Raw genomic sequence first — 72,089 nt, forward strand, 5'->3', positions numbered from 1 at the left:
GTTCTAGGATTCTTTCAAATTCAACAAAGAATATAACAGAGGACACGTTCATACTTAGGGTCAAATGGCAGCTTGGCTTTAAAGATGATACTTAGTTAAACATTTATTGACCCATCGTAAACAGGACTATCACAAATGTGATACCTGGTATTGTTGAAATACTCCTTCCAAAAAATATCCAACTCTGTTTAGAATTGAGAAGGATGCTTATTCTATACATTTTTATCTATAAAAAGAAAAAAATTCATTACATTTACATTTTTAAAAATCAGCACGATTTCTAAGGTATACATTTAAGAAATAATGTTTAACTATTTTGACAACACAGGCCAATGAAGTCAGTAAATAGACCCAGGTGTGTAGTCACTAATCTAATCCCACCCTTCCCTTTTACAGGTGAGGACAATGAAGGCCATGTGCTCAGTATCAATGGTGGATTCGTATCTTCTAAGATCACTCTACCTTCTATCAACCAATGTTACCAGAAGGTTGGAAGTGCCTTGGATATGACCAAACACGATTCATCAAATATTTTGTATCTTTTTCTCAAAGCTCTTAATCAACAATAACTTAAGCCAAATAACAGGAGTTGACTTATAGTGGCTAAATCTATTTTTCCTTTAGCTTTGTTGTTCTCCTATTGAAAACGAATGGGAAGAATTTTGTACATTGCCCTTGATCGGCGGACATCATTCTGGCCTTTCCTTGGGACGGGGAATGAAAGGAAGAGGGGGTTTCAGGCTGCACCATCACAGTGACAGGTGGGTCTGCAGTGTTTTGCTCTGCTTCTTGTTGTTGAGGAAGTGCAGATATTAACAAGCTTTGGGATGTGTAGGTTCTATTGAAGGCTGCCAGATACTGGCACCTGCCTGCATACCAGTACACCAGGGGGAAGAGGAGATGAGAAGTGTGACTTCCAGCAGCTGCAGTGACATTTGGTTGACCAGCTGTGGCTGTTCTCTGTTCACAAAGCACCTGACGATCAGGTTTGCCCCTTCTTTAATAAAAAGCAAAACAGGGCTGTGAAAGAAACACAGAATCAAATGTTCTTATTCACTGACAGCCATAAGTCTGTGAGTGTGTTTCCTATGGCTGTTATAACAATGTGGTGGTTTAAAACGATGTGTTATTATTCCTCAACAGCTCTGGAATCAGTTTCCTTGGGCCAAATTCAAAGCGTCACCAAGGCTGAGTGCTCTCCAAGTCCTAGGGGAGAACTTATTCCCTTGACTCTTTCAGCTAGAACATCCTTTGTGCTCCTTATCTTTGGACTTTCCTCATCTTCAAAGTCAGGAGCACAGTAACTGCTATCAGTCTTCACATTATGTTTATCTCTATAGTCAAATCTTCCCTCTGCCTGTCTTGTAAGACCTCCTGAGTAGTCTAGGACAATCTGCTCACGTCAAGACTATTAATCACACTTGCAACATCTCTTTTGCTGTACAAATTATAACATTTACAGGTTCAAAGAATTATATCCTCAACTTCTTGGGAAAGGGATTATTCAGCCAACCATTGCCAGCAAGGTCATTAAATTTCTTCATGGATACGCCTGATGTAATTCATTCTACAAGGCTACTGGGCACAGTCACTGCTGTATACCCTGGGTCCCTGGTGTCTAAGGGAGTTCACCTACCTCCCAACGGCCCAGTTCACACCCAAAGAAGAAAATGGGAATCTGGTTAGATTTGACCTATGGCAGCTATGATGCTTTATACTCGGTCTGCACTCCTGCCTGGAGCAGGCTGTGGCTGATGCAGTTTGCGCAGATACAGAGGTGAGGCACAGAAAAGTCATTCTCTGATGTCCCATCTTGTTCTCTCAGCTGCAAGTCGAGTCCCTCCCAGGATCCCTGACCGGAAGTGCTGTTGATGGGAATCTGCAGGAAGGATCATCTGAGGGGCCATGGGCCTACCTGTTTTCCATCCCAAAGCACGGAGGACCTCTCCCTCACTAAGGCATTACATTAACCAGTGATTCTCTCTTTAGAGGCCTTGACCACTGGTGCTGGGGTTTTATAAATAGAGGGCAGTGAGTGAGGCTTATGCAGACTGAGTATCGCTTATCTGAAATGTTTGGGCCAAGAAATGTTTTTTTTTTTTTTTTTTTTTTAATGTTTGGGATATTGCCTCATAAATGATGAGATATTTTGGAAATGGTGTCCAAGTTTAAACATGAAATTCATTTATGCTTTAAATACACTTTCTATATGTAGGCTGAAGCTAAACTTCATAAACTATTTTAGATAATTTTATTCATGAAACAGGGTTTCATGATGTGGAATTTTTTTTTTTTTATTTCTGGTATCTTGTCAGTGCTCCAAAAGTTTTGGATTCTAGAGCATTTTGGATTAATGAGGCTCAACCTTTAAGATCAAGAAAGGAGTGGAGACAAGGGTGTAGGGAAGGAAAGGAGATAAGTGTCTGCTCAGTCTGCGTATGTGTAGAAGGGTATGTGCAACAGAAAATTCCACTTAGGTTTACTTTTTGCAAGTTAGACCACCAAAGGTGAATGAATTATAATTAAAACTACACCGTGATGGTTATATTTAGATGTTAACTCAACTGAGTCCTTTTGCAGTGATGTGTACTGTTAGCCAAGGTATGAGAGAATGGACTGTCTCTTGGACTTCAGGGGAAGTATAAATCAGTAGACTTTTTCTGGAGGACAATGTTAGATCAGCTTTCAATTACCTGAGAAATATGCACAGTCCCACTCATTCAATATTACTTTTAAAGTTATCTTGAAGAAAAACAAAACTAAGGTTTTAAACAGTCTTATGCATAAGACTATCGTAAAGTTGTGCATAGGTCAAAATCAGCCGGACCGTGAATATGGTAATACTTACATTAGAAGTCATGCTTTCCATGCAACCATTATGAATCATGTTTTAAAAGATTATTGGATGACATTGCCAAATGATTATGTAATTTAAAATTTAAAAAACATAAGACAGTGTCCATGAAGATCCCTACTTTTAAAAGTTATGCATCATAACAAAAATTGGACAGGTATGTAAATCATACTGTTAAAGTTCAGTATCTCAGAGATTACAGGTGGTATTAATTTCTATTTTTGTGTAGTTCTGCATCTGTATATTTTCCATAATAAACATGTATTATTACGCATTGCTGTCATGGCAAGAAACGAACACAGCAAAGCAATTTGTATTTGTCCATTGGAAAATGTGTGTTCATCAATGTGAAAAATGAACACAGCTGCAGGAAAATCAAATCTCTGTCATCATCCCTTATCCTCTGCAGTATTCCTTAGATGGCCCAGGGTCAAGCTATTTAGGGAGTGGAATATATACATACTTCCCGGGGAGGGGGGCCCCCTTCCTACCAGCTGTCTCCTCTGAGGAAGAGGCCCTGTGGCATCTGCTTGGCTGCCTATCTGACCCCACAATGCTTTGCCACATGTCAGTAAATGCGTTGGTTGTCAAGGTTGAGTGAGACTGCTTGCCTTTTAGCTTCCCATTTTGCACAAAATTTGAATACTGTGTTTTTTGCACTCTTCCTGCCTTGCATGGTAACCTCTATCTGCAAGTCTCCTGGTTGACAGCGCAGCAGTAAATTGTAACTACCTATTGTAGAGAAATTCTAACCACTGCAGTAAGTTGTAACCTGTCACTCTCCTTTCCTGAAGTCATGAGCCTTGCCCTGAGAGCCCTTTTGGTTAGACGAATAATATTGAATTTATTTTCCTTTGCATATTAATCAAGTATTTGAAATGTCTCCTTTTTAATGTTGATTGATCTGTCCTAAATAATTAAAAAAAGCCCCAGAATTACCAAACTTATCCAAGTTTGTCCATTTATCCAGGATTCTACCTCCCCCATATCTGCTAAGAATAGCCAAGATGCTCTTAATTTCTGATCCTTAGATTATGGACCTTAGATTACTTGCTTTTGCTTAGTTTACCATTCCTTCAAGGTACCATCCTATTGTTTGGTGGAGTTTCATTTTCAAATAATTCTTTATGTGTGTGCATATATGTTTAAAACACATAGATATACAGCCATTGCTAGCAGAAAAATTGGATGTGATCGCCCATTTGGTAATCTATTTGGGATTAAAACTTCTAAGAGTCTGTTTAGGCTACTCCATGAACATTTAAATATTGATTTTTAAAAAGATGACCTTGAAATCTGAAACAAAAATTAGGACACATAATCTGATAAGGTATTTTTCCTATTTATCTATTTGGTTAATGTCTTAGAGATAAAAAAATATTTAGTTTAAACGTCTTAAAATTTACTTGTACTAATAGTAATAAGTTATATGTGCCATTGGCACTATTTTAGTTTTTAGTAACTGGCTATTGTACTGCTGCTGATTTTTTTCTCTCTCTCTGTGTGTATGTGTGTGTGTGTGTGTGATGCTCACAAATGCTTGATCTTCTTTGTATTATATAAATAATTCCATGAATATTAAAATATGCAATATCTCAAAACAGTTTGCATTTACCCATCATTATCAGTCCCAAACACATTTAACACTGGGTGGCCATTGTTCCTGGAATGTTATTGTGCCCTATCTTGGTCACTAGATGAAGCAATGCTAAAATGGTCTTCATAGGTTAAGAAACCTGTACTTATTAGTACAGGTGTGACATATTAGGAGCACAGGAAGGAAGGTTTAGAACAAGACTTCCAGATTCTTGATGTTCAGGTGGATGTGTCACTCAGTGTCCCATCTGATCTATTGTTTGATTTTAAAATTTACTTATCAAAAGTCATTTTTAAAAATACTGAAATATGCAGAAGCATAAAGAAAAGCAGCAACTGAATTGCAACATTCAGAGACAGTTTCTATTAAGATTTTGACATCTTTTAAGAATTTTGTTGATACATAAATATATAAAGGTCATATTAGAGATCTAACTTTATATTCTGCTGTTTTACTTTACATCTATTGATGTTTCTCTATGTAAGTGAAAATTCTTGAGAATATAATATTTTCCCAGTTCTTAGTATTGGATGCAGGGCCTTCTCAGGAGCTACAACCTCAGCCCAGGTTTTAAATTTTTGGGATAGGTTATCACTAAGTTACTCAGGCTTGGCTTGAACTTGAGGTCCTGCTGCCACAATCTCCAAGAGTGCTATATAGATATACACACAACTGGCAAGAACATAATTTTTCAATTGTGTTAACTCCAAGGTGGTAGTGATCTTTGTTTTGCTAACCAGCCTCTACCAGGTCCCCAGAGTAGGGCTTGGACATAGTACATTTGCACAAATATGCATTTGTAGTAGAATGTACTTTATTTACTCAAGTAATGGATAATCTTTTTTCCTTTCATAAATTATATTGCTATGAACACTTTTGGTCACATTTACAGATCATGGGGCGGGGGAGTATTCATCAGCTTTTTGTTGCTGTGAAAAAACACCTGTGAAAATCAACTTAGAGGAATAAAATTTATTTTGGCTCACAAATTTAATGATTTTAGTCCTTGGTCATTTGACTGTGTTGATTTTGGGCCTGTGGCAAAGCAGAGCATCATGGTACAATGGGTGTTAGAACAAAGCAATTTACTGCCTGACAGCCAGAAAGCTGAGAGTCCATGGACAAAAGCTCATCTACAAGGGTGCATTTCCATAAGCCACCTACTTCTATTAGTCTTGCATCTTAAATTTCCATCACTTCTCAATAATGTCATCAGATTATGTATCCATCCATTAGTGGATTAATCCACTGTTGAAGATACAACTCACATGAGCCAATCATGTTCCAAAATCCCCACCTCCAAACACCTGAGTCTTTGGGGCTAAACTTTAAATTCAAGCGAAAACAGAGGTTATTTCCTAAGAATTGATTTCCTAAAGTATAACTTCCAAGTCAAATATCATAGACATTTTTGATGGTCCTTATTGGTAAGTATCTTTTGCTTAGATAGATGCCTAGTTAAAGAAAATTGCTAGAGGTTGTGAATGAGATTGATCTCCATGGTCAGAGCATTGATAAACAGTTGCTAGATTGTCAAATCATAGCTGAAGTAATTTGACCAAGATATCTTAGTAGCCAGAGATGACAAGGGAGAGTTAAATAAATGATTCTAAATATTGGTCACTCTATATTTACACTAGGGATACTTATTTGTTTATTCAATAAATGTATATTGAGTGTTAGTCATGAATCAGCTGGGAAAACCTGGGAAGCCATAGTAAGGACCATCCCTGCTTAGACAGGCCTTATCGCGAAGTTGGGGAGAAGGAGATACACTATCTGGGATGCTGGATCAGAGCAGATTTCAGAGTTCATTCTTTAATTTTGGGGAAGCTACATGCTGTTCACTTGTTTCTTAACATACTGTGTTTCTTTCCTTAGGGAAAGGATATTTAATAGCACTAGCATTTGGAGAGAGACGAACCCAAAGAGTTAGGGACAGAGATCTACAAACACAAAAAATCCAGATGAATTACTGGGGCTCATAACTTCCTAAGGCCTTGCTTTTCAACTACAAAGCGTTAACATTAACTCCTGTTTTAGAAATCTGGGCTTCAGTGTTCTTTGCCTACTGGTTTAAAGGTAATTTCTATCACATAATATAATATTCACTCCTTAAGGCAGAATTTTGTATGTATAGACAAATACAAGACTTAAGAAAACTCAAACTAGCCTGTGATTAACTGTCAATATTCTATTCTTTATAGCAAGTAGGCAGAAATGTGCCCCCATGTGCCTCATGCCCGACTGGATAGCACCCCCTTTCCTCTCTCATGCGTTTGCCATACACAGAGCCAAGTGTCTCTGGATGCACATTGTGAATTCTTCCCACACTATTCCTTGGGTTAAAGTGCACTTTTGAATGATAGCATGGTAGATTTGGAGTGCTGTGCAGTGAGTACTTTCCCTTAATTTCATTTGCTTTCTATTTATTTTGGGATGTGGACCATCATCAGTGACATTTCACCCATGTCCCCTCCTAGATGACTGACTAGTAGCTGGAGACTTCTGTGGTACTGAGAGGACTAGACATGGCTATCCACTGACCGTGGTGCTAATTCTCAGTTTCTGAAGGAAGAGCCTTGAGGTAACATCTAGAGGATAAAATCAGACAAAACAGTCCATTTAGGCTGTCAATCTGAAGGACCCATGTGGAGAAACTCTGGCCCACAGGAAGCAAATTATGAGGCAACAGGGTTCTTCCTGGAAGGAAGATGGAGCCTGAGAATGGCTATAGCAGCTTTTTATAAAAACTTGTCATCTCTGGGGATGGGAGGGAGCCACCAGTCAGAGCCACGACTAGACCTGGCCAACTCTTAAATGTCTCGAATGCAGTAGTAAGGACGAGAGTCCACCAGCACATTTCATAGGTTTGCCACACCAGCTTAGGGCCACAGAGCACATGGCAGCAACTAGGAATTTTGCTTTTATTCATTATGTAGCCAAAAATTTCAAGGGGAAATATTAGATAGAATTTGTCAGAAAAACGTTACCTTCTAGGTGATAAATTAATAAGTACTTAAATATTCAGAGATTATCACATACCAGGCATGCTGTTGGATAGTGATGACTATGGAAGCTCAAGAGAGGTCTTTGCTTCAATATCCACATGGGAAAGAAGATAGGAGACAATGTACAAAAACATAAACAACACAAGGCCGATTACCCAGATAGAGAAGTAGTGTGCAATATTCAAGAAGGTATAAGAATGTGCTAAAGGAACATTGTCATAGTCTTTTTGGACCATTGAGACAAAACTATCACAACGTGGGTAGCTTTAAACAGTATTTATTTGTTACAGGTCTGGAGGCTGGAGGTTCCAGGTCATAGAGTGAGTATGGTCTGGTGCTGGAGAAAGCCCTCGTTTGGTGTACAGAATGTAGACTCCTTCACTTATGAGATTCTTGTCTCCCGTGGGGTAAAGAGAGTGAGAGAGCTGTCTGAAGTCTCTTTCATAAGGGTTTTAAGCTCATTTATGAAGGCCCCTCCCTTATGATCCAAATTACCTCACAAAGGCCCCACCACCTAATACCATTCAATGGAGGTTAGAGTTTCAACATCTGAATTTTGGCAGGACACCAACTGAACTTCTAAGCAAAACTGACTGCAAGCTGATTAAGGACAGGATTTCCTGTAAAACTCAGAATTTGATCTTGAGAGCAAGAGAGAGATGAAACCTATGAAATGATGCTGACAAGGCATGGAAGAGTGTGCCGAGGGCTCATCAGTGATGGAAATGACCGCAAAGCTGTGGCCAGCACTATAGCATAGAGGAGTCTCTCGAGATTTACAAGAAAGTTCTTCACAGAAGTTATTTTGGGAGGCTGTAAACCAGTCCCAACCACACTATCTGTGTTTGGAATTTGGAATGTCCATTTGTGGATGGTCTCCAGGGTTATAATTTTGTCTTTTGAACTTTCTTGCTGTTGATATTCTTCATGCCTGGGAAACACATCTGATATATGAAGAAAAGCCAACAGTAGCTTAGACTGGTTAATAAACTGGCTGGTCAAGCCAGCCAAATCTGTGTGGGGTTTCAACAGAATTGCGACTCTTAAATTAATAGATTTTCAGATGTGTCACATATATAAGAGCCCAAGATAACTCCAAAGCTGGGATTTAAAGGTTGTATTTTTGCAAAAGTCACCTTCTAAGGTAACTATTTAGAAAACTATTGCTCATTTGAGAGAATAATTATTTTTAAAAACTAGCCATGTCATTCTTCACAATTGTGAGTATAGAATCTTTGGTCATTGTTCTTGGTTTTCTCACTTAATCCTTTATCTATTGGAATTTTCCCCATTTGGATTTGTGGATGTTGAGATGGTGAGAAATGTTTTCTGTGACTTAAGAGTAATGAAAGACAAAGCACATAAATCCAGCTCTTTGACCCCATTTTTCAGGCAAAAAGCAATCGGAGTTTTTCTAGACATTAATTTCAGGATGGGCTTTAGAGGTGTGGTCTAAGGAGATTGTTAACTTTGACTTGGACTTTAATTAAAGAATAGTTTGATGGCTGGAAATGTATGTAGCTCAGTGGGAGAGGGCTTTCCTAGCCTGCTCTACCACTAGAGACCCTAAAATGGTCCCCAGCACTGTAAAACAAGCATGCAAGCAAACAGATGAACATTCTAGTCCTATTTCGTGATGTTCTGCTGCACCCAGCTATAGACTTGAGGCAGGCTTTGGACTTGGGCTTGTGTCTTCAGTACTCAGATGACTGATAACACTCATAGATAGTCTCTAAACCTGGCCTAGGTTTCTTGGGTAGATAACAATTCCAAGTTCTTCAGCATTTGATTTTTTTTTTTTTAGTAGCAGAGAAATTAATAGTGGCTAAAACATTTCTATTTACATACAAATGGGATGACAAATGGGATGATCAGTCATCAGATTTAACACTGGAATCCATGGAATTCCAAGGAGCATGAAGATTTCTAGAGGACAAAATATTGAGTAATATTAAAAAGGCAGACTTGGCTACTGTGCCTTTGAAAACATTCATTTCCATGTATGTAACTGAGCGTGGACTGTCAGGGAGGAGAGAGGTAAGTGTAGATATAAAGGGATCCTAAGCGCAAGGGATCATTTAGTCAGAGTAGACCCTGTTAAAAGTGAGAAGGTTAAGTTTCAGGAATGGCAGTTCAGTGTCAGCCTGGCCCTCAGCATCCGGAAGACTTGCTTACAACTCAAAGGCCCAAAGTGCAATGGAGTTCTCCAGTCTAAATATTCATGGGGAGTCACGGGGAAGAATTCACTTTCCCAGGCTCACTTGGTTTAACATTTGTCATTGCTGGGGCCAGGGATTTAGCTTAGAGTGCTAGCCCGGCAAGTACAAGATCCTGAGTTGGATTCACTGTACTCTCCCATGGTCATTGTCACTCACTGTGGGTTAGATTTGTCACAAAAACAAGGTTGTATATCCCTTGAATTTGCTATGGGATATTTATACTTATGTTCTCTTAGCATAGCAAGTGTTGAACTAATTAGAAATACTCAGTTTAATAACCTGTTGAGTTATTGTAGGGACTACCCTTTGTAATAGGACAATATTGAGTCTCAAAATATCTATAGAGCTAGGTAGAGGTCAGAAAGGAAGGGGACTGGGAGTAAATTATGTATTTCTTTAGGTAAATTATTTCATAGCAGGCTTTTCTACCCCTCCAAAAGTTCTATAGCTGTGCAAGTCATTTAGCTATGTGGTTTGCTTTATTCATGACTGCTGCATGATCTATAATTTGAACGGTGATGTACTAACTGGTGTTTAAGCAAAAAGGAAAAATAGAGACTGTGGTATTTGCAATGAAATGCAGAAGAACAGGAAAACATGAGCCAGTTGGTGCTTTGTAGATCATTATTACCCTTGCTTACTAAAGTAATAGATGCTTCAGAATTGCTTTGAAGTAGTTGCCAACTTCTTCACAGGGCTGTGAAATCTAATACTTCTGCCTTTAAACAGTGTGTGAAAGTGCAAACAGTAGTACTTGTGAATTCATTCAGTGACTTCCAAACTGTAGTCTGGGCAAGGAAAGGGAATAGGAAGACTGAAAAAGGAGGGGAATGGGCCCTACACAAGATTCTGTAGATGGATGTCAGGTTTGGCTTTTAGTTATGCAGGCTTGAACTTTACAAAGATAAATGGTGGTTTCCCAAAAGGACCTGCAGGAATCAAAGGAAGGAACTTTGATCTTCTTAACAATTTTTTTTCTATTTAATAAGCACATGCAGAGTTAAGTGAAAGGCAGTTCAACCTCTATTTAATTAAACACTTATTGGGGTACCAAATTTTAGAAGGTGGAAATTAGTGTTTAAATAATAAAGGGAGGTAGGCCAGGAGAATATTGCATGTGCTTGATCTGAGATGCCTACTGCAGGAGACTGACCCGGACTCCTGGGGAAATAGTTTTATGTTATCTGCCTTTCCTTCCTGAGCAGGTGGTCCATGTGTTGAAGTTCTCAAAAATGTCAAGAGCCATTTTTACAAGTGTCATAAATGCCACACAGGAAGCTAGGGAAGCTTTGTATCCAGCAGGGTGTCATGAACTTGGCTATATATTCATAATCCCTGCTTTATTTAGGAAGAACATGATAACCATATAGCTAGCATTGCCCAAAGCAGGCTAGAACAAAGTAGGTTAGAACAAAGGTTGACTTTCTGGCTGCTCCATGCCTGATGAGTTGTGAAAGAGAAATCTGAATCTGTAGCTTCAGAACTTTCTGAAGCAGTGAGCCTCTACAGCCGAAGAACACAGCAAAGACTTTCTCATGTCACACACTGGACATTCAGATGAGTCATGTGCTGAGATGAAGCCATCTTCTTTGGACCTTTGATCCAGAACACTGGTTGTGTCCAAGAGTCTATCATCTAGGCGTGCTGCACCTTTATTTTACCATGGAAAATCTAGATTCCACAGCAGCAATGTACAGTAAAGCTTTCGACAATTGAGAAAAAGTTCTGTATATGTACTGTCCAACATGGCACCCATGAGCCAGACACAGGTATAGGAATTAGGGGGTATCACTTGAAACTTATATTTAACTTTATTTTAACTTATATTTAATTTATTTCAATTGAAGAAGCCACATGTATGTGGTGGATCTGATACAGGACAGTACTGTTATGGAGGAATGCTGCAGAGAAGTGAGTACCTGCTTTTTGTCAAATTTCAAGGCTCAGGGATGCAGTATTTTCCTAGCATGTGAAATCTTCCGGGGTTTGGTCCCCAGCATTGCAAAATGAATGAATAAAATGAAATGAAATAAAATAAAATGGATGGAGACAATGTTCAATGTGTGTTTATAAAGTTTAGAGTCTTCCATTTATTTTTCTCATGATGCTACAGTACTTAGAATATGAAGTATAAGGTCTCTGTATAAAAGAAAGAAAAGAAAAGAAAAAATTAAAAATAAGGCACAACAGTCAAACACCTGAACTTACACATGCTCCTGGAGAAGGACTGATGATTGTTGCTTGGCCAGATATTTGCTGTGATAAAAACTCGTAATGTCTCAGCAAGCAGCTCACTATCCTATTGTCAATCACTTCTGGGTTTGTGCACTTTCACTCATGCTAGAGAGCTGTGTAACTCTATTCCAAGGCAAGTCTTAGGGAAAAACAAAACAAAGAGAAGAAGATGTGCTAAGTATGAGAAAATGCACAATAATGCAGGTTTTAACCTGCTCCTAGATTCATTCCATACCTGACTGTAAGTCACTTACTTGGAATGTGGAAGGTGCCTCTTTCTGAAAACACTTTTACAATTTGCTAGTTTCCAAGTAACCCCAAGTGGTCTATTTTGCATATCATAAAACTCAAGTACAGCATACTTTAATATAAATATTAGAAAATGTGTCTATGAAATACTAATTAATGAAAACCTGTATAAAAATCTAGAGTTATTAACTAGCTAATATTGTTTTTCAAAAACGTACAAGAACTTTAAAAATTAAATGAAAGCCAATTTTTTTGTTTAAAGAGTAGATTTTTCAAAGAAAAGCGGAATAAGGTTAGATATAGAGAGAGATTTGGGGGAAACTTGTAGAGGATACTTTGAGTATTCTGGGTTTGTATTTCTTACTCCTAGCCCTACCTTTCACTTCAAAATGCTTCATTTCAAAGTTGATGGCTTTCATTTTCTTGTCTGCAGGCACGCCAATAACTTGCTCTTAGAATCACTGAGTAGCTCTGCTTTGATTTATGAGGTGAACAGACAGAGAGAGGAACATCTGAGAGGGAAAAAGGGACAGATAAATACTGGACAGCATTTGAAAGAAACAGAAAAACAAGTCAAGGTTTACGATGGATGACTGAGGTGAAATTTATGGACCTGTGAATAATAATAATAATAATTACACCCTCTCTCAGAGCATTTCCACCTAACACCAATGACCAGACCAGATTATTTACATTAATTACTTCATGCTGCTTTCATGACAGATTCCTCACATATCAAAACCAAAGTTCAGACAGATGCCTGCCCTCCTTCCAGGTAACAATAGATGCTTCTGGATGTTCAAGCCTGTCTACCATCAATGACCCTTCTGTTACTACCCGGTATCACCCTGAGCCAGCATAGTGAGACGCAGAGGATGCGGGCGGCCATGATGTAAACAAGTGTTTTGCAAGGATGATAAGTTTGGCCAAGAGAAGAGTTGGATGGGTTCCTGCTGCCTCAAGCTCCAGAGAGGTTACAAAATGAGTTAAGAGTTGTGAGGAGTAAAATGGATTTGGTCACTGGGTAACTGACTGGTAACAAGAATCAGAATTTTGACAAGCCAAGAATCCCAAGCGCAAGGAATGCCCCTGCTGCATGTGAGCTTATGAGAGCAGAATTGTTTGTGATTAAATGCAAACATTGCCCAGGCCAGATGTGGAGGCACATGTATTCCCGTAACTCTGGGAATACAGACATCTTGCTGTAGAAGGATCACAAGTTCTAGCCCAGCCTGGGCAACGTAATGACTTAGCAAGACCCTGTTTCACAACAAAAACAAAATAAAAAGCAACAAGCAAAAGGACAGGACCAAAAATGTGATTCAGTGTGAATGTACTGGGTTCAATCTCTCCAGCTATGGCTAGGATTCTGTAGGAGAGTTTGAAGATTTGAAGGGGTTACTTTTTCAGGAAACATGCTTTAAAGAATGTTTTCCTTAGTCTCAAAGAGAAAAGGTATAAAATGTATTCAAGCAATCTACCTTTTTGGGGGATACCTGCTACCCTCTGTGGATCCTCCCTCACTGCATGAATATTCAAACCACATCTGGTAAACCTTGGACACTTCCGTGTCACATAAAGTGAACATGCAGGCAATGTCTTCAAAGGGTCAAATTTTAATTCATTTAATCTCTTATTTTAATAAAAGCTCCTCTCTATGTAGCATAGCACTGTGTGGCATTTAAAGACTACTTAAAAGAAACAAAAGCATTTTCCTTGTAGTATATTTATAACTTCCTCTGGATTTAGGGGCTTGGCATGGCTGAATAGAAAACTAAATATAAACCACATTTGTATTTTCTTCAGAAGCCTACTGGGCATTAAGAAGGAAGGATGCGAATATGAGCTTTGTGCAAGGCTTTCTGTGTAAATGAACAGCTGTATGTAGCTCAGGGAAGCAGTTTGTTACTAAAAATAGAATCTAACTATAGCAACACAGAGCATTTAATACTCGGATTCTGCATAGGCAGAAATAAATTCAAAAAGGGTGTACAATTAAGGAGTGGGAGTGTGAAAGTAATCAGAACCGCTGCCCTACATCTAGGGTTGCGTAATTGTGTGTTAGTGTCAATCAAATGCTAGTACTACACACACCTAAGGTTTTCCTAGTCTCCAAGACAATTAGGAGTCAGTATGTAACGATGAAGCAGTAGGAAAAACAGTGTCTGTAGGCTATTTTTAGTACACTAAATCAAATTGTTTTATAGGAAAGACTAGGGAGAGTAAGTACAGGAAAAACAAAATATAAATGCTTAGGAAAAAATGTATAAACTTGATGTGCAGCCATAGTTTACTAAAGATTTGAGGTACATCTAGAAGAATATTCAAGACCTTAGTTTTAAACTGACCACCTCTGTATTTTATTAATATTTCTTTAATTAAGATAGCTAGAGGTCTATTTTCTATGATGAATTCAAATTTTAATATTTGCTAAGTTGAATAGTTAAGTTTGTGAAGCAGTGTTTAGGTCCAGATTGTGTCTACTCTCAGAATTTGTATTTAAATCTCAGGCTTTGAAGCGCTAGGATGAGGTCTTTGGGAAATAATTGGGTTTGAGGAGATCATGAGAGGTGGGCCTCCATGACAAAATGGGTGTTCTTATAAGAAAGAGAACAGAGACACACCGGAGTTCTCTTTCTCTCCCTCTAACCTTCCCTCTCCCTCTCCACGTGAGCACACAATGAGAAGGCATGTAGAAAACACCCTGACAGAGAACCTAATACACCAGAACCTTGCTATGGGACTTCCAGCCTCCAGACCTACATGGAATAAATGCACGCTGTTTAAACTACTGAGGCTGTGGTATTTTATCATAGCAAACTGAGCAGGCTGGTGTAACCTGCACTGCCACATAGCGCTGAAAAAATTGTAGGTGATGGCTCAGTAATAGGTCAGTTAGGCAAGTTGATTCCTCTCTGGACTGCATTCCTTCCTTATCGAAGGTTGAAATTCTTTGAAAATATTAGCAGGCAAAGATGTCTCTCAATGTATTCTCTGATCCCACTTGGGCTGCACTTGTTAAAATGTTTAAAGCACTCCCACAATGTGTAGATTTACAATTTTTAGCTAAGTGGCGAGAGCTAATGTATTAAACATTTCTGCTCCATAGCAGTCAAGTACTAAAAAGAAGACGATCAGGGCTGCCGACCTTTAAACTACACCTGGTCACACTTTTGTTTTGAAATAGTAATTGTTGGGATTTTACAATAGAGAATGGCCAGGTTCTATATAGATAGGCAAATACATTGAGGAAATGTGCCTTCTAATACAGATGTGTCTACCTTGCATGGTGTAGTAAAGCTTTAAAATATTTGCTTAATACCTTTCTTGCAGCATTAATTAGGTTAGCCTGAAAAATTAAAATATAACCAAAATTAAAAATAATAGAATCACTCCCATAGTTGTGTCACACATGTTGTCTTCTTTTTATTTGTATTTTGTGGTCAAATTATAGTGACAGGTATTATAGTATTTTGTGACTGTTAGAGAAACTCATCTAGAGGAGTACAACTAAGAAGACAATGTATTCCTCTGTAGTAGACGTTTCTTTCCATGTCTAGAGGATTTATACTCACCATTCTTAAACTCTGTGGATATTCCTCTTTTAGCAGTGATGAGGGTCTATACTGAGGTTAAAATTCCATCTCTGTTTTCAGATACATAGACTCAAACATGGGTAAAAACAAGGAAGCATATTTAACACTGTGTATTGTTCGGTTATATGTAGAATAAATATTTCTAGGTTTATCTTGCTTGGGATGATTATAAAACTGATCAGTTGTGGTTAATGCATTTCAACTTGCTCCACGCACCCCCACCCAGCTGCTGTGAGTCGTGGATATTCACATGTGCAGTTGACAGTTCTCTCTGACCAAACACTAGCCAGGCTTCTCGGAGGCCTCATCACAACTAGATCTCAACTAAGCCTATAAAAACTTGAAGAAGAAAAAAAAAAGGCACTCTATAGTTTCTAATAGCTCAAAACCATGTCTGTAGGATGCCCCTAACTTCCTCAAATTGCTTTCCCAGAAAAACTGAAGGTGGTTTAAAGAATATACTATTTTTTCTGGCCAGCACGTGAAACTAGGACCCCTGTCTCCCATCCTCTAAGGAAAGGTATGGGCCTAACTGATAGGAGTTGTTAACCCAGAATGGTTCTGGATTTGTGTAATTTCTCATTTCCTGGGCCATATTGAGTCTTCCTGCTTCCCTTCTGACTTTGTTCTTCCTTTAAAATACCCAATTACCTCTGCACAAATTAAGGTGGAGTTCAGTGCAGTTGTATATTACTGTCTAAAATCTATGCTCATCACTCTAGTTGTGCTCAGCTTTATCTTCAATTCTGTGTATTTCCTGGCCATAACCACGTTTTACCAAAACACCAAAATGGGAGTGACTTGCAAAACAGGTGTACACAGCTTTCTCTCCCACAAAAGGAAGACTGAGTGCAATTATTACTACTACGAGAATAACCTGGAACTGGCCCTGACTTATTAAAGAAGTCAATCACTTTCTCATTTCAGTAAGGAATTATTTCCAGTGTATCTTGTGACTGATTATTATACACACTGTCACAACCTCATGGTTCAGAATCCCCATTTTGTCTACGAGACCATAGGGACAAGAGACTCAGTTTTAAAGCCTGGAGCAACACATTTATAATAGGTTCCACCCAGGGACTTCCTAGAGCCCCGAGAAGGCTGGGCGTGCTGCTCTCGTGAAGATCACTTGCCTGCCTCTGGCTGGGTCCCAACCTCAGCCTCCTCCCAGAAAAGGAAAGGGTCCATGAGTTTTGAGTGTCTGGGAGACTGCTTTCTGCGTCTAAACAACCGGGCGGCTAATATCAGTTCCTCCCAAACACTCCAGTCCCTCAAAGAGACTGGAGCTGTAGAATAAGGCAGAGCAACAGTGCTTAGCAAGCATGACTATCAGGTCCATGTCAACAGGCTGCCTGCATTTCAGAGAACACTGAATGAAAGCCATTACAGGAGGAATGGGCCGGATAAAAACTGTGCCCTTACAATTGCCTTTTAATGCAACTGCAGACTGAGAATCCTTTACAGTTAATGTGAAATGCATTCTACCAAGAAATAGATCATTGGTGCAAGTAGTTTTAGAACTCACAAAAGTTGGTCTCTAGAGGACAGAGCTAAATATTCGAGCAAGAACCTTACTAGTTCCTTAATGGGAAAGGCTAGCTAGGAAGCAAACACCAGGACTTCCTAGCACAGTATTTGCAGTTTGTTTTGTGGATGTGGTGATGTTAGCTGTGGTCCTGCTGCTGCTGATTGTGTATGCACATGAGCATGACTGTATTAAGGAGCTAGTGCTCTCCTTCAATTTTAATTTCTCTTCTTATTTATTTATTGATACCAGGAATCAAACTCAAGATCTCGTACTTGCCAGGCAGGTGCTGTGCTAGCTGATCTCTATCCCTGACCTTCTCATTTTTAATTTCATAGTGTAAATTTTGTCACTTTCAGTGAAATTTTGTACAAGTATCTGTACGAGGTTGACTCCACTGAGAAGTTCATAAACAATACAGAACATCTGAAGAGGGCATCCTGATAGACGCTTCTCCTCAGGGTGCATTTGGGTAAGGCTTACTCGCCCTGGGTGTGTTTCATGTTGCACTAGCACAGACTGCACGTTTGCTAACAGTGGTCACATACTTATTGCTTAAGTTTGAGAGATAAAGTGAAGGCTCTCTCTCTGTCTCTCCGTCTATCTCTAACTATATCTATCTAATAACTTATTTCTATATATCCCTAACTCTATATCTCTCTATCTCTAATTCTGTATCTATCAGAATTTCAGGAAAAAGTTAATCAAATTGGAAGGATTTAAAAAATCTACAAATAAAATAAATTAGATATCATGATATGATAGAAAATGGGATAAAGAATTGACTCTTAGGAACAAATATTTAGGCTTTTCAAAGTGAATAAAAATCCAACAAAACATACTAGTAGACTTTTTGCACCTAAGTGAAGAGTTAAGCCTGGATCAACATTAATTCATCTTTCTGTGTCTGTCTCTCTGTGTCTGTGTCTCATGTGTCCTGTTTCTCTATCTCTCTCTGTTTTCTATTTTCTGTCTGTGACTCTCTGTCTCGGTCTCTCCTATTTACATAATGATCCTTCTTTCCTTCCTTCCTTCCTTCCTTCCTTCCTTCCTTCCTTCCTTCCTTTCTTCTTTCTCTTTCTCGTTCTCACAATGCAACCAGATTCACAGAGAGGAGGAAACGTAAAGCCTAAAGAAACAGGGTATTTTGTATTAAAGAAACATCTTTTGGGGTGGAGGACAGAAAGGGGATCCATTTTTATTACCTCAAGGTGCAAAGGCTCTTATATTTTTTGGCCCTGGCGAAGCCTGTGAACCCCTTCTCAGATTAATGCTTTTAAATGTGTACAATACAGTATATAGAATTGAATGGGGTCAGTTTGCTATTGCTGACACAAAGTATGTAAAGGAGAAGAAAGACTATTTTGGCTCATAGTTTCAGTTCATGGCCAGCAGGGTCTGAGTAAGAGCAGCACCATGGCAGAGGGGTGCAGTGGAGCAAAACTGTGGCACTTCATGATGACTGGGAAACATCATGGGGACAAGTGCTAGAAAAGAAGGGGCCAGGGACCAGGTACGGACCCTACAGCAACCTCCGTGGCACACCCAACCACAGCCTGAAGTATGCTTTACCTGCCCCACCAGGCAGCTTTCTAACCAAGCAAGTTGATAATCAAGATTAACCACTACAAAAATTATAAAGAAAATTGAGACTTCCAGGCATGGTGGACAGATTGCAGCAGCTACAAAGGCTCTCTGAGAGACCCCGCTTAGAATCCAGGAATGGTGCAGCGTGATGAGTCCTAAGCAAGAGGAGATATACCCTGCTGACCCAAGAACAAACTGGGCTGAGAAAAACCAACTGGGAATGCAATCCTGGTGCTATAACAGGAACAGATAAAGCCTCAGCATGGAAGCTGGAGCCTGCACCATTGGAAGCTGTGATTTGGGTTTCCTGTTGCCGCTGCTGCATCTGAATCGGCTCGGCAGGGAGAGAGACGCACGAAAGCTCTGAGAACGGGAAACAGTGAATGGAGATGAGAGCAGGATGGGCAGGGAGCTGTGCATCAACCTGTGGCGAGTGAGGGAAATGGGGACTCTTCCATGGTCTAGGAGGCTCCAACAGAGGACATTCTGGGACTGCGCAGACTAGCCGGACCAGGATGCTACAGTGACTTCAGTCACATATTCCCCTCTCAAGCAGGATGGAGAGTGCCTGGCCTGGGTGATGCTGTGGACTAAAACCCAGTAGGCTAGCCCAAACCAGGTCCCAGTGCCTGAAGGTGCACCCTAGCAGTGAAGCCTTCGGTAGGTTGGCTGACCTAGAGGGGCGGGCCCAGCAGAGGCTGCCCAGGTCTGTGTCTCCCTAGTATACTGCAGAGGGTGGGAACACCTAGCCAGTGCAATTCAAACAAACTGTAACAGACAAAGAGAAAAAAAAAAACTGGGGCTCCTATTTACACTTGTATGGAAGAAACAAAAAATATGGGAAGAGGGAGCAACAAGAAAGGGTCCTCGGTCCCTAATCCTGAGAACACTGATCCAGGAAAGGTAAATACAAAGGAAAATGAGGACAGAAAACATGCAATATCGGGCACGGCACCAATAGACGTAAAGTGATATCTCCAGAGGCTCATAGATGAGTTTAAAAGTGAAGTATTTAATGAAATAAAGCAAGATATAAGTAGAATAGTTAGGGAAATGCTAAGCACCGCCCAAGAAAAAACAGATGGTGAAATAGAAGAACAGAAAAAAAGGGGAGAAAATAGAGGAAACATAGAATACATGAAGCAAATTCAAAGAGATTACCAGGAAACTAAAAACTCTATCGAAAGCTGGCATAACAGCTTGAAAGAAACTAAGGATAGATTATCTGAACTGGAGGACAGATTTGTAAAGTGGGAGCATGAAATGAAAAACTTCTTAAAAATAACAAAGAAACAAACAGCAACAATACAAAGGCTAGAAGATGATAAGAGGATCTATAACTTAAGAATTAAGAACATAAAAGAAGAGGTACGGACACAAACAAATGAACTACAAAAGCTATTCGCAGAAATAATCCAGGAGAATTTCCCTAATTTAGCAAAAGGTAAAGATACTCAGATGTATGAAGTATACAGGACCCCAGCCACCTACAACCCAAACAGAGCTACACCTAGGCATATAATAATCAAAATTCCAGAAATCCAATATAAGAACAGAATATTAAAAGCCATCAGAGACAAGAAACAGATCACTTACAAGGGAACACCCATCAGAATTACAGCAGACTTCTCGGCACAAACCATCAAATCACGAAGAGCATGGGAGGAAATAATTCAAGCTTTGACAGATAATAACCTCCAACCAAGATTGATATATCCTGCACAACTATCCCTGGAAATTGATGGAAAAACAAGGTGCTTCCAGGATAAAGAGGAACTAGGGAAATAGGCAACCACCAATTCAACTCTACAGAGAATACTACAGGATATTCTAAAAAAAAAAAATACCAAGATTCCAGAAATAGTGGCAGAGAGGCCACAAGGAATGGAGCAGAAAGCGAAATGAAGAAGACAAACTGACAACTAATAACAGAAAACGAGCTCAACAGAAATGAGGCAGAGACGATTGGATGGTAGGAACAGCTATTTTGGAGAAAACAACATCATAATAGGTAATGCTGATTTAATATCATCTTGTTTTGAAGTCCCATCAAGCTTGTGTTCTTCTGTCTCCATAGGTCTTAACATGTTGTATCTTACTGGATTTTATTATATGTGATAGTATAAACAAAAACTTTTATAGATAAGGAGATTAAATAGAAACCATTGTTTCTATTTCTATTCTAAACCATTTCTAAGATGACAATATGTAATCCATTGACTAGTGATTTCCTACTGTTTATTTTTTCTGAAATTCTGTATAACTTGTACCCTTTTTCTGCTTTTCGTTTTCTCCTTAAATAAAATTAAAAAAGAAAAAAATTATAAAGAAAATTAATAATATTGTAATAGCATTATCAAAATAGTTGTAAATATCTAATTTTATGACAAAGCAATATGTGTATTTCTTATTGCACTAAATGACAGGACCTAGCAGAAAGTCCAAACTGCCTTAGCAGTGCACTTGCATTAGACTTGGGATGTTTTCATTGTTGTCACCAAGGATGAGACTGTCTTAGGCATCTATCCAGGATAGTCATGGGCCCCGCTCGTAGAAGTGTGGCTCAGTGCATCCTTTACTAAGTTAAATGCTAAATTTCAGCTAGAGATTAGTTGATCACCAGCTAGAAGTGAGTGACAATAGAGAAGTAACTTTTTCCATGTGGTTTCACATCCTGGGAGTTCTCTCCAGGAACCTTTTGTGAAGAAGCCCTGGCCATGCTTTTCCTAGTCCTTGCCGCATTCTCTTACTGTTGACTTTGGGAATAGGAATTCTGCTCAGCTTACTCTGCCTGTCATGAGAGTCCCCTTTACCCATCTAGCCTGTCTGCACAGTATAGTCATCACTGCGTGATGCTCTGTTGACCCTTTCCTGCCAGAGCAGCGTGCTGCCGAAGGGGAGACCTACCATTGTCCAGCTGTGCCAGTGGTGAAGTGGACTGATCTGTGTCTTTCAGGGTTGGGTGTCTACAGTCCTTGCTGGTGATATTAAACCATGTGCTCCTGTCAGCTTTATGGGTAATAAAGCTGTTGTGTTGATCTTCAAATGTCTCCTGTGCCTTACCTTCTTTTTTGAGCTCCTGTAGTACCTGGGAAACTTGAGATTGCAGTTGGATGACTATGATAATTCTAGACATGTCTGTGATGTTTCTGGAAGAGATGAGCATTTGAATCTGAAGACTGAGGGCAGCTGTCCCTCCCCAGTGTGGGTGGACATCAGGCAGTCTTGTTAAAAGGCCTAAATGAAATAAAAAGGTGGTAAAAGGGTACATTTATCTTTTTGCTTGAGCTAGGATATCCGTCTTCTGCACTCAGACACTGATATTCCCCCTTGTTGAGCATTCGGCTCCATCAGAAACTTACCCAACTGACCTCCCTGGCTCTCAGGCCTTTGGACTTGGACTGGAATCACATCATTGGCTTTTCTCAGACTCCAGCTTGCAAACAACAGATTGGGGGACTTTTCTGCCTTCATAACCATGTGAATCAATCCTTCATGATAAATCTTTTCTATCTTTTTGTGTATCCCAGTGGCTCAGTTTCTCACACAAGTCCATGGGCTTGTGTGAGAGACAGGTGAGTGGAGTCTAAAGCCAGCTTCTGCTCCCACTTGCCTGCGACTTTGGCAAAGCATTTCTCTGTCTCAGTGTTTTCATTTCTTAAACGGGGGTGATGATAGCATGTACTCTGTGGGGTTACATGAGAATTTGGTGAGTAAATTCTTGTGACGGTCTTAGGAAAATATTGAGAACCTGAAGCATGCTTGGTAAACATTAGCTGTTATGAGTATGATTCTGAATGGAGTGTGTGTGTGTGGTGGGGGAAGAATGCTATTAATGGAGGCCCTAGTCCTACAAACTTGTGTTAAAATGTCTGCTTGCCTTCATGGTTAAAATGAACTAGACACCTGCCTGATCATATCTATGCATGCTGAATAAATACAACTAGTCAAACTTTGCCCATTTTCACAAAGACATAATTCCCCATAACTCTGAGATATCTATACTAATGTGGCTGAGCAACTTATTAAAACAGTGAGGATTTTAGTACAAATCTATAGTCAAGTTTTTTTATAGCTTCAAACTGGTTAAATATCAGTAAGTCAATGCGATTAACCCTAATACTTGCATAATGGTTATTAAATAAACACTCTCTCCAGTGTCTGAGGGGTCTTTGGCTCTGTTCCTTGGACCTCTCTAACCAAAAGCTCCCCAGGATCTTGTGGTGTCAAGGCTGTCTAGTCTGTCACTGTTCTGAAGGGAAAAAATTTCTAAAGTGTATTGTTTATTGAGTATTTGATGACTTATATTAGATGTTGGGATTGCACAAAGCCCTCTTACGGTTTGAACTCCAAGGCTCCTGGTTATCACTTCTTAAAAGTAGCATTCAAGGCCCACTTTGAATCACTGAGGCATTTGTGACATTTCTTAAACCTCTGTGCTGTGTCCCTATAAGTCTAATTATCTCAGTTCAGAAACATGTAAGAATTACTGTCTGGTTCTCTTAGGAGAAGCATACAGTGAGGACTGATTTAGCAGAGGCCCTAACAGGATTATCAGCAGGCACCTGGCTCCAAATGCCCACCAGCTGCGTGCAGCCTCTGTGAGCTGTGAAGTCCCTGTGCCCAGTGAGGGGAAGCTGACTGAACCCCGGATCATGTTATAGTGTTACTTCCTGGCGCTGTGGTGGGTCATCCCATGCATACAAGTGATCCAACAGCTGAGCTAACTTGGGAGAGCAGAACATGAAAGGATAATTATTTTAGCTTTTAAGAACCTCTAGGATTTGGCTCTATTTTCTCGTTTCTTCTCCAGCAGGTTGTCCCATGCAGTTTTTTCATCTCTGTATTTTAAGTAGAACTCTTTTCCCTCCTGAAATGGCTTTTCCTTCTATGATTCACCGCTGAAATGTGAACAACCCAGCCAACATGTCACATTGGTCTGGAAGCCTCCTAAGGCAGAGCCTGCAACCTAACAGTGGCTGGATCACACAGGCTTCTTTCATTATGGGATGCAGATCAGAACTTCCTTCTTCAAAGGACTGGAATGGCAGGAGGAAGAGGAATGGAGATAACCATGAATGGTGTCCCTGTTTTGAATCGAACACTTCTGAGAAATGTGATTTGATCATTCATGAGGCCAATGTGTATGTACCAGACATGTTCCAGGCCCTGAAGGTATAATAGCAAGGAGGCCATCCCTAAGTCACCTTCACAGTTTGCCTTTTCTCTCCATTTATGAAACATGTTTTCCTAGTGACGTTATTTGCTTGTCTTTTTAAAATTGTAGGATCATGTATATAAAAATAAATATGCATGGAATAAGAGCTAGATATTTGTGTCCTTTCCTGGAAAATTTCTCCCAGATAGTGTTGTGATCATTATTATTTACCCCTACCACACATATCTTGTACACTAATTTAAAAAAGAAGGGTCATGGGAGCAAACTGAAATAAAAGAACCAGCGTACATGTGCACATATTTCCTTCATGACTGAAGGTGACTTGATTTTTTTCCCACGTCTCTATGAACATTGGTTTGTAACACCCGTGATAGCATCAAAGCATTTGTCACTGGGCTACAAAGGCAGTGCATATGCAAGCCAGGCCACCTGCATGGAAAGGCCTGGTTAATTTACCAGCCAGCTCATGCAGATATGGAGAGACCCAGACTGAACTCAGCAGCGAGCTCATGCTCAGATAAGCAAGGTCAGGCATCCCTGGAGGCGCAGACAATTACAGAAAAGCCAGCTCATTGCAGACTCACAAATAGTTTGCAATTTGCTTCTTGCTTTCCTTGGGCTTCAGGCCAATGTTGTTCAGGGGGAATTACAATATTCATTTGTAAAACGGAAACAAAACAAAAAGCCTGAAACAAAAAGGCTGATCCTTTTTGGGGGGATAAGTGTAACAATTTTATTAATGTAAATTGTTTCAAATTTTAAGAGCAAATGGGGCTGTCATTGTTTTGCTTATGTTTACAACCATTTTGTTAAGTAGATTTTATACATGTGATTCACCATTGCTTGTAAGTAAACATTTTTTTTTTTTATTAATGAGAGTAATATAGCTGCTGTTTGTTACATTATATAGAAGTATTATGTAGGCTTTGGGTCCAAAGATATTCAGGGGTAAGTTTCTGGGAGATGATAATCGGAGGTTAGTGTTTGGATGAGTAGGATAATTACAAAGAGTTATTTATGTTAATGTAGTAATTTCTAATTAACAGAATGACTTAAAATAAACAATCTAGCTATGTGTCTAAGGACCAATATCTTTAATTGCCCTGTGATAAACTACCAACAAAATCCACAGCAGGATAACAGATAGCAGTAAAATTTGTCAATTAAACAGATATCAGTATGTCTCTTTAGCCCTGCTCACTTGTTATTGTGCTGAAAGCAGAATTTTAATGGACAATTATTTAAAAGACATTTAAGCATATTGAAACACATCACTGTTTATGTAGGACTAGGTGAAATTTAAAAAAAAAATCTTCAAAGCTGATCGTAAAGGAGCTAATTACATACAAAAATATTTAGGCAAAAGGTTTCCTCCTTTGAAGACTTACGTGTCTACAAGAAGAACTCAGCCAAGATTATCAGTCCTCGGATCAAACATTCATTGTTCCTGTTTCTTATGCATGAACACCATGTACCAGCTAACTGCGATTTCCATCTAATTAGGCCAAACTTCACTGGAAGTTAGTAAACACTTTCATCACAGTTAAATGCTTGGTCTCCTCTATCTTGTATTTTATTACATATTTCATTGTATTAAATTTGCTGGATTCTTTCTATCAGAAAGAATCTATCAGGTGTCTATCAGGTGATTTCTAAATATTACTCTGATAGATGTGGATTGGAATTACCATGAACTTATGCTTGAGTTGGGACACTGAGGATATTTAAATTGCTATTTAAAAAGTCATGGGTAAAGATTCAGATGTAGAGGACAGGTCGGATGGTGATCACTTTGGTTTCTCTGTGCTCTGTATGTTTTTCCAAAGTTCTTCTGATCACAGCCTTTGTCCTTTTGGTATTGAACCTGGCTGTTTCATGTGAACTCAGTGGGATGGAGGTCATGGTAGCCTGTCCTACCCTGACCACGGGTGACAGACACATGATTCCACACACTCTTTGGTGTGGATGTGGCAACGGCTCACAGATGAGCAGATAGGTTGACTGGGCTCAACCACGGCGGTCCCAAATATTTTAAACTTGTAGTCAACTGTGTTTCTACTGAAATTATTACACTGAGAGGACACGGTTGGCAGTCACTAGAGGTTACTTTGGAGAGATGCAAATTGAAAAATGAACTTAACCTAGGTCAAGGGAGACAAAGAAAAGAGAAACTGATCTAAGGGCATTATTTAGATCTTGACACTAGCTATTCCTAATGCCAGTGATTTTAGAGTTTTCAGAAATGACTTTTTCATAAGAGCTACTTTGAGCTAAATTTACATGTTTGAAATCCAAGGGTCATTATCAGTACAGAGCTTACCTGTTTGTTTAAGCCACAACCAAAGCAAACTTATCTTGATTAGAAGCCAGCATGTAATTACTACTTACAAATCCTACCAAAACAGAGACTCTTCTCTAAGTGGGAGATAGAGTTTGCAAGACTGTCTTATTAATTTAACAAAATATATTGATAAATGATATTAGAAATCTGCAAAACCCATTTATACTATATTTAGACATGATTTCTGCTTCAACTAACCACTGTATATACAGGGTTTCTGCCCACAGACAGTTCAGTGAATTTGCTGATGTTTGCAAAGTAATATAGAAAGCAAGAAAAACACACTGAAATCAAAAGACAGCACTTCATTTCTTAGCAGTTATAAATACTCCCTCAGAATTGGCCCTGTCTTGTCCCTTTATGTTTTTCTCAGTCTTTATGATTTATTTCCTAAACTATCTGACCACAAGGGCTGAGTCTCAGTCTCTATGATAATTAACATTAATACCTTCATCTTCTCTTCGTTTTCTTCTTAGATTCAATCTGATTTCTAAATATACTACTTCTAACCCATATTCTTACCTCTCCTTCTGGAAGGTGCCTACTTAACTACTATTCACAGGATCTAATTTTCCCTGGACTAACCCATACTTCAGGATTGTTCCTTCCCTAACATCCAGTTTAAATCTCCTTACACTCCAAATCTGGCCTATCACTTCTAGAATATGACATTAGTCATTAAGGGAGATTTTTCCGAATAGGATTCTGAAAAATAAAATTCGATGACTCATTTTTGTCTTGTTCCCTTCTTTGAATAATTGTAGCTGTCTCTGGGAGAAGTGGCACATGATGTTTCATTACTAATGTCTTTGTTTTGGGAAACAAAGGTAAACAAACAGGCATGGTTGACCCACTAGCTGTCCCACTGTGGGTGGTAGCAGTGATGTTTGGGAAACTGACTGCTCTCCAGGGAGGGTGGGACCTTGATTAGTCTCAGTGAATCCTGATAATCTCCTTCCCTTTATCAGCAATTGTTTTAAGAGCCTGACATTGCATGTGTGACAGCACAGGGATAAATGACATATGTTGGTCCCAAAGAGCATAGAGAAGGCTTTGATTCCATACAGGGTGGGGAAAGCTTTTCTTTCTCTTCCTCTGTTTCCATCCCTTTCCTTGCTGCTCCTTGGGAAAGAACAAGGAAGTCTAGGGCACTAACTGTAATACATAACCATTGTATAATCACACATAAAATCAGCTTAGGGTGAAGCTAAAGTTGTGATTAACAGAGAAGAGAGATAGTTTGAGCCTGAGTGTTTCATGACATTGTCCATTCAAGGGTTATCAAGACTTTCAGATAAGCGAGTCATATATTCCACGTTGTTTAAAACCCTTGGATTATAAAAGTGAATGTAACCAACACAGTGGGTTTATTAGCATTCTTTTCTGGGATCAGGTTTTGAGTAGAGGACAATAAACAGAGGGGGAGAAAGGGAAATGAGAAACATTTCCCAGAGAAGGATTGTATGGGATAGGTACAGAGAAGGAGAATTAGGTATATCAGAAAATGCACCTTTTATATTTTAAAACATGCCTGAGAGTCAGCTCTCTACCCATTATGCTGGGACTAGGGTTATTCTTTCCATTATGGATAAAGGTTCCTTTCTGAAAATTCCCTTGAAATCCTCCAAATTGCATTAGAGTGATACAGAGACTCCTATGTTTCCAGGCAAAGATTACAAGATGGGCCTCAAGTACAGTAAATAATAACAAGACCCAGCATTAATATCTGTGAATCACTTTCCACATTAGGAGGGGATGCCACTACCTGATTTCATTTGCACCTTAGAACTCTCTGGATTAGCTTTTTTTTTATTTTTACCATCTACATTGTATGGAAGAGGCAAAGAACACTCAAGAAGGTGGAATCAAGGCACAGAGCCCTGCAGCTGACCCAAGACGACTTCAGAGCTTGAACTTGGAGGTTCATGCTGCCTCTACCAGGCATGTCGTCTCCACCCTTGCCTGGCTGGTGGTGTCTTCCTCAAAGTCAAAACCAGCTTTCCTTATTGGCATGTCTGGAAAGGCAGCCCCAGGGCCTGCCGTATCGGTTGCAGTTTTTGGATTTCTCTTACCATGAAGTGGGCTTTTCTTCTTGGCATCTAATCCCTTCCTTGCCCACTCCCTCGGCTTCTTTACTGCAGTAGGCTTCCTGTTGGTTTGAGTTATGAACACCTTGGGTCAACAACTGGAGTCAATTTCTGCATTTGATTCAAAGGAAACTCAACTGAAGGGATTCTACACAATGGTGAACTTAGTGGGTCATTACAGCTTAAGCATTTCCCAGGAAATGTGATGAAACTGTAGAACAGGTATCCTTAATCCTGAATAATACAAGCTGAGAGCAGATAAGCTCTTTAGTTCTTAATAATGCCCGTGAGACTACGGGAATTTCACCACAAATATGGAGAAAACAAAAAAAAGCGAGATTAAAGGAAAAGGAGCCAAAACAGTAAGAGAAGATACATCAAAGGAGAGAAATAAAATAGATGTGCGAATATTAGGAGTCAAAGTCTGAATATATATGAGACAATTTTCTTTTCCCCTTTTCTTATTAGGATATGCTTGTGGTACATAAAAAATGTATTCATAGTGGGGAACTGGTTCATATGCCTATAACATCTTGATCCTTTTGACTTCCCCTCCCTTTCCCCATTCTCACCTCCCCCATCTTCAAATCCCCTTCCATTTCATATAGGGAACAATTTTCTGATCAAAATTTTTTCACTCACTTTTGAGTTGATTCAGATACTGCTTAGTAAATACAGCCAGCTGTTCGGCTGAGGTCCTTGAGAAACACTGAGGACATAAAATCAGTTCCTTCTGTGATGGGGTCACACTGACTCAGCCTCAGACAAAAGGGTAGATACAAGTAAGAACCAACTGATGCACAAGCCCGGCTGATTTAGCCCTACTAATACCTATCATTTTTATGTGTTGAATATCACCCATAGAATATGGGCAAATTACAAAACCCTACCAATCATTTGCTAATGTTACATCCTTTTCTTGCTTTCTATAAACATCACAAATTCCTGTGGGAAGCAGAGGTTAAGAAGGCATAGGTCAAGTATTGTTTTAATCACTTGTCCCTGTGTATATTTCTATTTTTGAACTTCAGAAAACTTTTTCTTCCTGATTTAGTGAAGCATGCCATTTTTTCCTACTATTTCATGCTAGGGTTTTTTTTTCCCCTACCTTGTATGTATTATTATTTAGCCAAAGTGAAATTTGGATGAAGGTCAGAATGTGTCAATGAGGGATCCTTAGATCAAGAGAATTTTCAGCTATGTATGACCCAGAGAGACCCTTCTCAGTTGCTTGTGTGATGTCTTTGAATCCTCTGGCATAGTAGGTGTAGAAACTGGGGTATCTGTATCTGTGGATAATGACAGGGTAACCTCCTTATATACTTCAACTTTTACAGTCAGGTGGCAGGTTATTTGTTTAAAGCATGCTAAACAAGAGGAACTGCAAAAGGGAGCATCTGACTTTATTTTTACTTTTAGGGTGAAAATAACTTTTTGAATCTAGGAATGTATGAAAATAAACAATGTGATAGCAGTGCATCTAATTAGTTTCATTAGAACTGTGAAAATGATAGAGAAAACTTGATAGATTTGCACAAATCATAATTATTAAATATAAAATATCATATAAGGAAAGATTTTAATTGAAAGAGTGTAAATAAGCATGTAAAGACATCTACAAAGATCAAGCATATAATAAGCAATTATCATGTTATAATTCTGTATAGTAAAACATGTTCACAAGCACAGATTCCATGGTGTACACATTTTAAGAGCTGTTTCTTCATATTGGTCCAGGGAAAACTGATAGCTGAAACAAAGCCATAAATCGTACAATCATTCCAAATTTGCATTCAATCATTGGAATGTTTTTAATGTCTTAGTTTGTATTTTCCTTTTCTGGACTTCATGATTCCTACCTCATGACCTTCATGTACAGTTATGGAGGATAGTTCAATGGTGTGGACTCTTAAAGTTTTCTTTTTCCACTGCTAATCCAAAGTCAGGCTCAGGGAAGGGCCAGATAATATTAGCAAATCATGTTTAGGCAAAAGGAGGGGAGCGAACTGAGATGCTGCCTCTTACTATTGCCAGGTTTTTTCTCTTTTTTTTAGTCTTCAAAGCTATGAATATTTGATAATGCTACAGACAAAGGGAGGTCATTTTTTGAGGTCCTATTTCAGAAAGAATTACAGACATAGTAACTATTGCAATAGCCACTGCCACTTAGCTCATGATATAAATGCATTTATATCCATTATCTTGCTTAAGCCTTTCAATAACCTAAGAAGGAAGGTAATATTATTGCATTTGACAGGTGAGAAAAAGGAGATACATAAAAAGTTAGGTAATGAGCTCAAAGTTGCATAGCTTATGAATAGAAGTGTCAGTTCTTAAGCCCAGATTTATCTCTTTGGAAAGACTGTGCTTTTGTTAGTACACTTATTGTCTTTTAAAAGCAAAGTCTTGAGGAGAGGCAGGAATAAGATAGGGGCCCCTGGTTTCAGAATTTCTCTACATTTGTCACATTCTCACTCCACTGCATGCTATTCAGACTATAAGCAGAAAACAATGGAGGAACCAAAGAAGAGACACTACCATCAATTCAGAAATAAAAGAAATTAGTCTCCTAAAGTAGAGTTTAGAATACTATTCTGCCATATTGTCACATTCTAAACTCAGAGGATTCACTCTTGCAATGAAACAAATGTCAAGAGAAGGATTCATACAGGATTTCCACTGCAATGTATTTAAATCTCATTTTGGCATTAGAGGTATGCAACACTTTCATTTCCTTGCATTTTAGTCTTTTATGGTGTGAGCAAGTGGTTCTTTAATCTTGGTATGAAAAAAGACCCATCCAGAAACTGACTCTGTTAGGGCTTATTGATTGTGTATCATACAACTTTCTCATAGCTGGGACACAATATTTGACACTGAGAGCTGAAAGAAAGACAGGTTTAATGTGGCTTATGGTTTCAGAGGGTTCAGTCCATGGTCATCTGGCTTGAAGGCAGAACATCACCTGAGAGCAAAGTTGCTTAGTTCATGGTAACAGAATCAGAGCAGGAGCAAAGCAACAGAGAAAAAGGGGGTCAATGACCAGATATAGTACCCAAAGTTATACTTCCATGACTCACCCAGATATACTCATAAGTGTGCTTTACTAATCCCTCTGGTGGCTTCCAAGTCAATCAGGTAGACAATTAAGCCTAACTGGCAAGGATTTAGGCAACAATCAGAATGTCCTGGCCAGAAAAATTGTAGCAATAAGGCAGCTCCAGATGTCCCTACAGAAAAATCTAATTTTCTTGTCTATCTATACTCAAATTCATGAGCTCTTTGAATTCCACAGCTTTAAGCAACTGTTTATAATATTCAAACTTTTAAGATAGATTCAGGTTTCCTGTCCCTCCACACAACTCCCTCTTGACTGTGGTGGAACTATGAATGTGATGGGACATCACTTCTGTGGGTCACTAATCAGTTGGGTCACTAATCAGTTGGGTCACTAATCAGTTGACTTTGAGTTAATCAGTGTATGATATGTCTGGATTTGCCTGATCTAATTTGTTTAGCTCTTCAAAGAAGGACTTTGTTCTTTATAAATTCGAAAGATTTTAGGACAAAGAGGTTTTTTTTTTTTTTTTTTTTTTTTTTTTTTTTTTTTTTTTTGCTTTTGCTGGCCTTGAAGAAGAAAAGGGCCATATTTTAGAGGAGGTATGGAACTGTGATAACCAATGCCCACCGAGAAAATGGAGATGTTGGTCATATAGCTATAAGAAACTGCACTGGGCTGTCAACCATTAGCTGTGGTGAAGACCAAAATCTTGCAGCATCCCTGGCTGACACTGATTTTGGCCTGTGAAAATACAAGCACAGAAACCAGCCATGCTGTATTGGGCTTCTGACATACTATGCTACAATGCTCAGTTTGTGGTGATTTGTTATGTACAGTGAAAAAGTAATGTATTGTCTATATACCGATGACTCCAAAATTTAGATTTCTTTCTCTCTCTTTTTTCCTTTTGATACAGGATCATGATATATATCCCAGGCTGGCCTAAAACTCATGGCAGTCCTCCTACCTCAGCATCCTGAATGCTGGGATTACAGATGTGTGCTACCATACCAGATTTCTACTCTAGATCTAAACTTCAGCCTGCTATGTGTCTATTTGATATCTATCTGGAGGTCAAATAGACATCAGAAACTTAACACATGTCTGAAGCAGGCTCCCCACCTTTCCTCTCTTCCAACTTTTTGTCCAGCTCTTTTATGTGAAAAATAATAGATATACCCTCATGGTTGCCTAAAACTCAAAAATTTAAGTCATGTTTCATGCTCAACCCATTAGTAAGTGGGCTCAAGTCCTTAACAGTAATTTCAAAATATTCCCAGAATTTACCAGCTTTACTAAATTCTCTGCTACTTACTTCACTGATCTCTGACATCATGGTGTTTCACATAGAATAATTTAATAACTTCTGATGGCCCAGATTCCATCATTGCTGCCTCATAGTCTGTTTTTGACATCCCCATCAAACTGGTGCTGTTAAACAAAAGATAATTCAGGTCTCTAATCTGGTTAGCACTTTCAATGGCTATCTATTAGACTGGGTTACTAGTCTTGAGTCTCAGTTTCTCTCAGGAGGCCAGCCATGCTACCCCATTCTTTGACCTTGGCATTCCTATGGACTTTTTTTGCTCAAGTGACCAGAAGTAGATAAAAGAAAATGCTTATAGTTGTATGCCCCAGAAAGCTTGTTTGCTTTAAGGCAGCAGCTCGTTGAGCCTGTCATTTCCTGTGCTTTAACATCCCCATTACATTTCCTTAACTTTGGTGGGCTTGCTCCCACTCAGGCGTTAGCATTTGTTCCCTCTGATAGAATCTGTCTCTCTTCACAACCTCTTGGCTTCCTCCACCATTTTCAGGTTTTCATTCAATGTCTGGTGGGAATGGTAAGGACTGTTGGCAGTTACAACCTGACTTTACTGTGTTCCCTTTTATTTGCTCTGTTTTTCTTTACTGTTCTTATGACTGAACTGCATAGTTCATTTATTTCCCTTTTTATTGTTTGTCTTCTCCCTGCTCACAGTGTTAGGTTCATTCTCTAGAGATTTTTGTCTGATTGGTTTACTCCAGAATCCCAAGTTCCTGTGATAGTATTCAATAGTATTTATCAAATAAACCTAGGCATCAGTGAATGAATTTCTGATAGCTTTTTCCAAAGTGCCACTTTTTAAATTTTATCTTTCACTTGATAACATTCTACCCAAGGATCAATCAATATCCCAGGAAGATGAGGCCTGGCTTGGAAACAGCTCCATCCCTTGGCCATGTCAGACCAAGACCCCTCCCTTCACAGCCCTTCAAAGGGAAGAGGGAATTTCTGCAGATCAGTTGGGTATGTTCTGATCTAACAAAGGGAGATGACTGACAGAGAGCTGAGGAAGAGGAAGCAGGGCATGAACTGGCCCCACCTTTGTACCATGTTCTAGAATGGATTCTACTTTGGTGTATTTGCAATTCCCATTTTGAGAAAAACTCAGTGAAGGAAAATACCATTAATCAACTCCTTTGAGAATCTCAAGGATGGTCTAGGAAACGATACTTTCTTATTATACAAGAGGAAAAAAAGACACCATACGAAACACTCAGAATAACAAAGCCCTGGGGAGTTAGGGTGAGAAATTCATGGAAGAAGAATTTCCAGCCTTCCTAAGCTGCTGTCATCTGGTACCTGGGACTGAACCCTTCACCATCCCTCTGGCCTTTTCCCCACCAGAATTGTTGTCCTAGACCTCATAGACCCACTGAGGGTCCTGCCTCTGCTTCCCAGTGAGGAGGCCAAATGTATTGGGGAACTTCTTTCTGCTTCTAGGGCTGCACATGGGTGACATATTCCTGCCTTCGGGGATCAAGATCTCCCAGAAGCTCATTCTTATTGCTATCCATGGTGTTCAGTTCACTGTAGTTACTGTGAACTTCAGCTGTATCATGTGTCTCACAGACTTTTATGTTCAGTCCCCTGGCTTCATCATCTCATGTGAAAGTGTCAAGGAGCATTTGGAGCAACAAAAATCAAGTAGCTGCCTTGTGTTTGGAATGAATTGTAAGCTGGTAATTACACTTCTTAAAAAGGAAATGTCAGTCTTTCTAGATAAAGTGACTCAATAGTTTGCAGAGCTAATACCTCTGCTGCTGTGGGGTAAACACCCACTTGGGTTATGTCCATCATAAACCTTCACATAGTAAGAGACACTTGTCCATTATGTCCTAGAAACTTATTACCAGCTTGCCTTCACTGTAGCTGTGACTCAGCTACCCATCTTCAACATTTCCTGTTCAATGGCAAAAGATCCATTTCTTGGCTAGAGAGCAACTCCTTCATTAAGGCTGCCGTTTCTTTCTTTACCTGAGATATGATTTTTGATTCAATTTCCTGTATATCTGGATGGATTTGTTTCTTCACTTGCTGTCTTTTCAGAAATTTCAAGTTTCCAGTTTCTTCTATGTTGATGTCTCTTGTATTTGTTCTGGATGAGCTGGAGGTCTGGGATTGCATTTTACTTTTTCTTTTTGTCATTTTCACCTCTTGGTCAAATTTCAGTTTTTTTTAATTCTTGCGTATTTTGCCTGTCTGTTGGGTAAATCTTAGTCAGAGTCCTATTGTGTGGCTGGCGTTCACCTAGTTGCCAGGTCCCATAGTGCAGGGGAGGGAGACAGTCATCTGAAGTTCTCCTGTGGGGCCAATTGGATGAGTCCTGGACTCTTCCCGAGCTGACTAATAGGAGTATTGACGTGAACCAACCTGTGGCTCATGGTTTCATTGCTGCTTCTGGCTTTTCTAGGCTGCCATACCCACCTGTCCATGGTGTGTGCCTCAGCCAGGGCCCTACTGTGTCACTGTGGTTCTTGGAGGCCCACCTGGACTCTTCCAAATGGAAAGAGGGGTAACTGGTGCCCTCGCAGGCCTGCCCGGGGTCCTCCAGGTGGAGGGAGGCCTCACCAGTGCTCTTTCAGGACTGTGAAGGTCCTCTGGGTTGGGGGAGGGCTCACTCACACTCTTGCTGTCCTTCCAGGGTCCTCTGGGTGGAGGATCACCGCAGCTATTTCTAAATCCTGCAAAGTAGGTTTGACGAGTTGGTCTCTGAATAATGATAATAACAATAATAAGAATAATAGCAGTAACAATGATAATTACAATAATACTAGCAGTAACTTTTGGATAATTTATTGCATTCTATAGAGTGCTAGGTACATAGATTATATCATTTAACATTTCAAAATCTCTGTTTCTCCTATTAGCCAAATGGAGGTTCATTTAAGGAGTGCTGGTTTTGAAATCAGAGGACTGTGGGTGTGAATCCCATTTGTGCCACCTAACTGTGAGACAGTGAGTCAGTTACTTAAACCCCCTCAGGAAGTGTGGCTAGCAATGCTTGTCTTACAGGATCTACGTAAAACTAAAATAAAATACAGTGGTATATGTAAAATACTAGGTATAGAGTCAAATAGTCTCTTCGTAGGCAGTGGTTCTGATAAGGGCAATAAATTTATCACAAGCTATGCTTATTAAAGCTCCTTATCTGTATGAATAAACAAATAGTATTGGGACAAAGAGGGAAATCTACTCAAGGCTCAAGGAGACAGTGCATACTTTTTGAGTTTGATTCATAATCATGAACTAATGGGAAGACAGGGGAACATACATAGATGCTGTCCTTAACTCCATCCCCAAATATAAGACTGTCTGACCACAAGTTGCTGCCTTCAAATACTTCTTCAGTTTCTGAGCTGTGTAAGCACCATTAATGAAAGGAAGAGTTCAGGAGAGGTTGTTGGAAGATAGGAAACACACCCTTAAAAAAATGTTTGGCCCAGAAAATGGTAAACACTGGAGGATAATACAGGCAAATTAGCATCATAATCTATGGGAGCGGAAGGAACGGTGGTGATTTTCCCACAAGACTACCATGTATATCTATTTTGGAATTCTCTACTATGGGAGTCAACACAGTTTTGCTTGATTTATTGACCTGCTGTCTCTGGAGAGTTTTCTTTTGAATTTTAAATTGGGATAATGGAGTGGGAAGGGAAAGAAAAAGGAAAAGAGAGAGAGAGTAAGAGAGAGAGAAAGAGTAAGAGAGGGAGGAGAGAGAGACATGAGGGAAAAATAAGAAAGGAAACAAGAATAAGTGGAAAGAAAAAAGGAGAGAAAATTCAGTGTGCTGTTATTAGAGGCTTAGAATTAAAATATTTCACTTTGTTCTTATCAAATAAAAGTTGAAAATATTTTGTTTTTTTAGGGCATCATTGAAAATAGTTCAAATGTGAGTGTTTACTCCATCTGCGAACCTCTTCCTATTAAAGAAGTCACAATCAGAGAACTGTTTAAATAGTTTCTAATAACTTTTTCAACACTGAGGTTATTTAGTAATAGAATGATAAAAATTAAATTGGAGGAATTCTACTCTTTCTTATATAGACTGAGGAGCACTTTGAGGGTCCTTCTGCTCCTTCATTTGTACAAGTGTCATGGGAACAAGGGCTGCTGCCACCCGTCTTGGCACTGCCATGTTGGTGAAGCCAACAGGGATGGAAATGAGAGCCCTGGTGCTGGGTTACCACATGCAGCAAAGAGGCAGAGCCTAGGTGGACCTTTGGAAGGTTTGGCATTGGCAGAGGTCAGGTAACCCATCAGCCTGCCCTATGGCAGGGGTGTTCTGAGCAGAGAAGACAGTACTCACAGCAGGGCTGATTGCCTGTGAATGGTTTCCCTAGTGGCCCTGTCTCAAAGATCCTTAACTTTTCCCCTAACTAGTGTAGAAGAGAAATAAATGATTACCCTGCTCTCTTGATGGATATTTAGACAGGAAGGGAACTGAGGACATACAGGGATGGCAGAGGTGGTCAATTCAGTAGTGGCTGTCATGTACATGGCTGTCCAGGCAGAACTAAGACAAAGGGTCCTGGTGAGGGGATAATAACAAGAAGGCTGTTTTGAGAAGCACGGTGGTTATGGTTTGGGTCTAGATGCACCCCCCACACCCCAAGCTTTGTGCACTTTTATATAGGACTTTTTTAGAAGTAGCTGAATCTAGAGTTTGTGGTTGATTCATGATTCAATGGTGGGATTAAGGGTGCTGGGATTAAGGCTGGGTGATTGCTGGATCAGTCCACTGATTGGATTGGCACCACCCTAATTCCAGCAGTCTGAATAAAATAAAAGGGATAGAAAGAGGCTTGTTTCCCTCTTCCTCTCTTGTTGCTTTTGCTATGTTCCATCACCATGAACAGTTACCTCTCTGCCATGTGCACCTTGCCTTGAAGCCAGCCAATTATGGACTGAAACCTCTAAAAACTGTGAGCTAAACAAACCTTTCCCCTACTATCTTTGGGTATTGGGTATTTTGTCTCAGCAATTGGAGAAAAGCAACTAAGGCAATGGCATATAACCTGCAGGGGACAGAAGTAAGAAATGGCATTTATCTAGATATATAGCAAAGCACTATAAGTTATCAGTAATGACCTCATACTGAGTTATTTTAGAAGCATATGAAAGTTATTAGAAGCCACTCTGAGACTGTACCAGGATATAGCAAAAAAGGAAATGGGTGAAAAGAAACAGGATGTACAGATTGAGATGTAGGTGACTTACCAGGGGGCACCAGCTAGATGGCCTTAGTCAAATTTCTGTGAAGCTACATTTGTAGTCATAGTATAGCTGAGATCTATTTAGTTTTCTCCTGCTAATTCCTTTTTGAGGCAGCCCTTCTTAAAGATCCCAATCAGTTACTAGCTGTACACCTGGGGATTCCTTCGAAACTGAGGAGAATCTGTGGAGTAGGAAGATTTCCAGGGTAGAGTTCAGACAGATCAAGGAGACTGAGTTGCGTCTTAGGAGAAAAATAACCTTGAGAAATGAAATAGATCGTGCTCTAAATCCAGTAATAAAAATGAACCAGTATTCTTGAGGGCAAAGTCAACATTCTGTCACAGTACAGAACCCATAAAGGCATATCTGAGTTGGTCAGAGAGATGGTAGTGAGAAAGCAAATACACAAGCAGAGTTGTGTTCACTGAAATGTCCAAGTCATTTCTCCCTTCCTTCATTCACCAAGTATTTGTTGAGTACTTGCTATGTGCCAGGCAAAGTGCTTGCTTTGGTACCCATCCATCTGTACTTTCAGTGAAGGTAGGAATGCTGATATAATGGACAAAATAGCAAATGTCAACTGGGGATGAAGACATAATCAGGTTAATGAAATTGCATGGGATGAGGGGCAGGTGGGGGCGGGGACCTGAGTGAAATTTGAAGGATGACAAGGAGCCAGAACTGAGCATTTCAGGAAGTGGGAATGCCAATTACAAAGGCCCTAGGGGAGGAAGGAATTGGCATGCTCTGTGACCTGAATGGAAGCCAGAAAGGATGAAGCAATAGTGAACAGGGCTAGAGAGACAGGAAGCGATCTGGTCATTTGGAGCAGGATTTCTGAACCGCAGTGCTGCTATTGCCATGTGGGGTCAGAAAGTGCTCTGTTGTTGTTGGTTGTCCTGGGTACTGGAGAATGTTTCTTAGTGTCCCTAGTCTCTATCCACTAGATGCCAATAGTTAACCCCCCAGTTGTGACAGCTGAACATGATCTTGGGGGTTGAGAGTCACTGCTTGGCTGGACCATGTTGACACATAAAAGCCCAATTATTTTTCTGAATGTTTTCATGAAGGTATTTTAAAGATATGGCTGGCATTTAAATCAGTTTGTCTCATTGGTTCTGTGTCTCTGAATTCCTCTCTCTTCTCCCATTTTCTTTCTGTATTGATTCTGTTTCTGTGAAGATTCTTGGCTACCACAGGCATTTGTTCTCATTCTCCTCACTTTTATTCCAAACTAAGAGACTCTTCTATGACCTGCCTGGGTGGTGGGCTTGATGCTGGGGCGATAATGAAGCATGGTGAGAGCCACCATAGAGCTCTGGTAATACTGTAGAGGATGCATGTTTTGACAAGGAGGGCAATTTTCTTGCCCTGGGGGCTGGAGCAGGGCTCATCACGACAGGGCTTTAAGGACAAAGAGATGGCAGAAGAAAGGGGCAGAGAAGCTCTTCCCTGGTGCATCTGGGGTCACCATTGGGGAAACTCCTGTTAAAAAGCAGACAAGACTTTGAGGAGGCTGGCGATGGGACGATAACAATCAAGAAAATAGGTTCACTGCTGTTTGTGATAGTATTTTATCTCCCAAGCTGATGTTAGAGAACTGGGATGTAGACAGATGAGAAACAGCTCAGTCTGAGTGTTAACTGAATTATCTTAGGTTCCAGCCTGGTGCACAGGTAAGAATGGACTTTCTGCTGGTGCCTCTTCATAACAAACAGGACCCCTAAAGAGGGGTGTGTCACACACAGGGCATCCATCCTTCTCTGTTTTCTACCTCTTGAAACATGGAAAGAATTTACATTTGGTTTTTTGTGACAAATGAAGATACCTGACTTTTAATGGAGAAAACAAAAGGGCACCACATCTTATCAAGTTTTCAGAAGTTAAGGGCCGAGGTTGTGTCTCAGGGGTAGAGCTCTTGCGTTACATGCACAAGGCCCTAAATTTCATCCCCAGCACCATAAAAACAAATAAACAAAAGTTGAATTCTCTCTCAAGAAAGGCCAACGGGAAGAAGGAAAATGGCTTCTTTTCTATTTCCTGCAAGGAAAACACACACATTTGCAAATGGGGAAGAGAGGTGGAAGAGAAGTTTCTTTTTATAGATGCTGGTTTTGGACTGAGTTCCAGCAGTCATTACAGTATCTATCCAGTCTTCTCAGTAAACTCGTTGTGACCTGGCCTTAAGAGGAAGCTTGGCGGCCTCTACTCCCAGGATGTTGCTGACCCAACCTGAAATCCTTCTTTAGATTGAGTCAGCAACATATCCCATGTCTTCTGGGTGATAGGTTCTTTTATATAAGACCATAAAGCAAAAGGCGCCTTCTGCATAGTGTTGAATTTCCCAGCAGCTATGACCAGGGATTAGATAGAAGGAAAAAGCAGAGAGAGAGAGAGAGAGAGAGAGAGAGAGAGAGAGAGAGAGAATGAGAGAGAGAGAACTGAACAGCACTGAGTGATGCATAACTTGGCTTAGTCAAGCCCTTCAAATATTTGTGGAAAGCAAATAAGACCGTGTGTAATTGAGAATAAATGTGTTGATTTTTTACACATTGGGATAACTCAAGTGAAAATGAATCCCTTTAAACATTGTAACTCCAACTCAGTTCATATTATAAGAAATGCACATGCACATAAACACACACATGCCTGCATGAATGCTCACATTTAGTTTTTAGTTTGTCTTGCTTTTGCTGTGGCTTTAGCTCTTCAAACCTGACGTTACAAAAGGACATGGAAATTTTTCTTCAAAATTATCCAATTTATAACCTAAACTAAAACCTATAAAATGTGCCATGTCAACAAAGAGCTAAGTAGATATGACCTTTACCATTTTGGCCTTTGTATTTGTCTTAGTTACTTTTCTTGTTTCTGAAAGAACCACAGGACACCCAAAGGAGGAAAGGTTTCTTCAGCTCCCAGTTTGTAGAGGCTTTAGTCCATAATTGGCTAGCTCTAAGGTAGGGTGGCATGGCAGACAGATATTTCAGAGGAGAAAGGTTCATAGCGGCAGGGTAGCAAAGCAATGAGGGACAATCACAGCTCTTTCTATCCCTTATATCTTATCCAGGCTACTTAGGATCAGAAGCATTCATATCCTTTGTCCTAGTGCCCCTTATTCTAGCACTGCACCATGAAACAATTCCAATGTCACACATTCTAGTTTCAGCTATCTCTGAAAAAGCCCCACCTCATGCCCACATGTGGCTTTGGGGGACATCTAGACACAAACCATAACATTCCGCCCCTGTGTCCCCGAAGACCCTTGCATACCCCTTCATGCAAAAAGGCATTTAGTCCATCTCTAAGAGTTGCCAAAGTCCTAACAGTGTCAGCATTTCTAAAGGGTCCAAGTCCCAAGTCTCCATTACATAAGCACATAAAAGTTTTGCTTCCAAATTATCCAATTTATAACCTAAACATAAAATCCACACAGTTTACTTTGTCAACAAAGAGCTAAGTAGATGCAACTTTTACCATTTTGGTCTTTGGTTGGTTAGCAGATTGGTTTGACATTTTGATAATCATTAGAGGTGACCCATCCCTATCAGCCACTTGTGGCTACTCAAGGCCAATCTTCTGGTGGATAATAGCAGCTCAGACTGGCTAATGCATAGATAACACTGCAGTTTCCAACTCTAAAACCTCTCCTTTCTCATGTATTGGTCTCAGATGCACTGACAACATGAGGACCTAACATCAAGCTTAACAACTGCTGATGTGGTTTATTAAATGGTCAGTGTGGTAAGATTGATCCAGAGACTTCAAATAAACTTGGGATCTCAAACTCTAATATGTAGCTTGATATCATCCAGACTTGTTCATTTCAGCTTTTTATTTAAATAGAAGGCATAGTTTTGCCAAACATTGACAAAAATTGATATTCTTTAATGAGGAAATTTTTACATTGAAAAAAACTCCTTTGTTCTTTGTATTCAATAGATCTTGATTTATAGCTAAACTCAAAAGATTTTTAAGAGATTGCTCAATTTATTCTGAGCTTCAGTTTCCTTATTTGCAATGTAGGGCTAATAATAATTTGTTGTAACTCACACGTAAGGTTGCTGTAAGAGGCATAAGCAATATAAGCAAAAGTGATTTGAAAATTTCAAAACATTGGGTATATATACGATTGCATTTAGTAGCAAACAATTCTTGAACACTTACTGTGTTTCATTCATGTTGAATACCCAATATAAGATATAGTAAGATAACAAAAACCCTACTATCAAGGATCACACAAGAGAAGCCCAAGAAATTAGTAGGGACTAAAGTTATCTGGCTTTATATAGGAAGTAATGAGGGTTTTAACTAGCTTTACCAAGATTGAAGCGTATTGCTTGAATTTTTGCATATTATATTATGTTTTCTTTTTGAATCAAGTGATAGGGGTGACACATATAATGCTTATTAGAATAGAACTCCTGGGCTGGGAATGTAGCACTTGCTTAGCCTGTGTGAAACCCTGAGTTCAATCCTCAGCTACTCCTTCAAAATAACTCTCTCAAATTATGATAATAATAAACACTCATTTAAACAAAGACTATACAATTTGAAAAAAGTGGAGATTACAAGTCCTTCACATGACCTGGATTTGAACCCCAGTGCTACTCTCCTAACTACATAACCTTCTGGCTGTCTCTGTATCATTAAAGGGGGCTAATGAATTTGAAATCTTAACAGAATAAACATAAAAGCAATTTAAATTACGAAGGATAATGCTTGTTAGATAATCTTTCCTCCTTTCACTTTTAAACTTTATTTGAGTAGAATTAACTTTTTATGTGTAAAATAGGATTTGGAAAAAACCCAACTTTTTCTGTGAACACATATTTACTTCCAGTCCCATTTGTGCCTGAGAAATGTCTCCAGAACTCCAGCATCCTTAGAGGCGCCTTCCTTGCCATGTTACAAACTGTCTCACAGACTCAGCTGATCATTAGCTCTAAGGAAATGCCTAACCCCTAAATTATCTTGGCTGTTTTACATTTTTTCTTTTGGAGGAGGCGCATTAAAAAAACTATTTTTGTTTGTTGAATAACTTCAACCTCTAACCACAATCGTTTCCCTGTGGGCACAAAACATAGTAACATATCTTTTCTGAGTATTTAATGATTGGAGCAATCAAAATGAGTAAATAGTGAAGTTTCACTTTCATTATTCTACAGGAATAGTTTAATTGTGAATTAAGGAAAGAAAATTTGCCAGTTGGCAAGGAAGCAGGAAAGGTTTTATCATTTATTGATTTCTCAAGTGTTGGGACTGAGGGCATATCAGGTGAAACAACTTCTACATGAATGAAAATAGATTTTGTTTCCTCCCCAGGTAAAGAAGCAGATCTTAAAGAACAGTGAGAGTGTGAAAATGGTTTTTGCAGTTCTTCTGGGAGTTTGAATGGATTCCATGGTGACACAGGAAAAGAAATGTTCTTCTTTTCCAAAGGAAGGTCAGACAGACCCTGAACCTTGGTATCACAGTGCCAGTTTCATAGTGGACTCCAAATTATTTTCTGTGACGTAGGTAAGCTGGTCATCCTTTCAGAGGCACTATCCACATCGCTGAGCGCAGCCTGCCTGCCTCCCAAGAAGGAAGGACTAAAGGATGGTATGGGGAAGTATTCCCCTTTTCTGCACAGAGTATTCCTTCACATTCTCTGCCTGCCTTACCTAGAAATATTAGTCAAAGTAGTTTTAAAACTATAACAATTCCATCCTGAGGCATTGGCCTTCCAGCCCCCATCATGAATTACTAAATTTATCTCTGTTTCTTATTTTATCCTTCACCATGCTGCTCGTACAGATAGCTGGGGATCTTAGATCCCCAACAAGTGGCCAGGTAGCAGTTGGAAGATCAGAGATTATGTAGTCAGAGACTACGCTAAACCAGTACTAAAACTGGCCTAGCAGTCAATCACAGATACAGTGGTGAGCCCAGAAAAAATTTAATGAGCAACCTAGATGATTGTGGAGCACAGCTCCATTACTAACCTATAGACTTGAGAGAGAACTAATTAGCCATTGTTTTAAGCCACCAAGTTCTGGAATGTTTTGTTATCCCACAAGAACCGATAGCAGTATCCACTTTTATGCCCAGAATGGTACATTTTACATAGGTTCTCTGATCATTTTTTGTTTTGCTCTCTGTTTTGGGATAAAGAATCAATAAAGTACATCTGCCAGGAAAATGAATGAGTGTCTCTTACTTCACATTCTTATGACAAAGCATAGCTTCAAAACTCTCAAAACTCTGGTGTACATGTGCAGAATAGTTTGGTAGTTTGCTAGGATCTTCAAATTTAGCATACAATCCTGGAGGATGTAAGATACTCGCTTTGAATATCTCTAAAATACATAGCTTTTCTTTTGGGAAAGGGAAAGGAAAGGTTCCTCTGGGACCCTTTCCTCTGGGTCCCGGAAAGGGTTAAGAAGGCATGGATCCTAGCTAATTTTTATTCAAGTTGATGCAGGTTCTAATGACAGGTGACAACTACATTCATTCCCTACCACATTTTCAATCTACTGAAGAACTTCCCTTGATCTTCTCAGCATGGTAGATCTGAGGAATTTCAGAGCTGTACATTGGAAGGGAAAGAACAACCTTAGAGGACGCTCATGGATTTCGATGACTATGAATCATACCTTAAGAATTTGTGGCTACCTTTGAAGCACAAAACCACAGGATGTATCTGATTTATTCAGCATCTGTGCTATTCCTGTGGTTCAGTTTCCCAGAGACCTGACTGAGCTGAAAATGACCCGTGCCTACCAAGAAGGTGGTTGGTAAGAATTTTGGGTCTATTACCCAGAAGTGCTCTGAATTTTCTGGCCTCAATGACAAAATGTTGCTGGCATTTTTTTTTAATGGAAATTTTTCTTTCATCAAATGTTTGAGACCAAATTTGAGCCTCTTGTAAGGATGTAGATTGTGATTCTAAAATGAGATGTACCCTACATTAAAGTGCTCGATTTCAAATGAATATTCATATGGACTGATTGAAGTGTACCAGTGACTGCCACCTGACTATATGAATGGGTTTTTGAATGAGTTTGATTGAACAATTTTTTTAGGGTGAAGAGAAAGGGTACCCCAGAATTTCCTGTAATTATAAGTCTAATCCAATGTGCCTCAGGAAAACAAAGTGTTGTTTTTCTGTCAATTTTCACACCTCGGCCAACACAGAAGAATTCTGACACCAGATGTCTCTGTGTGGTCCCTCACATTAAGCAATTGATTCTGTAGCAGCGGACCCCAGCTGGGGGTCTTCTAATCCAATTTAATTCTGACACAGTCTACCTGGAGACAGTGTGGGATCCTACAGGCTGCAGGCACTGTGCCCGAGACTGGCTGCCCTTACTGACTTGAGGTGCCAACTGCGAGCCCCAGGTTGTCTTCCTGTGCTGCTGACTGGCTATCAGAGGTTCCCACAGCCTCCTCCTCAGATCTGATTAATTATGTCTGAGCAGCTCATAGGATCTAGGGAAATGCTTACATTTACACATCAACTTTAAAAGTTTACAGAAGATGCAAATGAAGAGATACAGGGTGAAAGTTGGGAGAAGGGGGAACAGGTTCCACGCTCTCTTTGGGCTCTCCATCCCCTAGGAACCCTTCATATTCACCTCCCTGATGCTCTTACAACCCTGTCCTCTTGGATTTTTTAAAGTAGAGAATTCATTACACAGGCAAGATTGCTGATAGATTGGGTGGGACAAACCAGCAAGGTATGTGAATTTAGATTCTTCTTGGCTTCTGTGCAGAGCTAGGTTAGAGGCCAGCTCCAAGACAAGGCTGATGGACAATTAGTTTCTGTGGTCCACCTTGGGGGAGAGAAACTTTAGCTTCTATGATCTGACTTGGGAAGATATTAAGAGGCAGGAACCATGGATGAAAACCAAACCAAACCAAAAACAAAAACAAAAAACTCCAATCCCCCTGCCCCCCCAAAAAACCAACAAAAAACCCCGAACTATTATAATATCACATAGAGTTAGTGTACAAATCTGGTAGATATTTCACTGTAACACTGAATTAATATTTTCTTGAGTCTAGATTCACATTTAAATGTAAATTTTTAAACAATGTATCAATTAATGTGATTTAATACAATTGATTTAAACAGGACCTTGTGGCATGTAGCTGTGACCCAGCACTCAGGTAGCCATAGTAGGAGGTTACCGCGTGTGTTTGAGACCAGCCTGGGCCATACAACGTGACTGTCTCAAAAACAAAAACAAAAGCAGAAAATATGTTTGAAAAATCTAATGCCTTTACTCCTGCCACCCTTTGCCACCTGCACATTTTTGAATTATTTTCTATTATGATTGAAAAACGCTAATCCTCTTCAACTGACAAATTATCTCCATCCTTCATGAAAAATAATTTCCATTTAGAAATTTAGTTTCATTTTGGAACAAGAAAGAGTCTGTGTACCACTGCTTCTTTCTGAACCAAGGACAGTTTACGAGATAGTCCAAATAATTGATCCAATGACTATTGATTGGCTTCTAGTGAGTAGTAATAGTATTATTAGTAATACTAATGGGATTATTAATTTAGTATTAATATCAGCACCAAATCAGTTTAGTACTGGGATAGGTAGAGCCACTAAGTCTCAAATTAAATATTGTTTTATTAAAATATAAATGGCTGGTGGAAAATTTTATAGTAGGTAGCGTAGATCCTGAGAATTCAATGTAACTTTTGGTTAAGCAGCTTGGAGCCCTGGCTGTTAGAACACTCTGGGGAATGGTGTCAAGGTTGCCATCTCCTTTGAAGACTCAAGTAAATTTATCAGTAGCGTGTGTTTGCGGTATGTAATTCTATTTATTGTGGGGAAGTGGCATATGTATATATGGCATCGTGATTCTCTTCACTCTCTTGCTCCTTTTAAAGGATCTTTTAGACTTTAGATTCTATTCATGGCACAGTGTGATACGACAGCCTAAAAGCAAGGAAGAGAGGAAGTGAGAGATAGAATGCAAGAGAGGGAATAAGAGAGAGACAGAGCAGAGAGAGAGAATCAGTCTCATCATCACCAGCTAAGCACTGACCACACTGTAGCTCTCTAGGTTCTTTTTCATGAATCCAAGACAGGTGAATGCAATTTAGTATTTCAGTTTCATTTTCAGGGAAATTAAGGGTAAAAACTCACTTCAAGGTATGAGTTCTTTCTGATCATTCCAATTAGTTGGGCATACGTTTAGTTTCCTGGAGCTCAGTCATTTACCCTTCATGGGTTGGCAGCTGTGATTATTTGACTGTGCCTCAGTTAGTCAAGCATATGCTCATCCTATCTGTGCCCACCACGTAATGAAAGCCTGGGAAGGCAGGCATCTTGAATTTTCTTGGAGCAAGCCTCAGTGGTCCTTCCTTTATACAACAGACTTCTGGGCTGGGGGATAACCATAGCCAGCCTTTCCCACCGTCCCTGTAAACACTGATTTTGGGTAGCCGGGCAATCCCATGGTGTCTAGAGAGGTACGAGAAGCAGATTCTGAAAATGCTAATCTAGCACAAGAGGGTGCACAGTTGCAGACCTCGTGGGCCTGGCTTTTCCTCCTCCCTGCAGCTGCCTGGGAGAGAGCTTGGTGACAAAAGAGAAGGAAGCTCATAGCTCCCCAGTCTGACTCACTCCATGTTTGCTGGGTGGTTCGCAGGCCCGCCTGCCTGCCGGAACAGGAAGGCCCTTATTGAGCTCAATTGTTTTCCTGAAGGCTTTTTTCAACAACAGCAAAAGGAAACATTACTATTTGGCATGCAGCCATCCCGGCCACTTGGTACTTACAGTGCTTAGAATGCAAAAGTCGGTTCAGCCAAGACACGCAGAGGCACACGGCTGCTGTTTCTCCTGTCTGTGTTTCGCAGTAAACAATCCCCAGTGATTTAGGACAACGGGAATGGGAACTCCCTTTACCAGCAGCAGCCGGGACTTGAGTCGGACCATTTGTTTAATGGACCTGTTTTGTGTCCAGTAACCCCATGGGGGGCCTCGACCCCACCACCCACTGAGCTGTGTGAATAAAATATGAAAGGCCCTGCTTCCTGGCTACCTCCTTGGGTCTGATTGCTTAAGAGAGGCTGGAAGATTGGGGAAAGCTGGCCTGGGGCAAAAGGGAAGGAGTTGAGCAGGATGTGGATGTGCAAAGGCAATAGAGCCAGCAAGGCCAGGGTTCTCCAGCTTCTAGGTGTTGCCACAGGTGTAGTACCACCTCGGGACATGGCTGCTGCGGTGGACACACCTACATGGTGGTTTTCCTTCTGCACCCAGTGAAAAGCCTGGATTGTTCTTCCCCTCCAGGAACCCTGACAAGGCCCTTTTGCCTGTCCTTCAGCTCCTGATGTCCACTGGGCTCAGGGCTAGTCATGCTGCTACTTAGAAGCTGAAAGGGTTTTGGCCCAGACAGGACACTGTAGCCAGGAAAACCTCAACCCGAAGCAGGAAGCCCCTATCTCCCCTGCCCCTAGGAAGTTACCTGTGACGCCATCTTCCCACCCCTGGAAATTTACATATGGCACCAAACCTAGGACCAATCGGCTACCTGTGTATCCCTAATGCCCGCCTTAGGTTCCACCCCAAACGGAGGCTATTTACAGGCCCTCACGCCATGTGTCCGCCGGAGAGATCGCGGAACGCCAGCCGTGGGGGTGCCAGTCATCTCTCTCCGTGTTCTCAGAATAAAGGCCGCTTTTTATTTTATATTTCTCATCTTTTGTTAATATTTTTCATCTTTTGGAAATAACCCTAGCAGAAGCAAAAATGGAGACTAGGGATGCGGTCCCAATGATGTTCTTCTGAACTCAGGATCCCCACTGCATTCACAGTCTCATGGGCACCACCTGCCGTGGCGTCCTGGGTGTCCCTCAGCTTCTGCTCCACGGGGGCTCAAAGCTGCAGGAGAAGAGGGCGGGTAGAGGGGTTCGAGGCGGCAGGAAGTGGCTGGTAACTCCTTCTTTCAGCTGAACGTCACCTACTTCTTTAGCAGGGGACCTGTTATTCCCTACAGATTATTGCTCACCAAGAGACACGGATGAGCCCTCCTTACCCCCTTGATTTTGTGACTAAAAGAAATGAGTTCTCCTCTTGGCGGATGCAAAGCAGATAAACATGGGGAGCAGGGGAGGGTAAAGAAGTGAAATGTGCTTTATGACCCACAGAAAGTAAAGAAAGCTCGGAGAGTTAATTTGCAAAGAAAGCAGAGGCTTTTATGGGGGGGAGTTAGATGAAGCCAGTTAGAGAAGACTCAGGGTCAGCTCTAAAGGCTGGCACATTCCTGAGCATATTCATACGTCATACTGCAAGGAAAGATGTGAGCACAAATGGCCCTGGGAAAAAGTGTAGTGTTATAACAAGCAAGATTTCTATGGGTCACCTAAAAAGAGGAACCAGATCTACTTGGTGATTTGAGGTGGTTCTTTATAAGTTTCTTCAAAGAGCCTTAGCTGGAAGGAAATAGCCTTTTGAAGGCCTGGTACTGGTCTTTTAGAGGCTGCAGCTCCCTATCCCCATAATGACATAATTTAGCCTGTCCCTAAAATTGCCTGCTCACCTAGCAACTGGCTTTTTTGTTTTGTACTGGAGATTGAATCCTGAGGCCTTCACACTGAACCACATGCCCTGCCTTTGTTAAATTCTACTTTGAGACAAGTTCTCACTAAACTGCTCCCTTGCACAGGCTGGGCTCAAACTTACAATACTTGTGCCTTGGTCTCCCAGAGTACTAGGATGACAGGTGTGCCACTGTGCCTGGCTGCTACTGACTGGAAACTGGAGTCACTTTGGAAGTATCTGGAACATCCTATCTCACGAGCTTCTTCCTGGTACCCCAGAGGTTCTTTGTCTTGCCAACAGGAATCTCAAAGACAAGTTGGCCGAAAATGTTCCACACTCAGAGTAGTTCCAGAAACTGAAGAGAAGCAAGTGAATTCATTGCTGTAGAACTGAGATTTCTCAGGCCTTAACTGTACAGAGCCATAATCACGCAGCCTGTTTGCAGAGGTACCAGTGCCCAGAATCAATGTGCTTTTTTGTTTGATTAAGTACTAATTTGTGCTTCCAATGGGGGATAAGTGATCTTCCTTCAGGTGAGTGGGTCCTTTTCAGGACATGGTCTTATTGAGCAGTGGTAAACTATGGCAAAATTTGTGGATACGTCTAGCATCTGCCCCACTGGGGGTAAAGCCAGGGTGCACTCTCCGGACAGGGAGGGGTTAGAGCTTGCAGAGCCCTAGGCAGGCTACCATACATACTGCTGGTGGGTGGGAGCCACCACATGGGCCCTGGAATGAGCTTCATGGCAGGGGGAGGAGTAACCACTGTGTGACAGGAGGCAACACAGAGCACTAACAGGCAAAGGTCGGGCTGGTACATCAGGCTGCCCCCGGGAGAGGACCAGAGGCCTCAGCCTTTTACAGGAGTGACAGGCAGAGCCAGCACTTCCGATAGGAGCAACCAAGCTTGTCCTAGCTAGGCTGTGCCTGTTTGCAGTCTTAATGATTCTTTTGAGTACATCGAAAGTGAGCCAGCCAAACCCCAAAGACAACAAAAACCAAGTCCTACTTCTTAATTCAAACATTGCATTTGCACACAAAGCCTATTTGCAGAGTGTTCTAAGCAGATGAAATCATCTTGGGGTCAGACTGAACAACCCAGTACACCAGAGCACTTGCCTAGAACCCAAACACTGGGCTCAGGATGGAGCAAGAAAGTCTGAGGAACGCAATGAGCACACAGTCTTAATTACTTAGAACTACTGCCACCACCAGTTTTAAAGGGTAGAATGTAAAGAACCACTTTAATGAATCTTTTGAAAGTAACGTTTCATGGTCCTCTGAAAAATGCTTGTCTGGGTATGGTCTGTAAGCTTTTCTGTTCTCTTTATCAGACATAAAAATCCTGAGAATAATGAAATCAGAAATCGGCAACATGTAATCAAGTGGGAACACGACCAGGAAAGGATAAGAAGCACTATCTTCCAATTTCCTGTGCTTTTTTGTTATATCCTAAGCAAGTAATGTGAAGGGGAAAGTTCTGGAAAGAGGGAGGACAGGAGGGCTGTGCCAAGCAGATATTCAGATTATGGTTGTATCTGGAGGATGGCTGCTGGCATTTGTGGAGAATGGGAAAAAGGTACTCCCACGGACACATTCTCCCGTTCTTGGGAGAGACAGATTCCTTGGAGGAGAAGGACGATGGTGAGCTCCTTTTGGGCGGGTTTAGGGACATCCACATGGAAACGTCCACAAAGCAGACAGATATATGAGTCTAGAGTTCAGAGAATCCTGGCTGGAGGCATAACTGTGGGTCAACGGGGAATTGAGGCTGTGAGTGCAGATGAGATCATGAGAGAAGACAGTGCTTATGAGAGCCGGGCTGGGCTGGGCCTCAAGAAGTGACTGGACAGAGCCCAGGCCAGAAGGCTGCAGGCATTGGGGAAGTGTGAGAACCGGAGTGTGCTTGTATGTGGTTGTCAGCAAATATGTATGTGCCTGCCTGATCCATGAGGTAGCGGGACCACGTGGGTTTGCATTCAGCAATTACACAGGGTCTTGTTTTTTCTTTCTTTCTTTTTAAAGAGTAACTTCCATTTGCATACTGAAACAGGGCTGACAAGGGGCATATTCAAAGATTTCAGTTTTTTATTGTTAAACTAGTTTGGAAGTCACAGAAGGTGTTATGAGCCTTGTTTCAATGCTTTGGAGCATTTATCCATAGCTCTGTGAGTCCTCTCCTTTCTCCACAATGACTTTGAAACCCAATAGGGGATTTTGTTATAATTGGCATTAGAGGAACAGCAAGAAGAGATGAATTCATTTTGTAAGAACTCTTCCTAGGGATCAGCATGGCTAGCTCAACAAATACTTTTTGGATCACTATGTATTTTTATACAATCTCCCTTTCTTTTCCCCCCTCCTCTCTAGTCATTCACAACTGCGTGAGAATCTGCTTTTCAAGCTAAAGAAAATGTGGCAAAGTAGTCTTGTTTCATTTCTTCAGAGTTTACAAAAGGTACATAGATTTGTTTTTGGATTATGTTTTGGGAAATTCCAAATTCATTCTCTTGATTCTGGATAATCAGTGGTTTCCTGATATCAGCCAGTGTGTGCACTGGGATTGGGAAATGGAAGCAATTGCTACAGTGCAGGGCAAGGAAAGAGGCCTCAGCCTAAGCGGATCTGGACTGGACCCAGTGACCCAGGTGAGTGGCTTCTGCCATGCTGTTCCCTTGTCCTAAAAGGAGAAAGCCACTATCACCTTAGTAGGGATTTAGGGGAACTAGGAAACATAAGGTGGAAAGCTAGTTCCGATGGCTTATTGCATGTGTTTGATAAATGTTTTATTTCCATTCTCTCTTGTTTTTTTTTTTTATTAAGTTTTATTACTAATAATGTAAACTTGGGAGAGATCTTTGAATACCTGGACGATAATATTCTGTCATTTATGCTTCTGATTTGTTCCTCTTGTCGTGTGCTTTCTCACCATCGACTCGTAGTACCTCGAAGATAGAACAAAATATTTTATTTTGTTAGGTATTTTAATGCCAAATCACTTATAAGTTGTGCTTATCCTCAGGTAGGTGGACAAATATTTTAACTAACTTTTTCAAATTTCAGCATTTGTCACATAATGATAAGGACAGCATTTGTTCCTCTGTAAGAATTTAATTAGAAATTTCTGAAAAATCTATGTCTCCCTGGTATTCATGGTAGAGATCTAGCAAGGTGCTATTGTTACTATTGATTTATGTCCTGATTTCCCTAATCACAGGACCCTCCGATCCATACGCATCACTCTTTTCTCTCTCCGTATGGCAGGATTCCTGGCATAGTCAGCAAATTGTTGAAGAGGAAAATTTGTGCAGAAATGTGAGTCAGTCAGAAACAAAGTGACTATATAACTTGTTTTCCAAATGGAGAGTTGTTGATGATTAGAGTGGCTCAACTGTGGTAAACCAGTCTAGTGATCAAAGTAACCCTGGTTTTAACCGATAGGTACCAAGTTTATCTCTGCCTTACCGCAGTCACCTCAAACTACCTGTGATGAAGCAGTTATAATTCTAATTAAGTACTGTTTGCACTCTACAGCATATATTTACTAAGTGAATTTCTGTACCACTCTTTAGTAGAATCTTGAGCGTGCTCGTGTTAGCTAAATTAAGCATACTATGTTACTATGTTGAAGAGAACTATTCAAGTAAAAGATGATTCTAGATATAATGCGGAGTCTTACTATGTTGCCCAGGGAGCTCAGTGGAAAGAAGGCCCTGGGTGTGGAATGGCTGAAGAGTCTTATCTGGGTCTCTGCTTTAGGCTTTCTGATATCACTCTATCCCTGTGTAGTGTTATGATAATATGAAGAATTTTGTCTGAAAGGTAACATAATCATTCTACCTCAGAAGATCTTACTACAACTTTGTACATCTGGGAGATAAATTTATTTGCAAGTAGCTGGGAAATGTGTGAATTGCCAGAATTCTTTACATTTTTAGAAATTATTTTTCCTCATTTTCTTAGATGTTGCCTCTTTGAATATGTGTAATTTTTTTGGTGATGTGATAGCAACCACTGTGACCATGGATCTAGCTTTGAGGAAAGGCAAATCAATGCACAGAGATTTCAAATAAAGTTGATATTTAAAGAGGCCCACATGAGAGCTTATTCTTGTTTTCTAGATGGAAATTTAGTGCCTTTTTATGTGCAGGAATCCAGCAAACATCATATTCTAAAGTAAAAGTGACCCTTTGACCAAGAAGTTGAAACCCTCTTTTGTCATTCTGCATTGAGGCTCAAGATACTGTGACCCAGTGGAAGACCATACTTATTACAGTGTCATAAATTTGTAAATGTTTATTCATTATGATGCTTGAATGAGAAGTAGAACATGAAGAAAGTCAGGTTTATTCTATACCCTGACTCTGATCGGCTATCTGGCTTTACGCTGGTCACTTTTTCACAATTACCCTTTGTAGTCTCATTTGTAAAACTAGGCCTGTGGTGGACCAAACAGGATAACATGTGCCCACATATATGCAGCTGAGAGTCAAAGAGTTAACGACCCTAATTAGAGTGTAATTTCCATGAGAATGGGCATGCTGTACTCTAGTCTATATGCATACTTGTGTACTTTATAGATATTGGTTAAATGAGTGCATACTATTGACTCAAAGGTAAGTGATCATTGTAGTATTCTCCCTGAAAGATCATTTTGCCTACTGCTGTACATATGTTGTACCTTCTAGCTCTTCTATTCTGAGCCTAGAAGTAAAAATACATGTAATGAGTAGAGTCAGCACAATTTCTCAAATTGTTTAGGATTTAAATTATTTAGAAACCATGTTCATCTGCTTATTTATTTCTCCCCTCACTCAAGAACCCATTATGTGTGCAGGTCACTATTCATCTCAGTGGCTTTGGTCAGCAGAATCAGGCACATGTTAGGAATAGTCTCAGGCCCCATCCTGGTTTCCGGAATCAGGGTCTCATTTTCAAAAATCCAGGTGATTCAAGTGCACAATTTTAGCAGACAAACTCTATCATTGCTATCCTTGAGGGAGGGGTCTGCTTGGTGTCTTTTAAGAGGATTTCATAAACTTAATCAGAAAAACAACTATGTGCACAGCTAGCTAATGTGCATCTTACAAAATGCAATTTTATTTTTCCTGCAATTCAGATTCTGTGGTGAAAATTTTATCTTGAACAGTTTGACACTTTCCTGACTCTTCTGTGTAACAACAAAGTTTTGGGGTAAAGGATGATGAGTTCGTTTGTCCATGTACTCACAGGGTTGTTCTTGAAAGCCGTGTGACCGTCTGTTCCTTGGCTGGCAGCAGATGCAGTAATCTTACTCTTCTTTTGTTTGTCCCCTGGAATCTAATAATAGGTCTGCAAGCTTGATATGATGTCACGACATGGGGATCCCTGTGAGATTTCCCAGAGCCCAGCTGGTCTGGGCACAGCTCCTGAAGTTTCACGAAGAAGCAGAACAGGTGAGGAGTGTGTCCTTTTATGTGTGAGCTAGAATGTATGTCCATGTGAGCCTGTTTATAGTTGTATATGAGTATTCCTGTGTATATGTGCATCTGTGTCTGTGTGTCTATTTGTGAGTATCCATGTGTATCTGTGGGTCTGTGTGTGTGAGGGGGAGTTCTTTCTGAGACCCACTCAGGACACTGCTCTCATTACCCTCTCCCTTAGGTAGCCTGGGGAATCCTTTTTCTAGTGTTGGGGAAATCCTTCCCTCTCTTGACTAATTTTTGTTTTCCTCCAGGGGAGCTCTCTAAACTGGTGTCTGCCTCAGAGGCACACTAGCATTATCTCTTTGTGGTTTTAAGTTCTTGGGACCACAAAGTCCTGGGGGATCCCGTCACAACAGTGTCCTGGAGCAAGGGACAGTGAGTGGTGGAGGAAGAAGGAGAATTATCACAAGGTAGAAGCAAATACAGTAATATCTCAGCTATTGCTTAGATCTTTTGCAGAGGGGAAGGGGACTAAGAGATGGAGGTAGGAGGGGAGGAACAGAAGAGCAAGGAGACATATCAAGAATAAGATGCTTTGTATACATGTACAAATTCTTTATAATGAACATAATTATTGTGTACTATAAAAAAGTCCTAATAAAAATAAAAACTAAAAATCATTTCCCTATAGAAATAAAAGAAAAAGTGGGGGCCAGAAAACTGTGGCCTGACTATGTAGGTGCACATTAATGAGCAGGTCTCCCATTGCAAAGTTGTTACGGAAGGCACCATCTTGTCCCCGTGAAGATGGGACACTTCTATAGGCCGGGCTAAGCTGACACTCTACCAGCTTCCAGGCTGGACTCAGAGATCCTGGTGTTTCTGTGTGGGGCTTGAAGGGAACTCAGAGGGGCTCTGTCTATGCCATCTTTGCCTTGTCATCAGCTGGAAGCTGTTGTTCAAAGTGAGCTCCTGTTGCCCTGGCCAGAGCGATCTTCTCAGGCTGTGTGGCTGAGCCACTTTTGTATGTTTATGCTACCTCAGCTGACCAGATGAAGGTTGTTTGGATAATCTGTTATTTTCTGTTTGCTTCACAGTTCCTTTCTAGTGGCGAACACCCAAAAGAGTGAAAAGTATTAAGTATGGAATTAAATAGTCTGCCGTCTAGCTCATACACCTTCATTTCTGTTTACCAGGAAACTTTGAGCTCCACCTTGCAGTGCAAAGAAATTTTTTCCTTGTCCCTTTGTCTTTCCCTGTCTGTGTCTGCCATTCACCCTCTAGGACTGTGGGACGCTTCTTCAACCCAGCATCTCCTATGATCATGGAACACTGGCCTCTTCAGTGAAGACCCTGTTTTCAGCCTTGTGGGTACTGGCTGTGTTCCAACTTGTCTGATATGCAAATAACCAGCCCACCCTGTCTCTCTTCAGCCATGGAGGACATTACCTTCAGAGTGTCTTCTTGCTATAATAAAAAATCATCGATGTACACAGGGAGTATTTTTCTGACTTAAGTGCATTCATAGGTTTAAAACAAACAAGCTTGAGGTGGGGGATTGTGTGATGGAAGCTGATCATTGTTAAGAAACATTAAACTGGTATCCAGCACCCTGAGACACATGAAGGTTGTTCTCAAGTGGGGACTACATCCTAATTTTAAAACATTTTGTTAATGTATCTGTTCATTTAATTGTATTTGTTAATTCATTCACAGTACTATACTGAAATAGACAAGGCATATTTCCCTGTTATATAAATGAAAAAACTACAGTCTTTTGGTTCAGCAATTTACCCAAGGTCATAGAAGTTGTAAATGGTAGACACCTGACTTGAGTCTAAACCTTCTGAGTCCAAGAGTTTTTATGCACAGTGTTTATAGGAGTGACATGGATTTATTTTGCCATGTAGTGTTTTATTGGACAGACATGTGCAAGTGGGTTAGTACACTGTACTACCTTTAATAGGTCTAATGCTCTTTAAATGTTAATAGATTAGCTTATAAGATGGCTGGTGTGTGGATTTGTGGATTTTGCCTTTTCTACCTACAATCCCCTCACTTCTGATAACAAAACACTGATTTTCCTTTGTTCTGTACAAATTTGATAGTGCAGTGTTCGGGTTCCTCATTGGCCCAAGTAGAGCTGAATCACTCAGCTGTCTCTGTCTTGAGAATTTGAATCTTTAGTGAAGTGAATTGGGGACGAAGTATTGTCCCCCATGGGATTCCATGGCAGAATTCTCTAGATGCTGTCTACTAGTTTCTACTGTCTAGGTCTCTAGAGCTTTTCTAGTCTTTACTTTTCTGTCTGTATGATCAGGGTCATCTTTGATTCTCTGAGTTTCCCTATATCTTTCCAGTGAATTCCTTCATAATCAGTTTGGTGAGATTGATTTTATGGCTGTATCAGAAGTCTCTGATACAGGAATTATGAAACGTAGAAACAAGGATTAAAAGAAAACTCCTGTCAGATATGTTCCTTTCTGTTACTTCCACAGAGTGAAAATATTTCCCTGTCCACTGATGTGGGACTTGGCCATGCGACTTTGGCTGTAGCGTGAGTTTAGAATGGGATTTGCTTTGGCTAATAGGGCGTTGGCTGTTGTGACTCAACAGAGCCTGCAATGCGATTGCACGGTGACACTGGGGCCCTTTACTTCTGCTGTTCCCATGAAAACAGCATGGCCCAATAAGTCCACAGGCTCTCAGAGGAAGAAGAGAGACCATGGTACACACCCTTTGTGCCTCATCCACCAGGATGAGTAGCACTCCCACCCTAACCATTCCATGGATACTGTGATCTAGGTAAACATTTATTGTTGCATACTGAGATTTTGTAGCTGTTTGTTATACAAAATTTTTGTACCAATTGCAAACCAACACAGAAATAGAGTTGTGCTATCTGTAACAAAAATTGAAAATAGGTGGGACTGGGTGGTGGCTGTGGGCTGGTAAAAAAAACTGTAAATCTATCATTGAGACCTGCAAAACTGATGAGCCTCATTGTCCAACCTTGAAATAATTTGGTGCAAGTGGCTTCTGTGGCAAACTGAAAGATAGAATGTAAGCATTAACTTTTGTGTTTGAGCAAGATGGTTTCTACTGGAAGTGAAGTATTAGCCTGTCTGTTTTAGCTACATATGGTGAACTCAGAAACTAAGCATCTGATTTGCAAATACAGCCTCAAGAGACTTTAGGGAACAACAACAGCAACAAAAATTCTAATTTGTAAAACAAAACAAGGAATTTCTCCAACTGTTTTCCCCCATTCAGTATGAAATTCTTAAATGAGAATCCCTCTGAGACCCAAGGCCAAGTTCAAGGTCTGCAGTAAGACGTGACCTTTCACTCTAACCTTTGCTGTAATCAAGGGTCAGGCGGAACAACTTTCAAAGGTCCATAAAAAGAATAAATCCTTATTACTTTTCAATTGGACAAAAGTTACCTTAGAAACCTCAAGAGTGTCATGCTACTATATCCTGATATTCTGCTAATAGGAACTATCTTTTAGGCTGGTAAAAAAATTTTTTCTTGACATCAGTAACACCAAACAATAATGAAAATGATAACACTACATCAATAAAAATCCAAATTACCTGTAAAATCACCATGCAGTTTATATGTGTATGGAAACTGGCTCTACCCGTAAAAGTTCTCTGTTGTCATTCCATATTATTCCTTTGTGTTGGTTTAAGTCCCTCCAAACCCTTATAAAAGGGGAAATACTGCTTTAGCCAGTGTAGGGTGGAGGTAGATTCCCAGTTTGGCACGGTTCTTATTCTAAGGTGTTTTCAAGCATCGTCATCTAAGCATGGTTTATTTTCTTTCTCTGGGGTGAAACCATGATTTCTTTGATGGGAAATTTTTTTCCCATAAAGTGTTACTGGTAGGACAGAAGTACATTCGTGAATTCTTCTGGAGAGCTGTTCTGCATAGGTGATAATTTGCTGTAACCAGTAGAGCCCCAGGTCCTTTTTTATATATAAAGAACCTGTGTTCCCATACACAGAAGGATATTTTGTTAACATTTTCTTATACTCTCCTCCAGTCTTTTGTTTTTATAAAAGAAATAAGATGTCCCCTGTTCTCTTTAATAAAATTTTACACATGTAAACTAAGAACAAAGGATTGTTTTGACAGTGTGGAGTTCTAAAGAATGGAGACCCAGATTAAACAAACAGTAAGTGCCACTACCTCGACTGCCCAAGAAACAACTGGGCTTGATGATGTTTTCCAGGCAACCCCAGAGCATAAATCTTTAATCCCACTGCCTTTCATGTGACACTTATATTTAAAAACTGTTTATAGAGCAATGTAACCTTTCCTTGTGTTCATTTGGATTTATCTGGGCTCCCAAGGCCTCGGATTTTATGATAGAACTGCTCACAGTACGTCAGCAAATATTATCAACGTATTTTGCTTTTTGTTTGGATTCTCATGAGGACCAAATAAGGGGCTGACGTACAAGTTATGAAACAAGGTCGGTGGTGAGAGGACTGAAGGCCTGACACAGCCATGATTGCAGACTCTGAGTCTACTACCAGGCTGACAGTCATTCTTGCAGTAGGGCAAGACTTCCTTTTCACAGCATGCATTCGTTCTGACTTCACAAAAGTTCGAGAGGAGAAAGTCATCTTTCCAAAGAATCCGAAAAGGAAAATTTGAATCGTATTTAAATAATAGAAAACTGGCTCAGAAATAGATAACTGGTCGCTTTATTAGAAAATAACCCATCCAAGCTAGAAAATAGAATATTTCTTATAGGCAAAAATTTAGAAAAAGTCCATGGAAGATGATTTGCCCATTTATTGAATACATTTGAAAAAAAATTATGAGAATATTCAGCTAACAGTAGGAAGCTCTTGATTACTCTACCAAAATCAACTCAAGTTAGGTTTTGTAAAAAGGAGGAATTGATTGATACAACCAACTGCTGATTTTGGAGAATCAAAGAAGTGGACTTGCCCTGGACACTGCTGGCTCATGGCCTTTTGGATGTCGTTCCTCTGCCTGGCTCCCCTCTCACCCTCTTCTAGGCAGTGGCACGCTGTTCCCAGGAGAACCAGAGGCATGTGACCTTCAGTGTTCATGGTTATGAAGGATGAACAGCTGCTTCTGTGACAAGAGGCTGGGAACATGGTGATTGGTTCCGAGCCCTATTCTGATCCAGTCACTGTGTTCAGGGAGAGGACTCCATTTCAATCCCACTGGCACTGCACGTCTAAGGAAGGAGTTATACAATGGTGAGGATACTCACCCCATAAAAGGAATGCTGGATGGACCAGAAAAATCTTTACTTGTATTGTTTGATTTTTAGTTTCTGCTGTTGTCTAATCAGTCTGTGAAGCACAGACACTACCTATGGTGGATGTGCGTAAAAGTCAGCATGCTTATGTGCACTTGGATTTGAAAGGTTTAGGGTTAGTAAAGGAGAGGGTTGATGCCTGTAAGGATTTGTTTTTTATGAGGAAGTTGATAAATGGAGTATAGGCCCCAAAATATTGATACAGTAAAGGACATCATTATCTCAAGATGATTAATTTTGAATTACTGTTATATGTCGTAGTGAGTGAGGTGTTAAGGACATGGCTGATGGGCAAAGTAAAAATGCACACTTGAGTTAAGGAACTTGATTTTTTTTTCCCCTGTGGTACTGGGGATCCAGTCCAGCGTCTCATGCATTCTAGGCAATGCTCTACCATGGAGGTCCATCCTCAACCTGAATTTTATGTTAACTATCAGAATGTCAAGGTAGGAAATTATAAAATCTAGAAAAAATATTTTGGACTTTTGCCTTTACCTCCCATAGTGATCCAAAAGCTTGAACCTATAGACTTCAGAGGACTTTTTAGAGCCCAGAAGGTTGAGCTGTGCCTCCAGAAACTCAAATTCATCAAGGGCAGAGGTGGCCATCTAATTTGCATTTCTAGTGAGTTCCCAAGAAACATGATGTTGCTTATTTGGGACTACCCTTGGAGAACCCTATTCTAGATGAATCCCAAAGCTAAACTCAGTGTGAGTAATTGTGTTCCAAGGTTCAGGCAAGAAGCGGGGTTAGCTGCCTTGGGGGCACCAGTAGCCAGAGTCTCTAGCAGTGGTGATGGTCCTAATTATGGGAAAGGCCGAGTTCCAGAGGGAAGCATATGGCTGCACTCCAGCTTGCATGTGGGGTAAAATGGCAAAGTTTGTATCCTTGAGAAGATGCATCAAGCAATAATTAATTCAGTTGTCATGATTTTAGCAACTATGCAGGACTGGTTGAGAATAAGAGCACCAACTGGATATGAAAGGGAGCACAGAAAGAAATAATACTGGAGATGACATGCATTCCCCAGGAGAGCTCCTTAAGCAGGCTTAATTTAACAAGACCAGTTCTAACTCTGTGATTGCAAGATGGGGCTGTGCCCATTGATCAATCACTCTATAAGACAAATAAGAGCTGTAGACATGTCAGCTACGTCAAAAGAGGTCTGTTTAGGTTCTGCCGTGGTCAGGTCTAGGGTAGCAGGACCTACCTAAAACTCTTTCTTAACTTTTCTTATTTCTTGACATACATTAAAGACTATAAATTACATTGTAGGATAGCACACACATATGCACACATGCACGCATACGTTTCCCCAAATGATACTTTCTCTACCATATACATTGCATTTTATTCTGTTTTGTTCTATTTGTTCTCTCATATCTATTATTTCTTGAAAACAACATTATTTTAGTGACATTACTTCATGACCCATTAATGAGTGGAGACTTGTGGTTTGACAGTAATCATCTAGAAGTTGTAGTCCATGCCATCTGAAACCTTGACTGCCAGCTGGCCCTCTCATCTCCTATGCAGGAGCTAGCACATTGAAACATAGCTGTCCAAGATGAAGTCAGACCCAGTTAAGAAACCCCGGAAGTGAAATGCAGGTTGAGTAAAGCCCGCATTTTCACTTCCGGGTCGTCTACTTCCTGTGTAGCATCACCTGTCACAGAACTTCTAGATCACATGCCAGGCGCAGGTTTTAGTTCTGACATTCCCAACAATTTCAGGAAAAAGATTTTCTCCTCCAGTCTTGGCTTGGGGATCCTTCAGCTAGGCTAATCCTCCTTCCTTCATCACCGAAGAGGATTAGACATGAAGAAAATAAGCAAGTTACCTATGCTAAGCCTGTTGCTTTCCTTCACTGGATGCCAGTATAATTCCTCTCACTGAAAATAAGCTTTTTTCTGTTTTCTCCTTTCTTTTCTTCTCAGTTAAGTGTCTGGGGCAATGATGTAAAATCCTTTCTTATGTTCAAAATAATAGTTCAGTAAGCGCAAATAACAAATTCCAATTGGTAAGCAAAAAATACTCATGTAAGAAATAAATCAATATTACTACTCACTAGAAAATCACTTCTATTACCTGTAGTAATTGTCATGTGAAAAAGATGGATGGTAACTATCAATCCTTCAACCCAAGTTTTTGAAGGAGGAAGTCTTGATTAAGTGACCTATATAGAAACATAATCAGATGAAAAGATATGTTAATAAACCAAGTTTTGTGTTTCTGTGGCAGTAATAAAATAAAGAGAAATGTTAGAACAAGGGCAAAGTGCCTATTTCCAAGCTACCAAATCCATCTCTTCCAGGAGATATTTTCTAGGTATTTCACAGCTTTATAGTTTGTTAGCACAGTGGCCAAAAACTCTTGTTTATGCCCTAGGTCTTCTACCCTCTTTCATTTTCTATCCAAGATGGAACTTTTTGGGTAGGCTTCTTCAGTTTGAAAGCCAACTGTTCTTTGAAAATGACACTATGCAAGAAATACTCAGAGGAATGCAGATTCCCAGGTCCTTGCCCAGCTACTCTGGTTGACTGTGTCTGTCATGGAGCCAAAGAATTTGAATTTCTTTTTTTTTTTTTTTTTTTTTGGTACCAGGGATTGAACTCACAACCTTGTGTGTGCCAGGTATGCGCTTAAACCACTGAGCTAAATCCCTGGCCCTAAAGAATTTGCATTTTGTATGGTTTTCTCCCCTTCTTCCCACTCTCCCACACACTGAAGATGATGTGAAAGCAGATGCTTCAAAACTCACAGCTGGAAAACACTGCCAGTAAAAAAGCAATTTGTTTCAAAGGACTGCCGTACTTTTCCCTCAGATACACATGCCTGTGACTCCATATTTAGTAGCATCATGAAACTTTTTAAACTTTCTTCTCTAACTTGATTGACGGTTACTTTCCAAAACTTGCCTGTTCTCAAGACTATGGTTGGCTTGGAGGGAGGTGGCCAAATTCCAAAGACAGCACCATGGTGAGCATGCACAGATCAGCAGGGAACAGAGTGACAGGAAGGACCCAGGAGGAGTCCTAAACCCTGAACATTGTGATTATGCACTCACCTCCCAGCTCCTCCCCAACAGAAGTGCAATCACAGTCATTTCTGATCTGCGGGAACTTTCAGAAACCTCATGCATCAAAAATACAAGACCATAGTAGAAAGTGAATTTTACTTGGTACAAAAGAAACAAATACAAAAATAAAATTAAACATGAGGTCATTTCCAATAGGATGTGTCAGAAGGGGATTTACACAAAGTAAAATAATCTTTAAAAAAAAGTCCTAAAGTGTCTTTAAGGAAGGAAACGTAGTCCTTAAGAACTTGCCAGCTGATTGCCTGATTTTGTCTCAGAGGTCCAGAGTTTGGTAGTGAAGTACCAGGAACTTGGGTTAAGATAGAAGACACTTTTTTCTTTGGCATATCATTAAAAAAAACACAGCACCTGATGGAAAAAATAAAAAGGCTTGTCACACACACACACACACACACACACACACAAAAGGAATGTCCCAGAAGAGCAGAGTACTTCAGTAAAGAATGAAATTCCCCATGAATGGATTTACTCTCAGACAGTTCACCTAAAAACATTTATCTCTTATTCCTAAAGGTCTGACCATGAAGAATGTTGAAAGATATGTTCAAAAGAAGACGTCTTGGAAGGGCCCCACAATTCCTTTTTGGGATCCAACAGGGATCCAAACAGGCAAGGAAGAAACATTTGACCGGCTTTTCATCAGAAAAGAAAGTTTGAATCCCATCTAGTATTCCATTCAGCTTTGCTCAGAATAAAGCAGCTGCCTGGGAGGAGGCCGGAGCCCATCCTGACTCCAGCACATCCGCGTTTTTGCTGCATCTCCTCCAGTGAATCTGACATGTCAGGCTGAGGACGTATGTGGGTGCCATACCAGGATGCATGCACATTTATTTTCCTCTCATTTAATGTTCAAGCATGATCCCCATCACCAGATGGGTCAGAGGAACAATGACAGCATGGTATAAATCTTCACAGGGTTTATCAATCTGATTGAATTGAGAAGATAAAGTGGATTTTGCTAGAAATCCAATAAACTCTCTCCACCTCAAAGAATAATAAGGCTTGGTACAAATTTTCTTTTTATCACTAGCCTGGTCTTTCTTTTTAAATTCTCATTTCTGTTTCACTTCCTTTATAATACAAGACTCATTTATTCTCTAAAGATATCAGGTGAATCTCAGTTCGTCCAGCCTAATTAGTTGAAGAAATGGGCTTTCTGTGGGACAGACCTGAGTTTGAACATAGGTGCTTTCTTTCCTCACTGTGTGGTTTCCTAGTGTAAGAAGCATGATAAACCTTTACATTAGCTGGTGTGAAGTGCTTAGTGTGATTTCAGGCCCAAACAAAAGTGCCTGCATAATACTAGGTGCCCAGATTTAGCTCTATTGGCTAGAAGTTCAGTGTTTGGAAGGAGGCAGAAATTGCTATAAGAAGAGTGCAATGCTGTTTACTCAAGACTTTTAAGTGCTCTATAGAATTCAATCTATATTTGCTGCTATGTGACTCTAATGGTAGGGAGGGCAGAGCCAAGTCTGCGATTTGTCTTCTCTAAGCATTGGAATGTTACATTCGCTACTGTACCCTAATTAGAAAATTCCAAGTCTTAGATTACCACGCAGTAATAAGCTCAGCCAAATTCTCTTTTGCTTTAATGTGCTGCTTTAGATATCTGTATCTTAGAAAATAAGTGGCTGGGTCTACCAGGTAGTGTCTGTTAGAATTTAGCAGAGCTCTTGTTGACTGCTCACCATGGTAACGCTTATCAGATAGAGATTCACAGTGACCCTAGGAAAGACATGAGGCTTTAACATGTCTTCCTTTTCATGTCTTCATGACTTCCTGACTTCCTTCTTTAACATGTCTTCCTGAATCAAGCAGTTTGCTAAGATGAAGAATTGCATACATATCACTGTTATGTTATTCTTTCTGGGGAAAGTGAACACCAAAAAAATAAGGGGGGTTTTAAAATTCACTAGAAAACAGAGTTTATTTTCTGACTATATTTCAAGATTTAACACTGAGGGGAAAACATTTCTTCTAGGGAGAAAAATTCAAAGAAACTGGCCATGCAAAGACCGGACAAGAACATCCTAGGTGGAGGAATCGGGAGACACAGAAAGGCTGAGGTAAGATTGGATTGAGGATTAAGGGACAGCAAAGAGGCTGTAAGGCTGGGACATAGTAGATAAAGGAAGAGAAGCATGGGATGACATGGCTCAGGGACCAGATGTAGGAAGCGTTAGGCCCAAGACAATTCTTGAAGTGGTGCCAGACACCCTTGGATATAGTCAGGCAGGTAATGAAATGACTGTTCTGGCAGATAGGAGAGAAGGGAGACCAATTAGGAGTTTATGGTGATCGCACATGCAGGCTTGGAGGAAAGTGAACCGATCAGGGATATGTCTGTGACGCAGCCTTTCAGTAGAATGTGCTGTGGATTGTCTGTTGGGAAGTAAATCAAAGAGTCAAAGATGGCTTCTAGGTTTTCATTTGTCCAAGGAGATGATGGGTGCCATGAGAAATGGGGGTGAGGAGGCAGTGGCCCAGCGAGGAAGACAAACAGCCATGGGGATCAAACCACAGGTGTTGTTCAGGCTGTTTGTCTCTCTAGTGATGGTCTCTAGAGTTTGACGCAGATAATAAGCACAGTATAACTGACTGGATGGTTTATCACAAGATGGAAGTTCACTCTTTTTAAAATCAAGTTACTGAATATCATAGGCAGAGAGAAACCTAATTTATGGGGTAAATGGTATAATTCAGATGGTTTTGCCCTGCTATTTCCTTGGCTTACTTACCTTTCCTTCTGAGTTTTCTTGCAGAAGCCAGGGCCTGGGAATGTACTCATCTGTTTCCTCCTTGCTGGGTTGTTTCTATAATTTCTACTATTTCCTAGTGCCTGGCAGAGTGGTGGTGACCACGCACTGTTCTCTGGATGAATGAAGATGTGCTGAGCCCGCTGGTCTCCACTCTCATCAATCTCATTCCAGAACATATTTGGGGATTGGGGGAAGGGACTGGATTTAAGGTACATAGCAGTGTCATTTGGTTCTGACTTGGGCTTCTGCCTTGTTCGTGGTCCCCGTCTTCGATTGTTTTGGTAGATGGCTATGGGTCCTCCTGGACCTCAATCTCTACCTTGTTAACTCAGCTGCACTGCTGGGCCCTCAGCTTTCCTAGCTCTGCTAGCTTTTTACCTTGCCTGGATTCTGTTCTCTTCATGTGCCTTTCAGCCCAGGGCTACGATAATATTTACTCTTTACTATCAGTCAGGTGGTCATTTTTCTGAATGTCTAAATATTGCCTTTGCCCAAGTCCCTGTTCCCAAACTGTCCGACCTATTGATGAAGTCTGTGATCCCTCCCTGGACCTGCTTCAGTAACTGATTGTGATGTTTCATCTGCTGCTTGTTGTTGTTTAGCTGAGACCTTTGTCCTCTACATCATGCTGCTATTGAGTTTCATTCTAACCCCTACACTAATTCATGTTCCACTTTGATGTAGCTGGTTCATGGAGGAGAAAATATATCCCAGCAGTACAAGAAAAAGCTGCAGGCACCCCCAGTCATGCAATTTTAGAAGGATCTGCTTGTCAGGAATATTGCTATGAGTATGTGTGTGTGTCTTCTAGGAGAAAAACTTAAGGTTGATCACAGATTGTTATGTCTCGATTATATCCTTACTACTAAGAGGTCAGTGTGCAGAAAGTACAGGGGTACCAATTTCCAGTCATTCACTGGTTTAATTAACACAACTTAATCTTTAATATGGGTTGCCAGGCACTTCATAGTTCAGGGCCCATTAAAATATCTTTGCCTGAGATGAATTTTGGGAGGCCCTTTTTTTCTAGAAAACTCCATGAGAAACTCAAGACATGAAAGATTATGGTGACCCTCCTCACCTGCAATGCAATCCAAACAAATAATATTGAGCTATAAAATATGCATAATGAAGTCCAACATAACACTTAGTTTTCTAGTGGGGATTATAGCAATGATTTTGCTAAAATAAATATCAACAATTCTCCAAATTTTTCTCTCTCCCCTACCACCATCTCTGTCTTTGTCTCTCCAGGTTAGAATTTCAGCCTATGATTTATTGAAGCAATAGATAAGCAGATTTGAATAAACAATTACAACTTAAAGGGAGCCACTTATGATAGATGTGTTTTCGGAGTGTTAAGGACATAAACAGGGCTCTATGAGAATGAACCACTTCCCATTTCTTCTGTCTTTTCTGCCTGTACATTCATATTCCAGGAGAAATTATTTCCAGATTCAGGGTGAAACAGAGTGTCCATAAATCATAGCTCTCACATAAAAATAAGGTAACATATGGCCACTTACGTTTTTGTGGGAGGTGAAGGAATTGAACTTAGAAGTATCCGCCTGTACTTTTGAAGTTTTGTAGGTCTTGTTATTACAACCCTAAGGTGTGAAATGTGTGTCTAGTGTCTGAAATTAAGAATTAGGATAGCTGGTACTCAAAAGCTTCCTTTATATGCTTCTGCCCCCCCCATAACTAAGTTTTAGCTTACACAAGTTGTTCAAAGGATAGCATCAAAGGGTTGTTTTATCAGTTAGTTTAGGATAATAGACCAGGATCCAGTCTGTAAAGGGAAACTTTTTAGACTTGGAGTTAAAGTACAATCTGTTATTCTTGGCAAATGGCCCAAGAGGGAAGTAGAATTCATGGAAGAGGTGTGTCTGCTGGGCAGCTATATGATTCAACAGTTACTAGGAAGAGATCATAGAACAGAATGATCAAATGAACGTTCACACACAACTGACAGCATGGAAATATATCACTTCCCTTGCATGACTCTTTCTTCAGGTGGTGTTCAAAGTGCTCCTTCAATATAGCAAAATCTCACTCATTGTGAGTGAAAAGGATAAGTGTTTCCATGTGGATTCAATTCTGGTGGGCATTAGATTGTGGTGACCAGTAATGCATTCTCACTGGGATTCCTGCTTCTGCCTCATGTGGGAGGTGATTACTTGGCACTCAGATCAGATTCGTCATGATGCTTTCACTTCTGATGTCCAAAGATAAGAAAGAAATGTGGGCCTGGTGTCATTTGGGAAGTGGTGGCAAGCAGTGATATGCCCAAGTTGTGCCAGGATGTGCACCTGGGCCGCATAGCATTGACAGTGGTCTCCTTTGCTATTGAAAGTGGTACTTTTAGAATCTTGGAACCAAAAAAGGAGCAGATGGGCACAGTGGCAGAAGGAGAGAAGAGGAGAGGACATAAAAGGCTAATGAGGAACCTACGTAATGCACAGACATGTAGAAGACAAGGGCAGAGGAGTCAAGAGAATGTGGTGGAGGAAGAGGCAACAGAGGGTCAGGGCATGAGAGGAGACCCTACCCACTGTCACTGGCTTTGAAGATGAAGGAACAAGGGTGTGCAGGTGGCCTCTTGGACCACGGGGTGGCCCTCAGCTTACATCCAGGAAACAGAGACCTCAGTGTTGTATCACAAGGAACAGATTTTGGCCAAAGAGCTGAGTATACTTCAAAGTGGCTATGTTTCCTCAGTTTCTGCAGTGGAACCCAGTCCTGCTGACATGGGTGACTTCAGCCTGGGGTGCACTAGTAGAGGGCCCCAGCTGAGCCCTGGACTTCAAGTTACCTAACAGTGGGGTGGTACATGCCCATCGAGGCTGCTGAACTTGTTAGTTGTGGTTACAGAAAATACTGGTACAAGGGTGGACTTTGAGAAATCCAGTGCTGAGAATGAAGCTGGGGTCAGACAGACAGACATGGCAGGGACAGGTTCACGTGAGTGAGTCTGGGATGAGCAGTCACACCCCTCCTTAGCCATCTTTGCCAACTGTTCCCAAGGTGATTTTCTTGCCAGTGTGTGCCTCAGATCCAACAGCAGTCGGGCTGTAATAATTGCACAGAACTCTTCCCTGGAACTGAGGTGTAAACACTTGTGAGTTGTTATCCATGTGGTCCTCGGATGACCTGGGAGACTCGGCTGCTTCCCGATGCAGAGATGTGTCCCCTCTCCAAATGTGGCTGAGCGTCTGGGCTCACAGATGTGGTTTGGAAATTGCTTGATGGCATAATTGAATTAGCTATCCAAATTAGTGTTTGAGAAAGATTCTCATGTGTATCTTTTCCTAGGGTGGCCCCTTTGTAATTCTTAGACAATGGCAATTATCAGATGAAGGGAAGAATTAAAACCGAAAAGACAACAACAGGGTTCTCACTGCCCTGATCTCAGGCAAATTCAGAGATCGCCAGACAATTGGTTGCAACAAACCAAGGTCTCACACAAGCAAACACAATTATCTGAAAATACAAAATACTGCCCTCAGCAAACAACCTTAAGAACTGAACAAATATTTAGATTTGAAAGCATCTGTTGAAAATCTGTATGCAGTGTCTCCAATAAACTGAACAATGCTGAAGAAACACTGTGGCTAAGTAACCTGAAAAAGAAATCATTCGTATTTACTAAAGAATTACATAAATCAAAGCCACATTTCCCTGAATACAATTCTACATGGAGAAGTTATCTCCCAGGATAAACTCTTCCAAGACATCCCCTCTAATTTATTATGCCAGAAAGTCTCTCTCTCCATACTATTCACTTCCTTTAAAGTACTTTCTGACAGGCACCATCTTATTTGAGTATTTTGCTTGTTGTCTCTTTTCTTTCTTGAATATGAGTTCCCAAAGGGAAGGACCTTGCCTAAATATTTGGTGAGATGTCAGTTCTATTTCAACTGTCAATTTCCCCTAGTTTTCTTTAGAAATCCATAGTCTTCCTTTGGCAACATATTTCTGGGGAAGCGAATGCCACCAAGTCTTAATTTTTCCCATACATATATTTTTATCTTAAAATATTTAATAGATGACAAAGACTGTATATTCTCAAAGTTCAGTGTATAATGTGATGATTTGATAGCTGTGTTCCTTACGTAAGGATCGCCACTATCAAATTAATTGGCACACATACCATGGACATGCTGTGTAATATTAGATCCCTAGAAATGGCTCGTTTTATACTTGAGAGTTTGAACCCTTTGACCATCATCTCCTAATCCCCTCACCCTCAGTTTATGCCAACTCCCATTCTCATATTATTCTAAGTTTGAGATTTAAAATTCCATGTGTAAGTTAGACTACATTGTGTTTGTTTTTCTGGGTCTAGCTTACTTCCCTTAGCACAATGCCTTCTATGTTAATGTATTTTGGTACAAGCAGCAAGATTTCCTTCTTTTTATGTTGAAATAATACTCCGTGATATATGCTCATCATAATTTCTTTATTTGTCTGTTAATGGACATTTATCTTCTATACTGTTGCTATTATGGATAATGCTTAATGAACATAGAGAATAAAATATCTCCTCAAGGTACTGCTTTTGTTTTTTCAAATGTATCTGAGAAATGGGGCCACTGGATTGTATGATAGTTCTATTTTTAATGTTTTGAGGACCCTCCATACTACTTCTGTGATGGCTGTATTATTTTATGTTTCCACCAATAGTGTAAGGGGAGTGGCTTGGGATTTAGCTCAGCGGCATAAGTGCCTGCCTTGCAAGCAGGCAGTCATGAGTTCGATCCCCGGTACCGATAAAAAGGAAAAAAAAGACAAAAAAAAATAGTGTAAGGGGGCTCCCTTTTCCCCATTAGTATTGTCTTTTTTATAATAGCCCCTAGACTTCAGTCTTGAAACACATATCCACACAGGTCAGCCAGTCAGAATATTGCTTCTTATTGGCTAGAAAGACTGAACTGTGAATGGATGTGATGTAATTCTGGAAACTTTCTTGGGTACCTCCAACTGAGTTGTAGGCCTGAGAGGAGCTGGGGATTTAGCTGCAGTTGACATTCTTACCTCTACCTAATCTATTGCTGTTAGAATGTATGAGAGATTCAACCCAGAAATAGAGGAAAAGAGAATCTGATGGCATGAGTGGGGATTCTAAATTCCTAAATTGTTCATGTCAACACTAGCCATAGAGTTTTTACTTATAGTGGCCAAGAACTATCTTTCCCAAAACAAAGACCTCAAATTGAATTCCAACTGATAATCTAGGAAAGCTAGAAAAGTATAAAGTAAAACGCAACAATTATCTCTTTAATCTGAGCACAAAATTTCTAAAACTTAGCAGAAAAGGTGACATGTGTATCTGTATGTGCGTGTGCGTGTGCTTGTGTGTGTGTGTTAGCAGGATGTTTGTAAGCCACTCAGAATCTTTTGTGTTAGGGCCCAAGATATTTACAAAATGCAAGACAAGTGAAGCTGAACAGTATACTGGCTATTTCTTAAGATGAGAAATAATCTCAGTGACTTGTGGTTTTATGTACTGTGTATCATTTCTAGTGTATCTAAGTTGGCAGCTCTGAGTCAGTTGGGTAAGAACATTCTGCTCTATGTCATAAAGATTATTAGCCTCAATTCAAATTATTAGTGAGGCAGATTCTTTTGAGTTCACGGATGCATCAAATTTTTGTTACTGGTTTTGTAGTGTTGCAGTTATTACAGGATGGGCAATGGGTGTGCTTTATAAAAACCCTGACCCCAGTTGCCCAATGAATGCCCTCTTAAGGAAGACTGGTTGATGTAATGACACTGGAGAGGCCAGACAGCTGCACTGCCGGGTGTCTGCTGGGTGCAATGTACATCTCAACCTGGGCTTGATGAATTCCTTTTTATTCAAAATTGTAATGTAAACAAAAAGGAGGAGG

General features: G+C 40.3%; 1 long non-coding RNA gene across 1 annotated transcript; it reads right to left on the bottom strand.

The window, feature by feature from the left end:
- Positions 1–29,869: 29,869 nt before the first annotated feature.
- LOC134473288 (uncharacterized) lies at positions 29,870–48,116 on the bottom strand. The gene is made up of 2 exons (XR_010043483.1): positions 47,870–48,116; positions 29,870–35,577 (listed from the first exon to the last, which is right to left on the bottom strand). It is a non-coding gene; the product is annotated as an uncharacterized LOC134473288 (long non-coding RNA).
- Between the last annotated feature and the right edge of the window lie 23,973 nt (positions 48,117–72,089).

The sequence above is a fragment of the Cavia porcellus genome, unplaced genomic scaffold, assembly GCF_034190915.1.
Source record: "Cavia porcellus strain 051 isolate PalLab524CR breed Dunkin Hartley unplaced genomic scaffold, mCavPor4.1 scaffold_26, whole genome shotgun sequence".
Lineage (NCBI taxonomy): Eukaryota > Metazoa > Chordata > Mammalia > Rodentia > Caviidae > Cavia > Cavia porcellus.